This window comes from Anarhichas minor, unplaced genomic scaffold, assembly GCF_050575085.1.
Source record: "Anarhichas minor isolate MPS153535 unplaced genomic scaffold, ASM5057508v1 ptg000071l, whole genome shotgun sequence".
Classification (NCBI taxonomy): Eukaryota; Metazoa; Chordata; class Actinopteri; order Perciformes; family Anarhichadidae; genus Anarhichas; species Anarhichas minor.
This window is the reverse complement of record NW_027466517.1, coordinates 2,352,009-2,424,097: the sequence shown is the minus strand read 5'-3', so window position 1 is coordinate 2,424,097 and position 72,089 is coordinate 2,352,009. Positions and strand designations below refer to the sequence as shown.

At 42.3% G+C, this 72,089-nt stretch overlaps 2 protein-coding genes across 2 annotated transcripts; one reads left to right on the top strand and one right to left on the bottom strand.

Moving 5' to 3' along the window:
• Positions 1–16,445: 16,445 nt before the first annotated feature.
• LOC142935056 (sterile alpha motif domain-containing protein 9) lies at positions 16,446–21,726 on the top strand. Its single transcript, XM_076079147.1, has 3 exons — positions 16,446–17,165; positions 17,329–17,608; positions 18,134–21,726. Exons 1-3 carry the CDS (start codon positions 16,446–16,448, stop codon positions 21,724–21,726), a joined length of 4,593 nt encoding a protein of 1,530 aa, XP_075935262.1.
• A 5,403-nt stretch (positions 21,727–27,129) lies between these two features.
• frem1b (Fras1 related extracellular matrix 1b) lies at positions 27,130–71,840 on the bottom strand. Its single transcript, XM_076079343.1, has 35 exons — positions 71,610–71,840; positions 71,425–71,519; positions 69,844–70,103; positions 68,922–69,121; positions 66,633–66,956; positions 66,193–66,301; positions 65,928–66,059; positions 60,086–60,430; positions 58,770–58,912; positions 58,443–58,639; positions 58,156–58,246; positions 57,276–57,443; positions 56,855–57,063; positions 54,022–54,115; positions 53,589–53,841; positions 51,798–51,992; positions 48,372–48,560; positions 48,101–48,297; positions 47,742–47,967; positions 43,773–43,917; positions 42,029–42,170; positions 41,319–41,526; positions 36,796–37,060; positions 34,431–34,851; positions 31,545–31,746; positions 31,312–31,456; positions 30,716–30,845; positions 30,513–30,585; positions 30,126–30,275; positions 29,669–30,009; positions 29,391–29,435; positions 29,159–29,320; positions 28,833–28,951; positions 28,210–28,295; positions 27,130–27,456 (listed from the first exon to the last, which is right to left on the bottom strand). The coding sequence occupies exons 1-35, from the start codon at positions 71,838–71,840 to the stop codon at positions 27,263–27,265; spliced, it is 6,486 nt and encodes a 2,161-aa protein (XP_075935458.1). The 3' UTR covers positions 27,130–27,262.
• Positions 71,841–72,089: the final 249 nt, after the last annotated feature.

The following is a 72,089-nucleotide window of genomic DNA, read 5'->3' as shown; positions in this document are numbered from 1 at the left end:
CATCACGTGATGTGATTCACAACGCATTGGTCGGTGTTTTTCCTGCACGCTGAACAAGTGCCGTAAATGCTGGAATAATTCCGCTATGTATTGAAGACGTGAGACATGCTTGAACTTGTCAGATTAAAGTATGTTGAAAAAAGTGATAGCATTGTGTAGTATGTCACAGTATACAGTAGTATGCTTAAAGTAGTAATGAAATCGTATGCCAAAAAAGTCGTAGTAGATTATGTCAAAAATTTATTTCAAAGTTATTGTAAAGTATGTTTAAAAAGGTCACAGTATAGTATGTTGATTATCTCATGTTACCTGAATTCTGTTGACTGTCATATTTTACCTGTGCCTTAGGTTCATTCTTTGCCTGAGATCCATTCCAGCTCCTCGTTAACCTCAAGAACTTGGCCCTGTTCTCTTTACCTGCTCTGCTACGAGACTCTGGACCAGCTTATTATAGTCTCTATTTCATGTTATTTCAATAAACTCTACTTTAACAAGTTTCCTGATTTTGTTTTTATGTCAAGACAGAACTGAGCACAACACAATGTCAAAAGGTAATGAAAAAGTGATATTATAGTACATGTTGAAAAAAACGGATAAAACGTCATAGCATATAGGGAGTCCAAAAAATTCAGTCTAGTACGTCAAAGTATTCAGTATGCCTAAAAAAAAACTCATGAAATCATATCGTGTATGGACTTGGGGTTCAGACACAACTGAGCACAATGCTATGTTAAAATGTCATGAAAAAGGAAAGTATTATGTTGAAAAAAGCATTAAAAGTCATAGAAAATAATGTCTGAAAAATGAAGCCTAATTTCAAGTATGTTAAAAAAACAAAATCACAAAAAGCATTAGTCCGTCAAAAAAGGTCTTAAAAAAAATCCAGAGCATAGTATGTAAAAACAGCCATAGTATGTTGAAAAAAGGCATAGTATAGTACTCTGTTTGAATGGTCTTTCATGCTTTTAGCTTGTAAGTCCACTTTACAAATAATTCTTTTTTGTTCAGCAGAGAACATAATGCTGTACAATGGTTCAACCTGACCGACAACTGGTTCCCACAAGATCCCTCTGAGCAAGAGTTGAATAAGAACAGAATAACTCGGCAGTCATTGATTAAATAAACTATAGAAGCGTAGCATCAAAATGTGTTCAGATTTAAACAGGAACAGCTTCCTGTTTCAGTGTCAAACAAATCAGTTTAAACATCTGCATTGTAACTGCAGAGGGGACACAAGGAAAACAAACTTCGCTTCTCCTCTCCATGTCATACAGTACAGAGTCGGGATTTATGGCACATCAACTACTTCCAGGCTGCATGGGGATAAGGAAAAAGAATCAATAACCCTAAAATGCAACCCATTTTGCACATCAACTACTTCCAGGCTGCATGGGGATAAGGAAAAGGAATCAATAACCCTAAAATGCAACCCATTTTGTGGCATTTCTTTTTTTATTTTGAATAGATCCAAAATGAGTCAACAACCGAGCCACCATTTGAGCTTGAAACGCATACCAAAGAGATTGTCCACCACTGGTGGATGAGATCAGACTTGTGCAGACAAGTTCATTGAAGAGGACCTGTCAGGACAATTTCTAGTTGCCTACGTTGTTCTAGAATACTCTAGAAAACTTGCTACAATCTGAAGTCTTTTCATTTCCCACTAAGACATTACACTGACTCAGAGTATAAGGGTATGAACCCATTCCTTGGAGTAAACTGGAAGATACGGACACCGTGGACATTGCTACGTTAGTGACGGACTACTATGGATGACACAAGGTTTTATGTGTCACATTGAATTTTTTCCAAAAAAGCGTGAACTTGTTTCCTAACTGGAATGAAACTGAATGAAGTCTGATTCACATTTGCCTGCCATACCTTTATTGAAGGATTTTATAGTCTAACAGTAGTTTGTTCAATACTTGATTCACCAATTTACTAATGTAATTGTTACAGTTCAAGTGAAGTCCCATCACAGAGTCAGATTCATTGTCTTGTTCCAGATGTAAACCCAAGAAGAGGGAAAAAAATTAAATCTGCCATCATGCATGACAGCTGGACAAGAGCCTCGCAATTACTTTGACTGGTTTTCAATGAAAATGCAAGAGAACATTGACTTCCAACTTAATTACTAGAAACTCCGAGAAGTCTGTCCCACTGCTGTCCTTGAGGTGACAGTATTGCACCATTTTGCCCTTTGTTGACTGAAAGAGGAGGAAGAACATGACTGAGCTTTTTTTCCTGCTGGCTGGGGGTTTCTTTCTAGACTTCGTCCTTTCTGGCATTATTGAAATGTAATGTATTGCAAAAGGCTGTCAGGTCACCAGTTTGTTAAATTTGTTAAGTCTCACCACCTTCAAACACTGTTTTAGAACATGTTTGTTCTCCATTGCTTTTAATTCCATCTTGTAAATTATTTGCCTATTTTAAATTTGTGTTTTAAACGTCTTGTGAATGTGTTTTGCCTAATGTTCAACCCTGAATAAATGAACTCAACTGGCTGTTTTTGTTTTAGAAGTGTCCATCACTGACATTTTAACTAGTTGTACTACGCTGGGCTTTTATGATGTTCAGCTTTTGATCATCGAAGTTCAACTTTTACTGAACCTTTCTAAAACCAAGATCATTGAAACTACAAGAGAAAGGAGTTATTATGCCTCTTGGAAAGCTGGAGTCGTAATAATACCTTTATTTATATAGCACTTTTCAAAAACAAGTTACAAAGTGTTTTACAAAAAAAAAAAAAGTGATCGTGGGTAGATCGGTGGAGATGGAACCCCCGATTGCCAAGGACTATTTGGCACACTGCTACCAACCCTGCCTTTAAGTTTGTTATCAAAGACACATTTCTGCACTTGATGAAAAAATACATAACCTGTCGTGCTATTTATAAATCCAGATTGTTTTGGTTTGAGTTTTGTAGTTAGTGTCCAAAGAGATGTCTGCCTTCTTTCCAATGTAACAGGACAATATGGTAGGGCTGGGCGATATAGCCAATATCTTCTATCCCGATATAGGTCATCTCGACAACTATATCACGATATAGCATGTCTTCTGGTAATTCCTTAAATATATAGTCATACAAAATAACTGCATGGTAAAGCTTATTTTTGTATACTCGTGTGTGAATTAAATGAAAAGTACAGAGTATTTCCTCATAATTAAGAATATTTTGTGCTGAGCAGTTTCAAGTGAAATTATAGAGGAAGAAAAAATCCAGCTGACTATGTTTACATGCATGCAAACAGTTCCAGAGTAATTCGATTAAGGAAATGATTTGATTTAACTGAGTTTGAATCAAATTATTTCTGAGAAGTTTTAAGCGCAACCCTTATTATGACAATAGTTCCAACCTGAAACCGCTCAGGAAAAGGTCATTGGATTATTTTAAGCATGGAAATTCCAGGGGTGTGTCACGGGGTGTGGTGGAGGACTCAAGTGCAGACAAGACTAGAAGTAGAGTGAAGCAGGTATTTCATGAATGATGAGATCAGAACAGGAAACTTACAGAAACACAACAGGGAATCCACGGACGAGACAATAGACGAGGGGTGAAATCCAGCTGGACGATGCAGGGCAGGCAGCCGGTGAAACCGGGAATAGGACTAGCCAAACGGGCAGGTAGACATGGCAATGATCTGGCAGTGAGAGGCAGGGGTTTATATAGTGGCTTGAACAGGTCAGGGGAGTTGTGCTGGTGAGGAGGGAGTGCTTGATTATTGATCAGAGGCAGGTGAAGGGAGTTAGGCTGGTGCTGAGGGAGTGGCTGACAGGTAGAGTGAGGAGGGTGAAGCTACACAAAGACACACAGAACATAGAAGGCAACGCCTAATTGTGACAGGGTGGCTGCGTAGGATTGTTTCCAACTTGTGTGATCTGGCATTTCCAATAACTCTAGAGCAGGGATTCCCAAAGTGTGGTGCTGCCTCTAGGGGGTGCGCGAGAGGAAAAATGTAATGGTGGTCTAATGGTGCAGTCCTGTCTCCTAAAAATTACGTTCCCCCAAAACTAAAATGCATTCTCAATTACGTTTGACCATAAACGTATTTTCTCCCTGATTACGTTTGTGTTTGACGTATTACAAATACGTTTCTAATCAACATATCTTTGCCATACTCTAGTCTTTATTATTTTTCTGTGATGTGCCCCGCCTCTACCCCCGCCACCCACAAGTTGTTGCCCCGCGGCCTATTCCGAGGGCTGACAGACCTGACGATGGGGTGCCTCACGGCGGGGGCGGCTGGAGACCTCGCGTCCGGCGCCAACGGGTGAGCGCCCGCCACTCGGAACCATAAAACCAAGTCCCGGATTTCACCCGGGGGACATTCTGGAGGTATTGTGGCCGGGTGATGTGCCTCGTTGCTGGTGAGGTATGAGCCGAGAGTGGTGGGGTGTTATGGAGGTATATTTTATTTATTTGTATCGATCTAACCCTAACCATAACTTCCACTAGGAAGCTACATCCCCACCCAAACCTAACCCTTAAACATTTTTTTCCCTCTCCACCACCGCCTCTCCTTCTCCTTATTACGCGGTCAGAATACCACCAAAACACCCCGCCTGTCTCCAGCAGAAACGCGCTCATCCAGGCCGAGCAACGAGGAACATTACGCGGCTACAATACATCCACAAAGGCCCGCGTGTAAAATCCGGGAGTAACCGTGACTCTCTTAAGTGTTAAAATGTTGATTAGAAACGTATTTGTAATAAGTCAAACACAAACGTAATCAGGGACAAAATACGTTTTTGGTCAAACGTAATTGAGAATGCATTTTAGTTTTGGGGGAACGTAATTTTTAGGAGACAGGGTGGTGCAGTGAGGTTCTGGCTAACAGCTGTCTGAAGCCCTCTTATTTACGTCGCCACCTGAACACCAAGCATGCCAGTGCAAGTCAAAAGCCCCTTACATTGTTTATATCGAAATTGGAGGAGTTACAAAACAGCCAAAAACAACTGCAGTCTCATTCATGTGTTGGGTCTACAAAACACGCACTACGGGCTTCATATCTGGTCAGTTACAGAATAGCAAGAAAGGGGCTACCTCACACAATCGCCGAAGACTAAACAAAGAGATGGTGGAATGTATGATTGGAGAGAGAGAAGGAAACAAGTTGGACATGATCCCGGTGTCCAACAACACTGTGTCGCGCCGCATCGATGCTTTGTCCGAAGACATCCTGGCTACATTAGTCGGTCGCGTGAAGAAGAGTGAGTTTTACTCTCTGCAAGTAGACGAGCCTACAGATGTGGCCAATCTGGCAAATCTTCTGGTGTACGTCCGTTACCTTTTCGAAGGCACGGTGCAGGAAGTTTTGTCTTTTTTGTGTTTTTGATCTTGTAAACAAACGCCACGCGCGAGGAAACTGTTCTCTCATTGGTCCGATTTTTATGCGGCTATAAATAGGCTCTGTTGCTTTTTATTTTTTTTAAGGTGTGGGGGATTGGGGGTGCGTGAACCCGGTCGGGATGTAGAAGGGGGTGCATGGCCTAGACAGTTTGAGAACCGCTGCTCTAGAGCATTGTGAAGTCCAACGGTCAACATTTTAATTAAGATGCACTCATTTTACCCACAATACAAATCTATGATTAATTAACAGACTTGCGCCGTACTTTGCTCCCAGATTGTGCGTCTGTTATCTACAGCAAAAGTGGAGTTGGACAGGCCATAAATACACTTGTACAGCATTCAATAAAATCTCCCCCTGTGAAACTGACGAAGCACTCTGGGCTTTGTTACCACACTCTGCAGCTGGATATTGGACTTCCTCATAAACACAACCCAGACAGTTCAGATTGACGGTCACACCTCCTCCACATCATCTCGCAAAAACCTCAGCTCTCCATGTAAAGGTACAGGTTTACATCTTCTTTATTGCAAACTGTTACACTTTCTTCATATTCACATTACCATACCATTACCTTTGCATTACACTATTACCTCAAGTGTTTGCATTACAACCTGCATATTACAGATATTGCACGTACTGTACATATTTTGTGTGTTTACACATAAGTGTATATCTTACTTGTACATATAATTTAGCTTTCCATTTATATTTCTTCCTTGAGGGCCACTTTTAAATACTTTGTTCCGTCACTGCTGATCGTATTGTTTTATCCTATTCGAATTAAATATATTTCAATATTTGCTTATGCATTTTATGTGTGTGTACAGCATTTAATGAGCAGTCCTGTATTCTATAGTCATAATAATGCTGAAACTTAAACTATAATCTGACAGGGGCCATTCTGCAGCATAATGAGTATGCCATGAGTCTGTGACGCAGCTTGTCATGTCAGGACATAGCTGCGTCACACAACCTATGGTCAGAAACATCAGTAACATAGGCAATCCAGAAGAGTTCAATAAAAGGGAACAAAATCAAGGCTTGAAAGAATGAGGCTTTGTGACATGGCTTGATTGCACTTGTGATTGTGATCACTAAGGCAGGGATCAGCTCCACAACCACAGCAAGGCCACGACAGAGCAGGAGAACCAGTCAGGCTGGTTCTACATTTGTTGCTACATTTCTTTTACGGCCAGAAACATCTTTATACAGTCTACAGAAGGAGAAATGTTACTGGTTACTTCGTAGATTTAGATTTGACTCACAAAATATAATTCAAATATGATGCGTTATTGTTAATAAAACTATCCAGAATCATAATAGAATTAAAAATGTGCACCTTAAACGGAGGTTAGGTCAATTGCAGTCAAGTACATTGTGCCGATAATTCCTCTCTTTCACTCTGCACTTGAAATAAACATTTGAATGCAGCACTTTTACTGTATAGTACTAATAGTTTTACTAAAAGTTAAAAGTATTACTTTAAAAACACTTTCACCACTGCCAATACCAAGGTAAAGCAAGATGGCATTTCCCTGAGAGCCCCAAATCACTAAAGGTTGAGGTTACTCGCGGTCAGCAACATAGGTGAAATACACAAAGGTATTCATTTCCAAATGCTGTGTGTGGGTGTGTCTCTATAGAGCTGCTCCCTGCCTTAGTGATCAGTGTAATCGTGCCATGTCACAGAGCTCAGTCTCTGTCAAGCCCTTACCAGATTGTCTTGTGTTCTTGCCAAGCTCTCAAGCCACTTTTTCAATCCTTGATTTTGTTATCTAATATTGACTTTTTGCCCATTTCTCCAGACGTCCAGGATTTTTGCCGACTTCTTGTCTGTACCTCAGCCTCACTGCCAGACTTTTGGGATTTTTGACAATTGCCTGCTCACAGTTTTGTTTCTGCCTTGCAAATCGACTTTTTTTCACTCGATAAAGAGACTTCTGAGTTCATCTGCTTGAGGTGCTTCTGCGGTGAGTCCTCTCCATGCTGCCTGACAAGATGTGGAGGTGTTGGCAATCAAGCTGAAGACATCACGGAAGGTAACGTTTTAACTGCATAGAGCAGTATTCATTTCAGCTAAATTTCAAGTAAATAAATGACCTTGCAGTTAAATTCTGTTAAGAAAAATGTTCCACCTCATGTTCCAGGAGAGATGGTCAGCTGTTGAAATCCAGTCTGATGAAGTGTAAAAAGACTTCAGATGGTGAGAAATTCTCTGGCTTAAATGCTTTGAAACATGCTTTTCAATTTAATACTGAACAATAACTTCCTCTGAATCTCAAATGTTTATATATACATCTGTTGTGGTAATCATTTGTGTAAAATTATCAGCACTGCTCTCTTATTTATTATTTCTCTGACAAGAGCTTTTGGCAGGAAATCGCTAAATGTGTCAATAGTTAAATTGTAGGTAGAGTGGAGGGACACCAGATGTAAACATGACTGTTCATGACTACAAGAATGCACCACACCCTAACTATCAGGATTCAATGGAGACGGACAAGCACAGACTGCAGAGAGTAGAAACGCATTCAAATATGTTTATCTGTTTCATTAGGAGATTCTACAAGGCTTACTTTGAAAATATATTTTATAAGACTTTAACATACATCAAAACCATTGTGGGATAAAACAATAGTGTACAGGGGAGTGTATTTAAATTAATTTAGACTTTTTTAATACAAATTGTGAAAAACAAGTGTCATAATTACATTTGCTTACATTGAAAAACTCATTACAATGAAAAATTAAAAACAAATTCATCAATTTTATTAAAGCTTCAAGCAGTAATGAACAGGCCCTTTCCTCTTGTGCACAACGGGGTATTGGCTGGACTGGTTGATGCGACTTTTGTCGTGACCATCGGGGCAGTCCTCGCATGATTTGAATATGTGGCGCTGGAAATGGTATGTTGTAAATTTTGTACCACTGAGTCCACTATGTAGTGGAGTGGAAGTACAAAGTTGAATAAAATGGAAAGACTCAAGTAAAGTACCTTAAATTTGTCCATAAGTACAGTACTTAAGCAAATATACTTAGTTATATTCCACCACTGATCTTAATATTTACTCTAACCACTCACAACTTATCAAAACCATACAATTTACAGATTTTTATAAAGAGGTGGAATAATATTGAGCAGGATTGAGTTCAGTCTATTGGTCCGGCCCTCCACAACAGTCCCCGTTTCTCATGTGGCCCCTTGGGAAAAATAATTGCCCACCACTGTACTAGAAGCCCTTTACTGGAGTCCATGGGTAATACTCTTCTCCAATCGTGAGCATGCATTTATCCACCGACAATTTGCATTAGTGTAGCCAGCAAATCAAGTCGTGCCTACCCAAATATGTTAGGTCAGGTGCAACAAAACTGACACTCTCCCCAGACCCTTCAAAGGAAAAGACAAGGCATCGACCCCGCCATGCTGCGAGTATAGTGTGTGTAGACCACAGTGGAGATTTACTCACAAAGCCATCCTGCCAGCCATTTGTTGGATAAGGTTTTACCAGCCACACCATCCCCGAAACACATACACAGCTGTTCAGTGGATCTGATGGGGGCCGTGTGTTCAACATAGCATGCCAACACACACATTTGGCAAAGCAGATGTAACATAGTAGGGATATGGTCTGCTGGTAGCCCTACTACGGTCACCACAAAGCAACACGCAACCGGGGTGCATCGACAGGGTGGTTAGCTCAAATACTCTCTTAGCTGAGGTCATTGCAAGCAGCAAAGCTGTCTTAAATGACAACGTGGCTACATAACATCACTGTCGGCAAACTTCATGAGGAACACCGAGGGCAAAACGGCACCACTGCTCTGATTTAACCGAATATTCTCTCCTCTAGTTAGGCTAAAAAAAACACAATCGGCACATTATCGTGTCATTCTCCATTTAGACCAACATCAGTTATCATCAAAAATAAGCTAACTTATCAGTAACTTACGTCAACAATCATGATAGCCCCAAAATTATTTTATGGTATTTGAATTTAATATCAACTTCCATGTTTGCTTTCTTTGGGAACTCCAAGGAGGTGAAACAATACATTGTGTCCTCCAAGTCATAGCAGACCCAAGAAAAAGTTTCGGGATGGGTTAAATGCAGATGACACATTTCGTATATGTGTATATGTATATGACAATAAACTTAAAAACTTAAACTTAAGGAAGGCAGCCTCTTGGTCGACAGACTCGACTCATGGATTGCTAACAGAATGGTTTACTGCACGGACATTTTCACTTGCCCGATCGGACCACTGCATGAGGCATTCCACTTGCCCAAACATAGAGTTCCCCCAAAATACCCCCCCCCCCCCCCCAGCAGGCCTGGGGGGGCATCAAAGTCAAAGTCCAGAGTAAAAGCAGAGTCTTTCTTCTGACTTCTTGCTTTTATCTTCTTGAGAAAGGGTGTGCAGTGTTTGGCATGAACAGCAAACCACTCTTATCCTCACACCTATCTTGATACTTTCATTTAACATTTTTTTACAAAATGAACACTAGTTAACTTACATAGTGTAATTAATTCTTCCTTATTTGACAGCTGGGAACCACCTCAGCTGCAGAACAATACCAAACAGTTTGATATAAATCACTGAATAAAACCTGATTAATTCAAGTTAGAATGAACAAAACAATGATACAACATAGATAGACCTTGTTATCATGACACATATAGGTCTATGTAGATATATATGTGTACCTGTATGTGTAATAAATGAATGGATAAGATTAAATTTAACATTTTAGCACAAAACAGTGTCCTCGCTGAAAGACAATATAAGGAGGAGGAGAACGTCCCTCCCTCCTCTTCTAACAGACAGGATGATGGTCTGTGCTTTGGTTGAGAGGAAAGTTGCAGATAGAACATTAAACATCTAATTCATGACAGGAAACTAAACAGATTTGTAAAAGGAGTTGGTTGTAATTCAAGGGCGTAGGTTTGGTCTCAGCATTGGTAGGGACACTGTCAGTCCACCCCCCCTCGGCATTTAAAAAAGTCGTAGTTGATACCAGGGGTGTTTCTAGGATTCAAAGAAAGGGGGGGTGTAGCCCCAAGGGGAGTAGCATGTTTGCGCGCAAAGCGCGCGGCAATTTATTTTGGGGCCCATTTGGGGCCGTGGATATCCATTGTTTCAGACAGTTCATAGATTGGTTCAATCAGAAAGAGGGTGATTTTGCTGTGTAGTTTTGCTTTCATTCAGTATATGATAACACAAGAGACAGAATTTCAGGGTCATAGTGAAATTTGACAACACAAATATGAACTTTTCTCAAATAAAGAATATCCGCGTCACTCCCAAATCCTAATTCTTAAAGGGACCGCACACAATGGATGGAGAATGGACCTGACAGTGTCAACTTTATATCGTTAAGTATGATGATAGGCTATTGGATTGTAATTTGAAGGGGGAGAAAACATACAAACCAGAACGCACGCACATATGTAGCATGTTAGAGTTATAAATAACTTGTCCATGTGAGAAACAATAGTTTAATTTAATGACATCACCAAAAAAAAAAATATATATTTTTTTCTTTTTTTTTTTTAAAGCCAATAATGCCAAATTATTTGGGGGGGCTGAAGAACATTTGAGGGGGGCTTCAGCCCCCCTAAAATAGGCCTAACGACACCCCTGGTTGATATTATGTTGAACAGGCAAACTTTATTAAAATATATTAACATTTGTGTAACTTGGAACTGATTTAAACATAACAGTAACAAAACCTTAGTTTAAATACAAAACAGTATTCTGCACCAAATAAATAATAATAATAAATAATTAAATAAATGAATAAAAAACGTTCTACTAAAATGCCAATATACAGTAACAGTATATTCTATATCTAAAATATATATAAAAAACTTTTCCCAGTTGTGCAGCCAAAAAAAGACAAAAAAAAAAAAAAAAAAACTATTCTGCAGCACTTAATAGGCTACAAATAAAGTGCTTTCCTCCTTTATGCAATTATTACTAGTGCTGGGCAACGATTACAATTTTTAATCGCGATTAATCTCATTCTTATGGCAAAGTTCAATAATGAATTCAAAAGTAGTGTATTGCGCACTTTTATTTTAAAAGTATTGCTATATGAACAAAAGGGCAATAACATTTGGTTTGCAAACACTTTAAACAAATCAGGTGCTTTTTTAACAGCAGTATTCCCTTTACACAGTAGCAGTTCTATCTCTTCACTATCTGTGCTCAGTGTGCTGACTGTATGTGAAACGTTCCACTGCTGTGCAACAGGAATAACATGTTTCAGCACGTTTCAGCAAAAATGTCTGTCTTCATGACAGTCAGAGCATGTGAATGCAGCTCTACTGTTCATCAATATAATGCTGTAACTCCAAGGTAATTATGATTACCCAGCGATCAAAGAATAAAGACACTTTACCCACAATTTAGGTGTATTTTCCCTTTAACTCATGAGATGCAGGTAGCATGTTTTATACTTAATGTGAATATAATTCATACTTTGTTGGCATCTTATTCTGAAAACCGGATGTCCGTCTGAAGAAACCGGATGTTGTCTCACGTTAATGTTTCCGCTATCTTTCAAAGTCCTTCGTTCGCTCCCGATCTGTGCCGCTTGAATGCGTTTACCGTGCATTTCAGGATATAGGTGTGTTGAGCATATTCCTTATATGAGTAGCAAAGCCATGTTGAGTGGCCTGTGCAGTGATGTCACGTGGGAGGATGTATGCCTGTGTGCACTGGGGTGCTGTTGTGCGCATGCGCAGAATAAACGGTCAGTGAGTTCCCAGACCAAAGAGACATGGTAGTCTGCCCTTTTTCTCCCGTGAATGCTAGCTACTAGGAGCTACTAGCTAACCACTTTGGTGACTGTAATAACGAAGATAGCTGCAGGAATGTCTAACGCTACAAGGTGCACTAAAGTGTAAGTGTCTGCTGAGTTGACCACTGCGATCTGAGTGTCTGCTTATTTTTTCTAACAGGCAATTAAAATTAACAAAATATTGGTTGGAACAATTGTGTCTTTCCCAAACTTTGGTCGTGACTAGTATTACATTTTTACACATTACATCTTTAATTACAAGGCCAACACTAGCCAATCACGGTGGGCGGGCATTATATAAATGCAACAGGGATTCCCCCTTAGCTCCCTGCTGACATCAAACGCGTGTCCCGCTTCCGGTCTGCCGGACATCCGCCGCTGTGCGGGTACGCAAGAATGCGGCAGCATTGTTTCTCCCGGTCATACTGTTCTGGTGTTATATTGGCTTTCATTGTTTTGTAGACAATCTCTGGGGCTCCCCTCGTCCTGTACAGGTGATTCACCTGCGGATCTGTCGGAGAGTCTCAATTAGGTCCTGATGCGATTGTACTATGGTGTCCTGTTAGTGACCGTGTCTTGCTTATATAGCTGCCGGTAGCTACGCTACATGGCCTCCTCCCCCCTTCTGGAGCTGACGAATATTGCCTGATCGGTAAGGTGATTTTATTCTGTTAGTTTATATACTTTGGTGTTAATTATTATTCTATTAATTCTATGTCATCCCGTATCACAGGGGACTTTTGGTTGGGTTCGAGCGGAACACGCCAGAAAGCGGCTACAGCTAACTCGGCTTACGTTCAAGGACGATGCTGTTTTGTTTACCGGTGTTTTACCTATGGCCGTGTTCAACTAACGGCTTTGGCCTACTGGGTTTGTCTACCCTGACCTGCGCTGTGTCGCCTACAGAGTCTGACGCTGCTATTGTCAGCACTGCGCCCCTGTCTTGTGCTGTTTGCTGTCAGCAGCACCCTTGTTTTAATGAGAACCTCTTTTTAGCCTGAGCCATTCTGTGTATTCTGACCAGGGATGTTAAGGCCCACTCTGGCCTTTAGTTTATATAAATTGGGTTACTGATTACCCCCCCCCCCTGGCTGATCAGTTAACCCGAGCTATTTTTGTTGTTTTGTCTTTTTCATATTTTTTCCTTTTGTTTGATTTTCTTTTGTTTGATTTTCTTTCCTGAGAACCAGAGCCTTTTTGTAATTGTGTCCTTTGTCCCTGTAGGAGCTGCCAAGCCAAGGTGGTGGGGTTGGTGCCTCCGGGTGTTGGTGTCTCCCTTCGTGTGCTGTGTAGTTTGGTGTGCCCCTGGTTAGGAACCCTCACGTGTGGTTGTGTGTGTGAGTGTTGTGTACACGTGTGATCGGGGTGCCTCCTCTTTTGGGATCCTCACCTGCACTGGTCCACCTCGCCACTGGTAAGCCGCAGTCCTACTCTTTTAAATAAATGTATACGGCTCTTTTAGTATTTTGTGTATAAACCATAACGGTGAATTAATACTGTAATAGAATAAAGATTATTTTTGTATTGGAACCACGTCTCAGGCTAATCTGTATAATGAACCTGAAGTGTCCTCTGAATCCTGATACTGTGTGGGAAAAGTGAATCCTTAGGTGCAATTCCTAAGGTGGCGTTGTTGTGCTCTAACTATTGGCTGTCCACGTAACTTTAAACGACATCCCGTCTACCTCTCGCCACACCACTATGGGACTTTGAGTATCTGACTGTTTGTGCCTATGCACCGAACAGAAGTTCAGAGTACCCAGCCTTCTTTGAGTTTTTGGGTGCAGTTTTGGAAAGGGAGCCATTTGGGGACTATAGTTCTGTTGGGGGACTTCAATGCTCATGTGGGTAACAATGGAGAAACCTGGAGAGGGGTGATTGACAGGAACAGCCTGCATGATCTGAACCCAAGATGTGCATTGTTGTTGGACTTCTGTGCTCGTCATGGATTGGCTATAACAAACACCATGTTCGAGTATAAGGCGGGTTCATAAGTGTACTTGATACCAGAATACCCTAGGCTAAAGCTCTATGATCGACTTTGTGGTCATATCATCAGATCTGCAGCTGTATGTCTAAGCGTGTGGTGAGGGTGAACCGGGAATGTCTGGCTGAGGCCCCTGTCCATGAGGTTTTCAACTCCCACCTCCGAAAGAATTTCTCTTGCATCCCAGGGGAGGCTGTGGACATGGAATCCAAGTGGGCCATGTTCAAAGCATCCATTGTGGAAGCGGCTGCTAGGAGCTATGGTCAGAAGGTCATCGGTGCCTGTCGTGGTGGCAACCTGAGAACCCACTGGTGGACACCAGCAATAAAGGAGGTCGTCAAACTGAAGAAGGTAGCCTTTCGGGCTTGGCTGGACCAGGGGTCTCTGGAAATGACAGACAGGTACCATTTGGCCTGAAGGGCTGCAGCTGCAAAGCATGAGACGACTCAGAATGGCAAAACAGGGCTTGTTTCAGACTATTCAGCAGGGGAGGAGAACTGCAGACCCAAACTGGGTAAATTGTCGAGCGGTGGAACTCCAGAACCTGACCAACATGTCTTCCGTGGAGGAGGCAGAGTTTGAAGACTTGGGGCAAGACTCATCCATATTTCTGGGAGAGGTTGTTGAGGTAGTCAAAAAGCTCCTCAGTAGCAAGGTGCCAGGGGTGGATGAGATTCACCCTGAGATGCGGAAGGCTCTGGACATTGTTGGGCTGTCTTGGCTGGCACACCTCTTCAGTGTTGCATGGAAGTCGGGGAAGTGCCTGTGGAGTGGCAGACCGAGGGGGTGGTCCCCATTTCTAAAAAGGGGGACCGAAAATTGTGCTCCAATTATTGGGGTATCACACTGCTTAGCCTCCCCAGGAAATTGTATTACAGGATGCTGGAAAGAAGAGCTTCAACCGATTATCAAGCCTCAGATCCAGGAGGAGCAATAAGGATTCCGTCCTGGCGTCCAACAGTCGACCAGCTTTTTCCCTTTGCACCCTTTGAGTGGGGAGTGAGTCACTGCCCCAAGCGAGGGAGTTCAAGTATCTTGGGGTCTTGTTCACGAGTGAGGATAAAGTGGAGTGTGAGAAGTACAGGCGGTTCAGTGCTGCAGACATTGTTCGGGGCCGTTGTGTCAAAAAGGGAACTGAGCCAGAAGGCAAAGCTCTCGATTTACCAGTCCATGTACGTTTCGACCCTCACATATGGTCATGAGCTTTGGGTCAAGACCAAAAGAATGAGATCATGGATACAAGCAGCCGAAATTAGCTTCCTTCGTAGGGTGGCTGTGCTCAGCGTTAATGACAGGGTGAGGAGCTGAGACATCCTAAGGGAGCTTGGAGTAGAGCCGCTGCTCCTTCACGTCGAAAGGGGCCAGCTGAAGTGGTTTGGGCATCTGATCAGGATCTTTCCCTTTAGAGGTTTTCCTGGCACGTCCAACTGGTAAGAGGCCCCAGTGTAGACCCAGAACACGCTGGAGAGATTACATACCTCGTCTGGCCTGGGAACACCTCGGGGTTCCCCAGGAAGACCTGGAAAGGGTTGCTGGGGAGAGGAACGTCTGGAATGCCTTCCTAAACCTGATGCCCCTGTGACCTGCCCCTGGATAAGCGGAAGTTAATAGATGGATGTTTGAGATTTGGTGAACTTCAAGCTTGGCCAATTACTCTATAAAGATACATTGTATAAAGTGAGTCAGTAACGTAAATTGAATTTTGTACAGTGTCTACAGAAGAAACATAACACATGTATTAACAGTTAAAAATAGTAAATTTGTGAATATTTTACAAATAAAGAGAAGTTGTTACTGATTCAAAATATATATACAAAATACAAGGATTAGGATATGACATTAGGGTCAATTCAAATTTCAGTTTCTCTGGAGACACAAAGATGCATTTCTGAAAATTACTTAAACACAGGTACATCCCTGTGGCCACCCTCAACCCCCCCACCTAAAACAAAAAAGGTGGGGGTCATAAAACCTTGTAGACTCTGTTCTTATGGGGGTCTTATACTTCATAAATTGGTTTGAGTGTCAAGATTGACCCCAAGTTGCAGTGTCTTATCTCTGAGTTTATCGAGGCACATGGTAAATTGAGGGTCCAACCTCTTAGTGACCTAGGGGTCCTAAAAGTAGTTTCTGGGAGAAGTTTGTCAAAATTTTAAGATTAAAGTTTTTTTTATCATTGTCATTATCCCATTTCAGTTTTTATCATCTTTCCATCATCATTCACTACATTCCTGACTATTATTTAATTCTTTTTATCTTTTACTCAACTCACTTTAGGTTGATCCGAAATGAGACGCTCAACAATGGAGCTGCCTCCCACAATTGAAAAATGGACCAAGGAAGACGTCCACCAGTGGCTGATGACAGTGGTCAAAGTTCAGGAGACTTATGCCGACAAATTCTGTGAAGAGGACGTGTCTGGAGACAGTTTTGTTTTCTTTGAAAAGAAAGACATATTGGACTTGGGAATAAATCATGGTCCTGCTGTAAAAATCAAATTTTACCTAGAAAGTCTGAAAGAAGGATCACAACATGAATCACAGTTCCCACCATATGTGAAAAACTGGACAAAGGAGGAAGTGAACCAGTGGTTACTGCAGCATGTTAAGGTAGATAGGAAATATGCAGAACGACTCCAAGAGGAAGATGTGTCTGGAGATTGCCTTGTTTGCTTCAAAAAGCAGGATTTTCTAGAACTGGATTTGAAAAATGGTCCTGCTGTGAAGATTCTGGCAGAACTCCGTCAGCTGCACAATAAACCAGAGCCAACACTGCAACCAATCCTTCACACCACCACAGACCAAAAAGAATCTCCAAAACCCACTCAACCTGAACTGGGTCTGGCTCAGGCCCTAGCAATCAAACAACCAAATTTATATTACAAAACTGAATCAAAAACAGACAAAATGGTGAAAAGGGAATCTGAAAAGGCTCAGCTACCATTCCAAAAAGTTTCAGAGAAGGAGGGAATTCAGCAGCCAAAGCCACAGGACTTAGGGGCCAGGAGAAAAGGAGCTATTGTGGTAAAATCTCTGTTTTGTCATATTAATTATTACATCCAGCATGTATAGAGCCTTTTGTTAGTGCAAACAAATATATCAAACTTTCAGGATTTTTATCAAGTATGGACAGTGATTACGTTGTAAAGTTTTTACACTAAATATTTACTTCTGTTTCTTCCTGCAGACCACAGACCACAGACCACAGAAGATCACTGTGGAGATCCAGAAAACCCTAGCCAACCTCTATGAAGCTGACCTAAAAGACTTTCAGTTCCACTTACAAGAATATGGTGCACCTGAGCATGAACGTATTCCTCGAGGTAAACTGGAGGGCAAGGACACCATGGACACCACTACATTAATGACTGACCACTATGGAAGCAAGGGGGCTTTACAGGTCACAATAGCCATTCTGAAAGAAATCAATCAATGGGAACTTGCTCATGAGCTGGAAAAGAACACGGGTAAGACAACCAATATGTACAAATATGTATTCAATCTGGGAAGTTGCATTAATTTGAAAATACATTGTTTTTGTATTCTGCTGATAGTCTGCATTATTTTGTAATGTTTTCTATACTAGACATGTTCCTTCATCACCATGAACACACACTGTAGTTTATTTTGACTCACTCCATACACACCGTCCTGCTGCCACAAATACTCACAAGAGCACCAAATGTGGATTAAAATAGTCCCCAACAAATGCACTATTTCTTTCTGTTCTTTTGATAAAAAAATATATTGACCAGAGTTTTAGAAAATTACTGTTTAAAATAAAATGAAACTATATACATCTGTGAAGTGATTTTAAAGTTTTACATCTTAACCAGGGTTGACTCAGACAGGGTAGAAAAGTCACAAAACAATACACAGTGGTTTTACTTTTTTCATTGGATTTGGTGACATTAACAAAACCAGCCCCTAAGATGTTGTTTTGTGAGTGTCTTCTTTTACTCAAAAATGCATTTACTTTACTGTTCATACAGGTGCACTGGAACAGAAGAGTCTTTCAAAAGACGTTTTGAAGAAAGAAGCTAACCAGGGTGACAAACTTAAGAATTTGTTAACTTGTGGTGGGAACTCACTGGACAACTATAACCATTTTATTGTTGTTGTCAACAAGAGCAGTCAAGAACAAGTGCAGTACCTTCAGTTTTTAAATAAGCTGAAACTCTTTTGTGTGTTGGACTTTGACCCCAACTCTGTTGCTCCGGGTGGACTGTGTCATTCCTACAGAGAGTCAAGGGTGGCCAATCTGCATACACCATCACAGTATCAAGGAGAAACTGAATCAGTGAGAAAGAGTCTTAACCTCTACAAACAGACCAGCTGGGTCTTTTGCAATGGCAGACATGACCTTGACGGTGACTCAAACAAGGAGTTAGACTATAGGAACTGGCTTAGGAAATCTTGCAAAGATGTAGAGCAATTGGTTTCATTCATTTCCAACCCTGAAGTTCTTTTAAGCGGAGGAAGTCTCATCATTTTCCTCTTACTTTCACCTGTGCACACTGAGAAAGACCCAATATTTGACATCTACAAGTCTTTCATAAAACAAACAAAAGAGGAAAGTATCATTAATATTTGTGAATCTCAGGGCATTTATGAAAAATGGCGCGAGCTTGTACAAGAAAAGTGTGACTCTGACATTGACCCACTATCTATATATGAGCTGACCCTCAGTGAGGTCAATGGAACCATAATGGCACTGGGACCATTCAATCAGTCGTCTGAAAGGTTGCTTCCCTCTTCTGGTTCTAGTTTTGTTGTTCTAAAGCAGAAGGATGAAGACTTATTAACAGCTCTGGATATTTTGTGTCTGAATCAGTGTGAAAAAACAATTGATGAAAACAGTTCAGAGTTTCATGACCACAGAATCAGAGTTGAGGAGGAATTCTACAAAGGAGGCAAAGTGAAATGGTGGAACTTCTACTTCTGTGACAAAGACAAAGAGAAGCCATTTGTTAAACGGGACAAGTATGAAAATGTGAAGAAGATGATTAGGTCTCAGTTGAAGGATTCCAAAAACATGTGTGCTCTACTCAATCTGTTTCACCATCCAGGCTGTGGAGGTACCACTCTAGCAATGCATGTGATGTGGGATCTCCGTCAAGAGTTCAGGTGTGCTGTGCTGAAAGACAACACACTGTCAAAGAAAGAAGTTGCCATTCAAGTCAGTACGCTCATGAAACTTGAAAGTGAGAAACCATCTCCAGTTTTACTGTTAGTCGATGATTCAAAAGAAACTGAGAATCCTCACGAACTGGTGAACTTCATACATAAAGCAGTAGAGTATGGCTTAAACATGAATGTGGGTGACGCACCAAACTGCAAAGTCATCATCCTTAACTGTGTTCGTTCCCATAGCCCACAGGAGCAATACAAACAGCACAACACAGGACCAAGTCAATTCATAACTGCTTCATTGAAACAAGAAGAACAGAAGGAGTTTGAAAAAAAACTCAGAGAGCTTAAAGAAACTCATGAAAAACCTGAAAACTTTTACAGCTTCATGATCATGAAGAGCAATTTTGACAAGAAATACATCAAGGATCTTGCTCGTAACATGTTGGAGAATTTTGATTACAGCTCAAAGAAGGCCAACCTGTTTGCCTTCCTAGCGTTACTTAACACCTATGTGCCAGAATCTGAAATCTCTCTCTCCCTCTGTCAAGACTTTTTGGGGATGAAAATGATACATTGGAGTGGGGACAGCGTAATGGGCAGAATGGAGCCCTATTCAAACTTCCTCATTATTGACACAGTTGAAGACTTGGGAGGATACAAAGGAATCCGAATCCTTCATCACTCCATAGCATCTGCGTGTCTGGAAGAGTTGGAGAGAAGCTACTCTTTAAGAGTAAGTGATATCACTATGGAGATGCTTCACTGTGATCTGTTCTTCAGTGTTGGAGTTGTCAAACACAGTTTCATGCGCTCAATTCAACAAATGTTGATTGAAAGGCAGCGCAAGAAAGCTGGAGATGAGAGAGAACCATTTTCTTCTCTCATAGGCAAAATCCACAAAGATCAAGGGAGACAAACTGTCCAAGAAATCTTTGTGAAAGCATCGTCCAGGTTGGTGACAAGTGCATCTATTCCTCAGGCACTGGCGAGATATCTGTACATCAAGGAGAGTGACTTCCCGGAGGCTCTGCAATGGGCTGAAAAGGCCAAGAACATCAAACAACACCCCTACACATTTGATACAATTGGGCAGATTCACAAAAGTAATTTAAAATCTAACAACCACAGAGAAAAGCAGGAGACATCCCGCAATCCAGAAGACTTAAACACTAACATTCAAATTGCAAATGATGCTATCGCAGCATTTAAAAGTGCTCAAGAGCTGGCAAATGAAGAGGACGAACCTGAGACAGAAGCTGCTGATGATAAGTCAGAAGACTACCCCAGAAAGTCATATAATGTTTCTGGCTATGTGGGTGTGCTGGATATTGCCTTCCTGGTCTTTGAGATATTGAGCAGATTGCCGTTCTTTGAGGAAAGTGACCCAATGAAGAAGAGGTATTTGCAGAGTTTTCTGAAAAAATCAATCTCAATCACCAGTGTGCATAAGGAGGACAATGACATCAACAACAGATATGTGGAGATCATCAAAGAACGCGAGCAGTTTCTCCAGAGTTTAAAAACTGAAGTAAAAGAAATTTTCGAACATCTTGTCTTTTACTTCACAAATATAAAAGCAAACACTTCTAAATCAGATTTTCGTGAAAGTGTCAGTGTTCTTTTTAAAAAGTATGTAGCTCTTTTTTGCACAACTTCAGAAGAAATGAAAAACGAACGACAATGCAATCCTCGTCTCAATTTGGAAATCGATATTGAAGAACGAAGATCGTTTCTTGAACAGCATAATGCAGATACATTTGCAGGAATTCTTCAACATTTGGACAATGCCAAAGAGATTGAGAGGATCACAGAATGCTATGCATTTTTGCAACAAAAACAAAAGACAAAGGAAACGATCAATTACATTTTGTCAAACATAGTTCTTTACCTTTTGAAACGACAATCTAAACATGTAAAGAGTTACCGCTACCTCTCTGATCTACTTTTGAAAACTCTCCAAGAAGTAGGACTTCAGTATCCCTACCCAGATCCATACTACCTGGCTCTGCTGTTACTCTGGCCAAGTCCTCGGCAGGAAAACACAGCAATTGAGACATATGTGAGAGCAATTCGAAAATCGAAACGCCCGATTTTCTCATTTCGAATAAGAAACACTATTGCCCACCTCTACCTGGGGAAAGGAGAGGGACTCAAGAGGCTTGTTTCTAAACGCCAACTAGATAATAATTTTGGGATGTGCCGTGACGACTTGGCTCAACTGTGGCGGAATGGAGATATATTTAAAAAAGAAGCAATTATCAACCGCCTTCACCGAGTCAGTGGAACCACTGAACAAGGAGAGGTGTTTGCCAATTATGGCAAAGTGAAAATCCCTGTGCGTCCAGCTTTCATTGCTGGTATAAGAAGTGGTGCGAGCACAGAAAAGGTTACTTTCTACCTTGGTTTTGCTATTAATGGACCCCTGGCATATGATATCCAGTATGGAAACTAGGGTAGCTGATTGTACAAACAACTGCATCGGAAGTGCAAAGACATGAACTAACTGTACAGTGAGAAAAAAATCTGTGAACTGATCAAAGTCCATGTGAATGGAACTGAATCCGTCTCTTCTCCTCAGCCTTTACCTCTCAAAAACTGTACTCCTTCTGCGGAACAGAAGGAGTACAGATGTGAAAAAAGTTCACATCTCTGTCCGATCTTTAAGCTCACTTATTGAATGACAATAAGAAGATTCCTTTACATCTCCTCGGACTTCTCATCGGAATTTCAAACACATCTCATGAGCATTTGATAATGAGACACATTGCCGTGTTAAATGGAAATCCTGTAGCTCAATACAGCTGCATACAGTATATACTGTTCGTTTTTATATTCTTTTTATGAAATCTAATCTTTTATTAACATGTGTTATCCATCTTTTGAGGAGTATTTGTTGTTTTGTTTTTGTTGTCTCTTGCAGATGTGGCATATTTGCCAAACTATCTCCTATTCATTTATTTGAAAGTGCAAATATCATAATACAGAAGTTAAGCTGAGCTCATTTTTGTACAAACAGCTGACTAATGAACTGTACCTTTTGAGAAATATGTGTGGCAGCCAGTGAGTCACTGTGATGGACTTTTAAACACACCTCATAAAAGCCCATGAGTGTTTTATAATCAGACAGATAACAGGGTTAAGTATCCTGTAGCTCATATATAGCTGCATATGTACTGTTAATTATATTCTTTTTATGCATCTTATCTTTTATTTACATTTATCATCCACTTTCTGAAGAGTTTTTTTATGTCTCTTGCGGATGCGACTCATTTGCTAAATGTAAGCGTAGCTCATTTTTGTACAAACAAGTGCAACACAAGCACAAAACAGTGAAAATAAACTCTTGCTCATTTTCTCAAAGAAATAGAAAACCCAGCTGAGAACCATTGATCTAGCCCTCAATCATTTTTGTAGTTTTGTTTGACTGTACCTTATAACACCTTTATAAACATTATTGAACAAGTTACCATGAAATTAATCTTGTGTGACAAATGTGGTTGTTGGTGGTTTTCTGTAAGGACAGGATTTTGCCAGAAATGGTTTGTGAACTGTAAATGTATCCGGGGTGTGACCACACAACCCATAATACTAAACTATGATTTGCTGTTTGCCCTTTCAGAGGCGGGACATCCATGTGTATGTTGTTGCTGTAAGATACTGTAATGTAAGTAAATATTGTAGATATGAGTATTACAATTATAAATTAATGTTATTTGACGTGTGTGTGAGCACAAATGTACTTCATGCCACATTACTGCTTGAGTCAGTGCCCAACTTCAGCCACTACTGTCAAAAGAGTCTGGACATGCCACTGATATGCATGTATAATCCTAAACTATGCAATAAAAAATATATCTTATTTACAGTATTGTCTTAATTGTTAATCATTGTAACCGTCACTCTGTATACATGTGTGGTATGAAATTAGTGACACTTTATAGCAGCTTAAATGTGTCAACCTGTGTATCTCTGTGAGCCGTCTACAGCTGTTCAATGTCCTGAAATCAATTTTACAGATTTCAGGCCTTTGAAAAATTATGAAATTGTCTATATTTATTATAACGCCAAACAAATGCTTACCTCTTACTGGATCTAAGATAAATACTTTGAGAAATCTTTTCTCTGCTGCAGGTGGGATCAGGTTTATCCCGTTTGTCAGTTTTTCAAATCGGTTATTGTAACTTTGTACTCACCAAATAGCTACCGTCTTGGCTTTGTGTAGTAACAAGTAACTGTATCACGGGGCATGATGGTGGACTCAAACGCAGACCAGACCAGAAGTAGAGTGAAGTGGGAATTTAATGAACACTTAAATCAGAACATGAACTTACAGGAACACAGTGAATCCACGGACGAGACAAGAGACAAGGGGAAAATCCAGCAGAACTGAGACAAGGCAGGCAGACGGCGAAACGGGCACAGGACAAGGCAAACGGGCAGGTAGACATGACAATGATCTGGCAGTGAGTGACTGAGAGGCAGGGGTTTATAAAGTGGCTTGAACAGGTGAGGGGAGTTGTGCTGATGAGGAGGGAGTGCTTGATTAGTGATCAGAGGCAGGTGAAGGGAGTTAGGCTGATGCTGATGCTGAGGGAGTGACTGACAGGTAGAGTGAGGAGGGTGAAGCTACACAAAGACACACAGAACACAGAAGGCAAAGCCTGATCGTGACAGACTGAGCCTCTTTTCTTGTTCAAACATGTGGAACTTGAAAAACTAAGCAACAGTGCACAACAGGCTGTGGTATGTTGTGGTTATTTTACAGCTATGGGGCATTGTTCGCCATGACACAAAGCGGAGGGACAACTACGCCCTGTATCTGGTGACTTGTAGGACTCGTAGGACTTGTCTGACATACTAAGTTATTCATTACTGTGAGAAACGACCATCATAGCAATATGTGAACATATCTCTTCTCAAAACATTATTAGTTGTTTGATTAATTTAATCTGAAGAAGAAAAGAAAATATTACAATTTTAGGAAAGTTACAGTTAATTTGCATATTATGTAAAAACGGAAATAGAGCACATGAGAAAATCTGTGTCTGCTACATCTGTCTGTCACCTTGAAAATGAGATTGTCCCTACCTCCCTGAGAGTGTGATACTTTAAATTAGGACCCATGGCAAACATTTTATCATTCTATTCTATTCCATCCATTAAACCTGCATAGGCTGCAACCACGCTCTGGTTCGAGGCTGCTTCTAGTTGACTATCTGCTCGCGTTGACTCCAGGGAAGTAAAGAAGAGTCTGTTTGCAACGATTTATACAGCATCCAGTAAGGGAACCCTGCAGAGCCCTGAAGCCCCAGTCCGCAGGGGCCTGTTTGGGGGGCTTGTTTATTCAAAATGCATTAATATCGAACGTGTCTCATTTCCAAATTGCACCAACTGCACTCTCTTGGGTCCCCATTAATACACCTGCCAAGTGTTAAGTAGATCAGATGAGCGGTTGTTAACATATGCGAAGGACCAGGGGTGTCATTTTAGGGGGGGCTGAAGCCCCCCTAAAATGTTCTTCAGCCCCCCCAAATAATTTGGCATTATTGGCTTTAAAAAAAAAATATATATATATATATATTATTTTGTTTTTGGTGATGTCATTAAATTAAACTATTATTTCTCACATGGACAAGTTATTTATAACTAACATGCTACATATGTGCGTGCGTTCTGGTTTGTATGTTTTCTCCCCCTTCAAATTACAATCCAACAGCCTATCATCATACTTAACGATATAAAGTTGACACTGTCAGGTCCATTCTCCATCCATTGTGTGCGGTCCCTTTAAGAATTAGGATTTGGGAGTGACGTGGATATGAAAGCTAGTTTATCCGTCTTTCCTTTACAAGTAGAAAATTATTTCTCTCTTTATTTGAGAAAAGTTCATATTTGTGTTGTCAAATTTCGCTATGACCCTGAAATTCTGTCTCTTGTGTTATCATATACTGAATGCAAGCAAAACTACAGAGCAAAATCACACTCTTTCTGATTGAACCAATCTATGAACTGTCTGAAATAATGGAATATCCACGGCCCCAAATGGGCCCCAAAAAAAATTGCCAACATGCCACTCCCCTTGGGGCTAAGCCCCCCCTTTCTTTGAATCCTAGAAACGCCCCCTGCGAAGGACATACCAGCATTCCAGGTACACAACGCCAAGCGTCAACAAAAAACATGCTGACCGTGAAAAACTGATGTTTTTTTGGCAACTCATTAGTGCAGCCTCCTTGCATATGAACCCCTTTTCTGTTAGAAAACATGAAGACGTATGTTTGCGGGTGGAGCGTAGGTGGAGGTAGAATAAATCAAAAACATGTTTGTTAATGGTGAAGACTTTGTAGCATTGAAGTGGCTTTTTAATAAAAACTTAAGCTTCATAAAAATAAAAAAATATATCACCAGGATGAAAGTGGTTTCTTCTTTTAGCCAATCACAAAAAATGGACCAGCTTTTGGGCATAGAAGCAAAATCATAATCATTTGTTTATAATTTTGTTGCACAATTTAAAATTTTGTTTGTGTTGATATCGGGTCCGGCCTTACTGGAATTGAGTGTCTGTGCTGTTGTGCTGCCCTCTGCTGATTGTTTCACACTACATTCAGGCTGGTTTCATAAAGATGTAAGTTCATCTGATGCACATAGTACATACAATAGACTTTCCATTCAAACTCAACCTTCTCAGCTCGTATCTATTCTCTGGCTCATCTAAAAGACTTTTAGAAAGTAAATTAAGTGAAGGAAAACTAGAAAGAAATATACTGCAGACTGAAACTCCACAGATTATTCTATAAATGATGACATTGACAAATCCTGTGGAGAGAAACGAGATTAATTCATCAGATTAAAAAAACTTCCCTCAAAGCATCATTTCAAATGTAAATTATCCTGAAAAACAAACCACTTCAGAACCAACAGGTCAATAAAAAAATTTAATAAATAATTACCAGTCATCCAGTTTATTCTCCAAAGACTGGTGGCATTTATCATTACACAAGAAAAAAAGACATGTAGTTGAGAATATAGGCGGAGTTACATCTGTTTTATGCTAAAAGCTAGATTTGAAAGCAGTGGTGGAGGAAGTACTCAGATCCTTATCTTAAGTTAAAGTTCTAACACCATAAGGTGAAAAAGTACTCAATGCTGAGAAATGCCCCCTGTGACTGTTACACTATTAAATCTTATTATCATCAGCTTATATATTACTCATGCATTCATGTAAAAGTAGGATTTTACTCTGGTAGATGTTTAAGGTGGAGCTCATTTTGATTATTAACTATTGATTATTTTCATTATGGATCAATCTGCTGATTATTTTCTCCGTTAATCGATTGATTGTGTGGTTTGTTAGAATAGTGAGGAATGTCATCACAGTTACCCAGAGCCCAAAGTGACACCTTGACAATGTTTGTTTAGTCCAACCGACAGTCCAGACCTCAACATTATTACTAATACATTGCGATTATTAACATTATTGAAAGGAAAAAACACAAATCTTAAAATTTGCACAGCTGAAATGTTTATGCATGAAAAATCACATTTAATTTCATGGCAATCGTCTAATTGATTAATCGACTAAATGTTCCAACTGTACTTGTGTAAACTGGTAAAGTTTTGTTTTGTGTGCACGAAATCTTAGTTTGTAAAGTAATTAAAGCTGTCAAATGAATGTAGTGAAGAAAAAAGTACAATATTTCCCTAGATGTAGTGGAAGAGAAGTATAAAGTGGTATGAAAAGAAAATACTCAAGTAAAGTACAAGTACCCTTAAATGTATACTTTAGTACAGTACTTGAGTAAAGTCTTTGAAACAGATCAAACTGCTGATCTGCATCTAAAATTCAAAGACCCATACATCGGTTTGTGCAGCGATCTTTATTATGAAAAAAATATTAAAACTAATGTACAGAGCAGCATCATTACATATCATTAAATATAACTTTAACATGTTCACAGAGGTTGTTATGACGGTAGCGGTAAATATGTCTCTCAGTGAGTGTGAGCTGTCGATGAACAGATGAATGTGTGTTGAGTTTCGGGGGAGCAGCCTGTAGAGATCCAGTTTCTGGGGTTTTCAACCAGCACACAGTCAGAGCCGACACCGGAGTCGGACCCCCTCAGTCTGGAGAAGGACAGCGTCCGACCGTCAGCCCACATCCAGCGACCCGAACCTCCAGACAGACCTGAGAAACATGCAGAGTAAGCAACAATTACTCACCAGGATTCAGACATGCAACACTATAATGTTCTCATCCTAAATCTGTTTTACGTTTACGTCTGAGGTTTGCTTGCCAAATTTTAATCCTGTGTGTTTTTACCATATATATGTATATAGGAAGTGGACGTAGTCATTGTGGCGTCATCCATTGGATTGTGGACTGACGTAATGAAGCCTCGAGTTCGGCGATTTCACCGACGCCATCTTGGATTACAGCTGTCGCCATGTTGTTTTTTTCGCAACCAATGAACGGAGGAGTGACGTACAGACACCGTATACGTATTTATGGTCAGTTTGACTCTAAATGGACCATAATTTACTAAATGAACATCATGCTGTATTGAAGAAGACTTGAAACTAGAGATTGAGACCATAAACTCATGTTTACAATGTTTACTGAGGTAATAAATCAAGAGAGAAGTAGAGTCATTTTCTCATAGACTTCTATACAACCAGAGGAGTCGCCCCCTGATGGTCAGTAGAGAGAATGCAAGTTTTAAGACACTTCAGCATCGGCTTCACTCTGCACAACAAAATGTTGCCGCCTGTTTTTTTTAGAAGCAGCGACCAACAATGCTATGCAGTGTACCTTTAAAAACAAATCTGTTCATACAAGCGGTTCTTGCATGACGCCCGTTGTTTTAAAATTAGGAAATAATCTGACAGTTGGATCTGTAAATCAAGCTTTCAGCATGCTGTGATGAAAGCAGCCACTCACCGATCCAAAATGGCTTCCTCCCTGAGAACTTCCACAGCCAGGCCATGTCTCTTCTGGACCGCACGCTGGTCAGGCTGCTGTTAAACCTGCCACACAATGTGAAGGGTCAGACACACATACAGCTGTGATGATACAACTTAAATAAACTGGAACTTGATGCATGTGCAGGCACCTTAACTCAGGTTTGGGCTTAAATTTACAAGAAGCATTACAACAGATTAAACCGTTTCCAGCTGTTTAGCTGTCTAGGCCCACGACTTGTTCTGGTTCACTCTCACCGCTTTCATAGCATTGTTTCTGAGAGAAAAATCTGTAAAAGCCACTGAAAACGACCTGCTCAGCAGAAGAACACAGTGAGAGCGGAAAGTTTGTGTTGAACCTCAGAATCCTGCACACTATCATCTCTTAAGATCACGCCATATTTTTATAAATAAACTTGATAAAATATGAACTAAGTCCGTCATTTTCTCATCTAAAATTGTATTTTATTTTATCATAACAAATAGAAATGATGGAGAAAACTCTGGCGATGAGACCCAAGCTACAGTTAAAAAAAAATAGTTATTAAAAAAAATAGTTATCCTTTGAGGTTAGAAAATAAATAAAACATTTGTGTTATTTACAGCACAGAGCAGCTCCTCTCGGCGCTGGCCCAGCTGGCCACGGACGAGCTGACGATGTAGCAGCGTCTCCTGTAGTGAGTCCAACCGTCAGGACAGGAGCTGCTGATCGCCTTCCCCGTCTGGAAAAAGAGGATGATCACAACATTTTCACATTGACTCTGATTGTTAACAAGTCAGCCTGGCTTATACAACTTATACAGGAGGGAAAAACATGTGTAAATATAATTCAAAATGTATAAACTCTTGGAGATGTATGTAGATTTTGAGCAGCTGTCTTTGGCATTCATGCTTCACAAGGAAAACTGAAATGAGGTGTGTGTTTGCACCTTGCGCTGGCGTAGCTCTGGTTGGTGTCTGGGTTCCGGATGATCCATCTGAGGAGGCTCTCCGACTGGGAGGTCCTGCGGGGGGCGACCGCGAGGCGACCAGCTCCACCCGGCGTCACCCGGCTTCAGCTCCTCCACCCGGAGAGGAGTCAGACTGTGGAACTGAGGAGAACCAGGCAGATGTTAGCACTGTGTGTTTTCATCAATCTGCAGACAAACGAGCGAGTCTTACCGTCCAGACCTTCTCCTCAGACCTCCTCTCTCCGGACTGATGGACCTGAACATCGGTAGTCAAAACACTAAAATGTCAGCTTTGTACAGAAAATGTATAAATGTAAGCATATTTAAACAATTCAGCATGCACTGCTGTCCCACTATACAATATATAATAAAAATTAAAGAAACTTCTTCAGCATCAGCCTCATAAGACTTTTAATTGTCCGTAATTATCTTTTAATCAGTGCGAGAGAGCGAATTCCGTTTGCAAAAGCTACTGGAAACAACGCTCACCTTCAGTCCTCCGTGTCTGACCCTGTGTCCAGTGGTCCCAGTGGTCCCAGTGCTCCCAGTGCTCCCAGTGCCCGCCCCTGGCAGCTGCCTGCCGTGGTAGCGGAAGTGGCTGTAGCCGTCGGGGGCGGGCTGGTCCTGTGGTTCCCCCTCTCCGTAGTCCAGGTAGGGCCGGCGGTTTGGGACGTCGCCTCGGGGAGGGTGAGGCTGGTTCTCCCACAGCAGCTCCGCCTCGATGTCGGTGACGGCGTCCTCCTCCTTCGGTCTGGGAGAAGGAGGAGGAGGAAGAGGTAGGAGTCGCGTCTCATCATCCTCTACGTTCAGGTCGTCTGGATCGCACCGTCCTAGTAGACAGCAGACTTTCTTTGTATCTTAGCAATATATTTCCAATTTGTAAGTCTTTCTGAAGACTACCATAAAGCAAAAAAACTAAAAACCCTGACTCCTGATGATGCTTTACCTCCTCTGGGGTCGATGATTTCCACACTAGCGGAGGTCCTCTGTCCCAGGACGGCGTTTTTGGGGGTTTTCAGGGTGACAGCGAAGGTCTCGTGGTTTTCCTCCAGACCGTCATCTATCAGGTAAATGTTCCAGGTTTTCACACGGACTCCTAAATAAGAGACGGGATGAGAAATAAAAAGAAATCATCATAGTATTTTTGATATCGCAGAAGTAACCAGAGCTCAAAGAATTCTTCTTTTTAAAGTGTTTCTTTGCACCGGTGATTAACAGGAGAGAGTTTGCGTGTCCGTCACAGCTTTGAAATGTTGTAACAAGAGACTCCCCTGACGGTGTCTTGTGTTAAATGAAGCAGAGTGGACCTGAACAGAGTCCAGTAGACTCATACCTGGGTCGAACTGGATGAGACCGGCTGTGCTGTGAGTGAAGTCCCTGCCGGGTTTGGCCGATCCTTCCTCCACCTTCGCAAACGGGGACGTAAAACGAACGCACTCATCAACATAGTTATGATAATATCCGCTCTGCACTTTTAAAATCAAACGGCAGCTCACAGAGTGTGGAGACGATGGAGAGAGGACACCACACACGTACCTGGATGGCGACGTACGCCGGGTCGACGCTCTTCCCGCTGCGCTGGATCTGGATCTGCAGCGTCCCCGAGGTCTCGCAGGTTCTGTAGCAGGTCGCCGACAGCTCCACCCGGGACCAGGACAGCTCCAGTCTGCAGGAGAATCCTTCATGTACTGAGACACACCCACACACTGCTGTATTTGAGCTACTCTATACTATAATATATTTACCAGCTCATTTATGATTATAATCCAATAATGTTTTTTTCTAAATAATGAGTATTTTTATTTTTGGTACTTTAAGTATATTTTGACATGAATATTTTTACAAATGTTTTGAATGTAACCGAGTATTTCTACACTGTGTTGCTACTTTAAGAGTTTTAGAGTACTTCTTTTTACACCATATCATGTTTGTCTAATTAGAGGTGATCAACTACTACAGTTGGTAAAACAATATAATTAATTTATGGAGCCTGTGGAGGGGGGGATTTAAAAAAGAAAAAATGGTCCTAAAATCCCGCCAGACACTGACTGGACCAAGTCCCATCTAATAAATGAACACATTTCGGTTCCTGTCCATCAGTTCGGATCCTTTTCCTTCTAAAAATAACCTACATTTCGGGCAGCATGGTGTTTCCTGCCGGGTCGGTGAGGCGGAACAGGAAGCTGTCGGCCGTCACCTCCATGTCGGCCGGGAGGACGAACACCACTGCACGCTGGTCCACGTCCCGCTGGGTGAAGCGACCTTTGATGTAAGCTCCTGTTAGGACAGGAAGTTTTAATCTGACTGAACAAACAGCATCTGCATCTAATACATTGATCACTGCGGCTTTGAACTAACAGCCCACCTGTGAGGGCGTTCTCCAGGTAGCCGAAGTGCGGCGGCCTGGTGATGGAGAACTCCAGCTCCTCCGCGGGGCTGTCGGGGTCAGAGGCCTGCAGGTGTTTGGAAGTGATGAGAATGCCGTAACGCCCGCCGCCCAGATCCACCACCGTGCTGGGACTGCGCCTGGTGGTCAGACTGGGAGGTAACCTGTCCACGCGATCCACCTGATCCACAGCGGGAGACTTTTATTAAAAAAAAAGACATTAGGAAGAACGCTGGAGATCTGACCGTCTGAGTGGATAATCTCACGTTATTGTGTTATATTTACTTTCATTCAGAGGTTCTGGTCCTTTTAGATTGTGTACATTTATCTGGCTAATAAAATGATTGGTAACTTTGCAGATTAAGTTTCTTTTGACCTGTTTTGTGATATTTTTGTTTGTTTAATCTTGTTTTATAGAAGAAGTGGAAAGTAATGACGTAATAACAAGAAACGCAGCATAAAATTAGAAAAAAACAATAATTGAAACACAAATACATAGAAGCAATCAATAAGGAGCCTATGGTACATGACACCAACTACTTTCAGGTTACATGTAGAATTACCATCAACCTGTGATGATCCTTACCATTAACCTTTTGGCACATTTGTGTACATTTGGTGTTTACCTTATTGATAATATTTAATGTTTATATTTTGTTTTTATTTGCACTCTTTCCCACTTTGTACTGCACCTGCTAAGCAACAATTTCCCTCAGCATGAATAAAGTTTCATCTCATCTTATCTTATCTTAAAATATGATCGCAAAGTAATCACTTCTCTAACATTTGATTCCAAAATGTAGAGGAGCAGAAAGTCTCCCCACAGGTAAATCCATCACTCAACGTGTTCCTGTTATTTTGTCCACCAGCTATATGAATACACAAATATAGATACTAATAAAGCTCCCTCTGCCAGATGTTTGGTAACAGGAAGTCAGAGACCACCTCGAGAGGCCACCAGAAGAATAGAGACTGACAGAGATGCAGTTCTTCGTTTCAGCCACCGGGTGTCGCTCCTGTCATGTGTAACGATCAGCTTTGCATCGAGTGAAAAACATCTTCTTTCCATATGATTGAAGTTTCTACGTTTCCTTCCTCTTTGGTTCTTGGTTATATTTTTCCCCAATCTCCCAAATATTAATAAAGGAAACATGCCAAACATTTGCAAACCTAAAGATAAAGTGCTTTATGTTATATCCAGTGGTGGAGGAAGGACTCATCCTCTACTAAAAGTACAATTACCACACTGTAGAAATACTTTGTTACAAGTTGAAGTCCTGCATGGAAAAGTACAATCAGGAAAATGTACTTCATTAAAATAATATAATGAATGAATTAAATGCAGTAGTGAAGGCGGAGGAGGAATGGAGGCGGAAAAGGACATCAACCTTCAAAATAGTTGCCAATTAACTTTCTGTCATCCGACTAATTGATTCACCGACTTTAATTGTTTCGGCTGTGCTCGGAGAAACAGTTGGGGAGTTTCATTCATAACAAACCATCATATTTCATAAACGCTTTGTATATGTTCTGCATGAAAACAATCTGAACATGTAAAGTAACTAAAGCTGTCAGACAAACGTAGTGGCCTGGAAGTATAAGGTCACATGGAAACTGATTTACGTCCCACTACTGTTAACATCACAGTACACAGAGTTTATTTGGATTTTGGACGGTTGGAGGGACAAAACAAGACATTTCATGACATCACCTTCCACACCATTTCATGAACTAAACGAATAAATAATCAATAATGAAAATAATCAGTTGCAGTTAAAATATAACAACAGTGTAATAATCACAGAATTTCAAACGATTAACACCCATATTTAAAAGTATATTAACACAAATAAACACATCCATCATGGCCTATTTCACCCGTCTGTGACTCAAACAGTGAGACCTTTAATTTTGACCTTTGCCCTTTACTTCAATTCCACTTGAAAAGATTTGTATTGCTGTTTCTATCAGACTAACTGTAGTTAATATGAATGTTAGAAGGCAAAAAAAACTGATTTCTCTTTCTTCTTCTCTGATTTTAGTTACTATAAAAAGCTGTTTTATCTCCAGAGTTGTGACCTGTGTGTGTGTGTGTGTGTGTGTGTGTGTGTGTGTGTGTGTGTGTGTGTGCGTGTTTGTGTTTGTGTCAAATATTCATGAAGCCTTAAAATACTCACACACACTAAAATCTCTACTACTGTACATATCCCACACACACACTCACAAACAGCATCCAGTCCCTCAGAGGCTAAGGACACTCGGTCCGGCCAGCATGTTAGCCACCTGGCTGCCTCTGTGTGTGTGTGTGTGTCCATCTCGGAGCAGGTAGCATGTGATGTGGTTAGGGGGGGGGGGTCTTGGCTCATCTCTGCTTCAAATATTTATCTGTGTACTTCAGTCTTTCCACCTGGGAGAGTTGACAGCGCTGTACTTCAGCAGCGTGAGGTACTATATACTATATACTATACTATATACTTCTGATCCATACGTGTCAGAGGGAAATGTTGTACTTTTTACTACATGTATTCAATACCTCTGGTTACTTTGCAGATCCATACCTAGCAGTATGTCAAGTAATTAAAATGAGCTCCACCTTTAACAGCTGCAATATTTAAGTGATGAACACATAAATGCATTAATATTAATAATTATCCAATTATATATTACGATATGATATAATATAAAATAATGCTATAGAACTAAATACAATTAAATTAAATTAAAGTATTTTTTACAGTGTGGTATTAATACTTTTACATAAGTAAAATATCTGAGTACTTCTTCCAGCATAGCACACAGTCCGAGTTCTGATTGGAGGAAATAGAAATCTATACTGTATGATGTGTTGTTGTGTGTTCTGCTCACCTGTATGTTGAAGACAGCCGGCTCTTCTCTCAGCTGTCCGAACTCAAGGTATCCTCTGTTGTTCCCGTCTGTCGGCAGGAAGTAGAACCTGTCAATGTCCGCCGGGCTGCCAGGGTCGTGTTGGTAGGCCAGGTTCAGGTCATCCACGTCCGTCTGGGCGAACGTCAGCGGCGGCGACAGTGGGACTCCTCTCAGCAGCAGTTTGCCGTGGCGGGGCAGCTGCGTGATGACGTAGCTCAGGTTGGCGGCGGCGGTGTCGGGGTCGGTGAGCCGCAGCCTGTCGGAGGTGACGGTCTCCGTGGCGCCGTCCTGCAGCCGGAGGCCCTCGTTGTGGTGGAGGGTCGGCGGGATGCGGTCGCCGTGCTCGATGGTGAAGTGGAGGGTGCCGCTGCTGGTCGAGTCGCCGTTGGTGACGACAACACTGTGAAGACCAAAGACAGTTTGGTTAGAAGCAGATCTGAGATTATACAAACTGTTTATTAATCATTATCAGTAAAGCATGGCCTGATCACAAGTTCATCACACAGGTAATATCTCAAGGAGGAAAAATATGAATCTGTTGCTAAGAAACATCTGCAGTAAGTGTCCAATCAGACATAGCAAATCAAATTCTGAATCATAAGTTGCAACAGAAATATAAGTAGTTTAAATGGACCAAAAAGTAGAATAAACATGTCACTCAATAATTAAAGGTAGTTTTCATTTTGTATTTATACCGCTGTCTTTCTAAAAGATCCACATCATGTGGAACATTTCAACTTCTTTTGGGAAGTTCTGTTTTCCCCGTACGACCCCACGAAATGATTTTAGCTTTTAGCATTTCTTTCTTTGCCTTCTTTTTTTGGTACATTTCCTCCCTTTATCAGTAGGAAGATGACAGACAGGGAGTGACAATTGTTCTGTTGTTGCCGGTCTGTTTGCTTGCTTTATGTTACAAACTGGAGGTGTGTGGAGTTTGAAGACCTGCAACAACTATTCAGTTGCATGATGGGAAATGGATCCTTTAAATAAGTGTCTTTGTGTGCAGTTTGATTATAAAATATTGACAGTAATTAATCTCATGACTCTCTCTTGAGTAACACTGACGGCAGCTTCAGTCATCAATCACTCACATAAAGGCCTGTTTTCATTTGTAGATACACGCGGCACATTTTTCAGGTCCACTGCACTGTCAATTGTCACTATGGTGTGTGTGTGTGTGTGTGTGTGTGTGTGTGTGTGTGTGTGTGTGTGTGTGTGTGTGTGTGTTTTGTCCTCCTCTCAGCCCTCTGCCAACACAATCTGCCTCTCAGCCCTGCAGCTGACTAACTGCCCCGGGCCTCGGCACACCGGCCACCACACACACACACACACACACACAGACAGGCAGGTCCTGCTGTAACATCTGGCTCCGATGTCGGCCATATTTGCCCAGGGATGGCTGTCTGTGGCCGGCGCTCTGGCCGGCGTCGTCATGCCAACGCCTGTTGTTACTCTCCTAGTAATGCCCATTCATCATCTGCTGTCACGGCAACACACACACACACTAATGATGCACAGGTGTGTCTTCTTCAAATTTGGCCACACCTGAGTCGACAGAACAACCGAACATCCTCTTCTGTCCCGATACAGTCTTGTCTTTATATCTCTCTTTCTGTCTGTCTGTCTGTCTGTCTGTCTTTCTGTTTGTCTGTCTTTGTCCTTCTTTCTCTCTTTCTGTCTTTTTGTCTCTCTCCCCCTGTCTCCCTCTCTCACCGTCTCACCGTCCTCCAGTCCCTCAGTCTCTGAGTCTTGGTTGTGATCTGACCAGCTCTTTCAGAGCCAGACAAACCAGCCGGTCGGGGCAGCAGAGGTCTGGGTGACAAACCCGGGGTCTGCACACACTCCAGGTCACACTCACCCCAACACACTGCCCACCCCCCCTCTTTTAAAAAAAACCCTGCTGCTGCCAAATTGGCTGGAAAAGCAGATAAACCGAGCAGCAGAGAAAGCCTCTCGTCTCCCAACGCTCTCTCTCTCGTCTCGCTGCCCAGTTTCTCTTTCGCCGGCCAAATGTTGTGTGATACTTTTCTCGACAGAAATATCCTCTCACAATATGTAGGCTGATCATTTATTCTCCTGATGTGTGCAAAATGTCATGCTGTGCTGCAAAATAGCTTCTCTTTACAGAGAAGGCCAAAGTCAAACAGAGTTTATTTGTTACACGCTTGAAATTTAAAAAAAAAAAAAAAAAAAAAATGTATTTGACTTATATTTTAATCAGAATAGTCCATTGGATCTTTATATTTTTTCTTTAAGAGAGCCCCGAATGACCAAGACGATGTTGATTTCATTGACGTATTAATAGCCATATACTTCAATGTATCGTGAGCGCGTGTATTCTCACCTGAAGGAGTCCGTCTCTGCGTGGTGGCTGTTGTCGTGGGTGTAGCACATCCGGTGGGCGGCCACGTCCAGCTGTGTGAAGGTGGTCAGGGGGACGCCCGGCTGCTGGACGGCGTGGACGAGGCCGTGCCGCGGCGGGAACGACACCGTGTAGACCAGCTCCTCCGGACGGCCGGCCGAGTCCGACGCCAGCAGGATGTCGGTGTTCAGGACGACGCGCTGCCCCTCCATCAGACGCACTGCCTTGCTCAGCAGCACCAAGTCACCTGGAGGAGGCCAGAGGGAAAAGGTCAAAACACTAAGGCGAAATATATGGTTTCTAGACAGATGGAGCTGTTTGTAGCTGCTAACCTATGCACATTTTTGGTAATTATCCACAAGAAATGTGGTAATTTATTGGTCTTTATTTTGAATGTTTAAAAACGACATACAGCAAGGCAATACATTTCTTTCTATCAGTTTTATTTTCCTATTTTGGAAACTGACAGGGGACTGGGGGGGCAGAATAAGCAGCTCACGTGCGTTTTTCTGTAACCACATGGTTTTCAGGGCTCTGCATGTTGCCAAAGAACCAAAAACAACTTCATCTTAAAGATGGAAACAAAACAACTTTTGTGTGTGTTTGTGAGAATTAAATAAGAATTCCGTAAAAACATAAGATATGGATTTTGTGATACAACGATAACATTTTGTTTATGTTGTAAAACTCTGTAAGAAGCTTATTATTTACCAGCGGTCCTTGAACAATCTCATTACATTCTTCTTATATTCTATGCAGTCTGCTCAGAGGCCTTAACGATGTAGGCCTTTAGCACACCCACTGAAAATACAATCGAAACATGAAAACTTTTGGAAAGTAAAACAGGTTTCATGCAGCAGACGCTTTTACTTTCCTTTTTGTTTCTCCAAAGTTGATAAAAGCACAGAACAGAAAAGGCGTAACAGTTCTTTAATGGAGTTTGACGACTATATTTTAAATATACAACTGGTTCTACGGGATCTGCATGAATGTCTTCTTAAAAAAAGTCCACCCTCATTTGAACAGCTCACATTCAAACTCTCTGGTCCTAAACCCCTGGTCATTGCAATTATCTACCGCCCCCCCAAACCCAACCCTGCCTTCCTCTCCGACCTATCTGAATTCCTCACCCAGCTCTGCTCCGTCTCACCTTCCATCATGTTGCTTGGTGATTTCAACATCCACATCGACTCCTCAGACTGTAAAACTGCCACAGAATTTCTGGACATGCTTAAATGCTTCAACTTCACTCAACACATCGACTTCCCCACCCACAACCGCGACCATCTAGCCATCATCATGGCGATCGACATCCCCATCCCAGAACCCAAACTCACGCGCACTATCACTCTCCGTAATATCAAGTCTGTCAGCCTGTCTCACTGAAAAATTCTCCACACTCGCCCCCTCCCTTAGCCCCTCCCCCTCAGACCTGGTCAACCTCTACAATAACACACTATCCTCCTGCCTTGATCAGCTTGCCCCTCTCAAAACCAGAACTATTTCTTTCACCCACACTGCTCCCTGGTTCACCCCTGAACTCCGCCTCATGAAATCCCGGAAACGCAGACTAGAGCGACTCTCCAAAAAAACCGGCCTCACAGTTCACACCCTGGCTTACAAGGAACACATACAGCAATACAAACTGGCTCTAAACTCTGCTCGCTCCACCTACTACTCTGGCATCATCCACTCTGGTTCCACCAACCCCAAGGTCCTCTTCTCCACAATAAACAAACTCCTCAAACCTATGGACAATCTCTCCCACTCCTCCACAGCAGAGAAATGCAACTCCTTCCTGACGTTCTACAAAGCTAAAATTGACACCATCTACAACCAACTGGCCACTTCCAGCCCCGCTTCGTCCAACCCTGTATCTGCAAATCCTCCACTAACTGACCGGTCACTCTCCCGATTCTCTCTCATCTCCCCCTCGGATCTCAATAAATCACGCTCTGGCATGAAGACTCCGACCTGTGACCTCGACCCTATCCCTTCCACTTTAGTTATGGTCTGTCTCCCGGCCCTCCACCCGCACCTCCTCTCTGTCATCAACTCCTCCCTGTCTACTGGTTCCGTCCCTCCCGCCCTCAAACTTGCCTCAGTCACACCCATCCTCAAAAAACCTGGCCTTGACCCCGACATCCACAACAACTACAGACCCATCTCCAATCTCCCTTTTCTGTCTAAAATACTGGAACGCACTGTTGCCCATCAACTGAAAACCCACCTGGACTCAAACCAAATGTATGAACCATTTCAATCCGGATTCAGATCTCATCACAGCACAGAAACTGCCCTCATCAAAGTCACCAACGACCTCCTCCTCTCCTCTGATGAACACTCCCTCAACATCCTGATACTGCTCGACCTCAGCGCAGCCTTCGACACCATCAACCACTCCATCCTCCTTTCCCGTCTCGAGTCCTCCCTCCACATCACTGGCACAGCCCTCTCCTGGTTTAAATCATACCTCTCCGACCGTGAACAGTTCATCAGCATCAACAAATTCAAGTCTGACACAGCCCCAGTCTCTCAAGGTGTCCCCCAAGGTTCAGTACTCGGTCCCCTCCTCTTCATCCTCGACCTGCTCCCCCTTGGCGACATCATACGCCACCATGGTCTCCAGTTCCACTGCTATGCCGACGACACCCAGCTATACATCTCCACCAAATCCATCACCCCCACCATCCACTCCACCATCACCAACTGCCTCACAGATATAAAAACCTGGATGCAAGCCAACTTCCTCAAACTCAACACCGACAAATCTGAAGTCCTCATCGGCCCCAAATCATTAAAGAAATCCCAGCACAACTTCTCCCTCTGCATCGATGGCACCACTGTTCCTGCCTCCACACATGTCCGTAACCTTGGGATCATTTTCGATCAAACTCTCTCATATGAACGCCACGTCAATCACATCACAAAAACAGCCTTCTTTCATCTCAAAAACATCGCCCGTCTCCGCCCCTCCCTCTCCTCCGCAGCCGCTGAAACACTCATCCACGCCTTCATCACCTCTCGACTGGACTACTGCAACAGCATCCTGTACGGCTCACCCACCAAAATCATCAACAAACTACAATACATCCAGAACTCTGCTGCCCGTCTGCTCTCCCACTCCCGCACCAGAGACCACATCACCCCAGTCCTTCAAAACCTCCACTGGCTCCCCATACAGCAAAGAATCCAGTTCAAGATTATCCTCGTCACTTACAAAGCCCTCCACAACCTTGCCCCTTCATACCTTTCAGACCTCCTGCACCGTCACACTCCCAACCTCAGATCTCAGATCCCCCCCCTACTCTGTCCAAGCATCGGACCTGGGGGGACAGGGCCTTCTCCATTGCTGCCCCCTCCCTCTGGAACTCCCTGCCCCAATACCTCAGACATTCTCCGTCACTCGCCACTTTCAAAACTGCACTTAAAACTCACCTATTCAAATCTGCTTTTAACCTCTAAAGTCAGTCATGTATGTTTTCTTTTTTTTTTCGTGTTTATTTTTATTTCTTACCGTTATGTCGTTGATTTTGTTCTTATTATAAATGCTTTTATTGTTTCTGTTTTTACCATGTAAGGTGTCTTTGAGTGCCTTTTAAAGCGCTATATAAATAAAATGTATTATTATTATTATTATTATTATTATTATTCTTAGCAGTTCTTTACATACATTACAAGCGAGGTGCCACCGCAGTGATGGGGACTCGTCTATTTTCACCTACGACCCGGATTCTCAGAGACGAATCTGCAAAAATGTGTGAATGTCCCTTTAAATGAGCATCTACTAAATAAATAAATATTTTTAAAAATCCCACCTGAGCCGCTCAAACTAAAAAGTGCTGCTTTATCTCTATCGACTGGCAAAAGTTAAAGTGAAAAGAGAATTAATTCATATTCAACTTGGCGAGATAACACAATAAAAAAATAACAAGGCCTAAATGTCACAGTTTTTTGGAGTGTTGTTCTTGCAGGAGGAGGAGGAGGAGGAGCACCCAGAGGACACAAGCCAGCGCCCCTCCACAGCTGCTCCACCTCCTCCTCCGTTAATTATTCACCGGCTGAGGAGGCCGGTCGTTTCTCACCTCCGCTCCTCCAGGATCAGAGGGCCCACAGCCAGAAGGGCCGAGGCCGAGGCGCACCGTGTTCACCCGACTGGCAAAACTGGCACTGTGAGCTGGAGGAAGAGGGGGGGGCGCTCAATAATACATGAACAAGGACCAGCCAGAAGGACCGCGGAGGGGCTCAAGTGTGAGAAGGTTTAGAGGCAGTGTGTGTGTGTGAGACCATGCTTCTTATTGTTGCTGTAACTTTAGTCAGTCGTCATGCGACTTGTTTTATTTTCTGAATACTTTAAGAACTCTTCATCCATGTCAGCTTCAAAGCTGAAAAACGCTAAATGGAGCTGCTGGAGCTGAGATTGTTTCCTGCTGACTCCAGATCAGTAACGAACTTTGGAAAACTTAACTTTTACGAGAATTCCCTTTGAAAGTGAAACCTCTGACCTTTCTGCACGGTGTGGATGGAGATGAAGAAGCTCTGCGCGGGGCTCTCGTTGTCCAGGTCGCTGAGGGTGAAGCGGAAGCTGTCGTGATCTTTGAACCCGGCGGCATTGGCGGCAGCTCCGGTGTGAGCGTACCACAGGCGGTTCATCTCCACGTCGTCCTGAGTGAAGTTCCGGCCGGCCAACAGCTCGGTCCAGCCCGACTCCGTCTGCGCTCACAAAGTTCAGTGCCGTCACAACAGTGGATCAGTCACTCGGTACAACCATCTTAAAGGAACACCTGGTCTATTTGACTCTAAATGGACCATCATTTACTAAATGAACATCATGCTGTATTGAAGAAGACTTGAATATAGAGATTGAGACCATAAATTCATGTTTACAATGTTTACTGAGGTAATAAATCAAGAGAGAAAGAAGTAGAGTCATTTTCTCATAGACTTCAATGCAACCAGAGGAGTCGCCCCCGAGAGAATGTCAGTTCAAGGACACTTCCTCATTGGCTTCACTCGGCAGAAAAGGAGGTTGCCGCCTGGTTTAATCTACAGCAAAGCATCATAATCTATAAGATCATCATATGTTTGTGGCGTCACTGTCCTGCTGCCTTGAGTTTATAGTTAAGAACAGTACTGGCTCTTTCCAAGATGTCTTCAAAATTGGAGTCTAAAACTCAAAACTCCTCACAAAGAGAAACAATGTTGTTTTCCTCACCTTAAGCCGCAGCTTGCCAAAGCGCGGCGCAGCGTTGAGAAAGTAGTGCACCTGGTTAGGGGGGGTGTCCAGGTCCTGGGCCTCCAGAGCCACGCTGGAAATCACCCTGATCTCACCGGAGTCCACCTCCAACCCCGCGTTCCTGAAGACACCGACGAAGAAGAAAATACAATGGTTATAATTATATATGTTCAACGTGAATTTTTTGAACTGAGATGACGTTTTGATTAGTTTTAGCTGATTCTGGACTTTTCTTTTTGTGCTGTTCAAATCAATTCAACACGCAAAATAGAGTTTAGATTTTACTTTGTTCTGTTCCAGCTTTCAAAAAGAGTCGTAAAAACATGGGATGTGTTGGAAATGTCCAACTTTTGATGTGATGAAACTGCGGAAAGAAGCAGGAAGAAGTTTGTGTGGGAGCAGGTTTTTTTCCCCAAGCGGGATCATGGAGATCTGGGGCGGTGGTGTTGTTGGGTGGTGGTGTTTGGGGGTGGGGGGGGGGGGGGGGGGGGGGGGGGTCGGTGAACATCAGAAAGCGTCTGGCTGCTTCCTCACTCGGAATTAAAATCCACGCAGGAGAGGAAGCCACGTCCGTCCTGCAGGAACGCAAAAAAAAAACAAGGAGGCTGGCATCTGCCAAGTCCCGGCGTTACTTCTGCCTCGGTGCCCTTTACAGTACCAGCTCGGGCCTGTGCCAGCACACCCACACACACCGACGGCTGATCTGGGGACAGCGAGGACGTGAGGTGAGGGTAAAGGGGGTAGAAGGGGGGAGGGGTGGGGGGACAGCATAGGGAACCCAGTCAAGGATGCAAATTCCCAATGGCTCGGTCGTTGGAATGAAAATATTATGGGTTTTTGAGGTGGAGGACTGAACACCCACTCAAGCAAAGAGACCCGCCACATGTGCACACACACAGGTCACTCCCCCTTCTACTCCCCCCCTGTCCCGTGTTGACTCCCCTGACCTCGTCCCCTCTGGATTTTTTCACTGCGGCAGCCTCCTCCAATTATCGCGTCAGAGTGCATCAACATAAAACGACAAATTCAAATATAACACAAGACATTTTTTTCCACATCAATGTGTTCCACATCCCAGAGAATATCATTTCAAAGCTTAATTCTGCTGTTATACTATATTTAATGGTTATCATCAAAGACATAATTAGACACAAACCAACAACGTGAGTCGGTCTCTCAATACTGCCTGACTTCTTTAAAAAAAAAAATTTCATTTCAGTCATGTAGGGGACTATTTTCCGCGGCAGATTAACCACATTTGGTGTATTAGTGAGTGTTTGTGGCAGCAGTATGGTGTATGTGGGATTGAGTCAAAATACACTTCAGTCAGTGTTCAGGCAACCGAAGAAAATAAATAATACAATAAAATCAATAATTACAATCCAATAATAGAATATATATTATTCTGTAAGGGGCCATTCTGCATAATGACTACTTTTACTTTTATTACTTTAAAGGGATGGTTTGGATCTTTAGAAGTGGAGTTGTATGAGATACTTATAAATAGTCAGTGTATTGACTAAATAGTATATACTGTATATATTATAAAAAATAGAAGCCGTCTTTATGTACAAAGCATAAACTTCTGTGTCTGTCGGTGCGACCCTGACCTAAAACCTCACACAGTCACATATTTCCAGTAATACCATATTAACAGGCATTAAGCACTAAATCCTCATATCAGCTCACATCTGTGTGTGTGCATGCGTGCGTTGGCGTGTACTTGAGCAGCCGTGGCTTCTCGTCGTTGACCGGCAGCACGGTGACCTGAGCCGTCCCCTGGACTGTGTGGACGCCATCTGTCAGCCGCAGAGCCACAGCGTCCTTCAGGGTTTCCGTGTCATCGTGCATGTACACGATCTTCATGCCTGCAGCGGGAGGAAGAGGAGGGGGGAAATTTAAAAAAATGAGTTATAAATGTAGCGCGTCTATGTTTACCTTCTCATTTGTTTTTGTTTCTTTCATTCATTTGTTTGCGCAGTAAAAGCACAGATATATGATTCATTTTTAAGAGGCAAGAGGAGGATCCAAAATATAAACAAGAGCAAGTGGTTGGAATAAACCATTAAAAAAATCTCAGTCACGTTTATACAATATTTTTCTTTGGTTAAAATGCCTCAACAGTGACACCCTCAGAACAGACAAGACAGTCGTGATGTTGTGGGGGTAGAGGAGGACGGTCTCCTGCTGTCCTTGCTTTAGGGTGGGACCTCGTCTATCAATTTAACGTATTTGACTTTTTTCATGTTATTGGCTGAAACACGTAAAATAAGGACGTCCTCCCAAACCAAACAACAACCAGAATACAATATTGACGTTGTTGGTGTAGCTACATAATTTATTCATACAGTAGCATTTTAGCATGCAAATTGCAAACTTCCTTTTATTAAACATGTGTGAAAATATAATCAACCAAATTTTTAATCAACCAATAACTAGCTACTTTGCGTTAGCCATTACATCAGTTAGCTTCTTGTAGAAGCCCTAAAGGCCTGTTAAGTTGATAGAATGGATTTGGACTGGGGGGGGGGGGGGGGTCTGAATACTTATGACCATGTGATATTTCAGTTTTTCTACAATTTCTGTTTTTTTCTGTCAAGATGGGGTGCTGAGTGTACATTAATGAGAAATAAAATGAACTTTTTTGATTTTAGCAAATGGCTGCAATGAAACAAAGAGTGAACAATTTAAAGGGGTCTGAATACTTTCCGTACCCACTGTAAGTAGCCAACTAGTGTACATCGTGGTACACTAGTTTTCCCCCTGTCCCACCCAAATGTTTGCTCAGTTTTCACTGACTTTAGTTGCAGTCACTACATTGCATATATTTCTATTGTGCAGCTTGTTTTAAGTAGAGCTTTTATCCAATCAGATTTCACCTCTGTGTCTCTAGGTAAGAAGAGAGGCCCCAGGCCTGCAGACTCACAAGTGCATCCATGTGCAGTTTAAGTGAATGGGGACGATATTGTTGATTGTCATAGTGTTCAACCAATCAGATCTTTAGTTTGACATGTTGGGCGTATTCTTTGACGTGCCAGAGCCTTCTAGCTGGCCTACAACTACGTCAGCATTATATGCAGCTCAGTGTCCATGTACAGCTCTGCAGTGAGGTGCAGCGTGTGCTGTGATTGGTCAGTGGGCGAGCACGTGACTATCGTGAAACGAAATTTAAAATAGCCATCAGAGGCTTAGTCGCAGTAGCAAGAGTTCAAATTGAAAGATATGGAAGAAATTATGACATTTTTTGCATTTTGCGTGGTGTAGTTTATTTATTTTTTTACCTAGCTTTGTTTATTTAACACTCAATGGCCGAAGGAGGAGACACGGATTTGTGAGTTGGGATTTAACCGTGGGATTAAACTCTTTGTCAACAAAGAAAAGAGGATGGAGTTTGTCTTTAAGTGAACAGCATTCGGTAAGCAGTGGTGTATAGTAACGAAGTAGAAATACTTCGTTACTGTACTTTAAGTCGTTTTTTTGGATATCTGTACTTTACTTTACTATTTATATTTCTGTTTACTTTCACTTTTACTTCACTACATTTTGCAAAGAAAACTGATACTTTTACACTGATACATTTCCCCTGAAACCTTCGTTACTCGCTACAAAATCAAATCTATCTTTAGAAAAAAATGAATCATGAGACCAACGTCAGGGACTGTGGTGGAACAGAGACTGCAAGCAAGCAGGTTTGGTGAATCAGTGGTCCTAGCTTGCAAGTTAAATCATTGGTTAATCACGTTAATGTGCAATTGCAAACAAGTGCTCTCAAAGCCGCGGTGTTTTGATTCCCAGTGATGCCCAGGATGCTATATGCTATAGCTAGCGAGCGACTACATCAGTAGAATTCCACTCTACGATGACTTCATGATGGAAGCAGAAATGGAAGCTCCTGCTACTCCCGCAACAAACTACGGTGGTGACGAAGACCAACACCCGTGGATCGCTAGCGAGTTAGTGAGCTGAGGAAGTGTTGACAGTTGTGAGATTTTGTTGATTTGAGTCATCTTAGCTATAATCATTGCAGCACTAGTTGGCTAACGTTAGCTAACTTAACGTTAGCTAGCCACCACACCACAGGATTGACAGGAGCCGCGAGAGCGCAGCATTAGAGAAATCCTTCCCAGCTGTGCGCAAGCTGTCTGTGAAGCTGAACACACCTCTACCTGCCTCAGCGGCCTGTGAAAGGCTATTTAGCATCGCAGGACTAGTCTTCAGCCCAAGAAGAGCGAGACTGAATTCTCGCAATTTTGAAAACCAACTTCTTTTGAAGATGAACAGGACATTTTTCAGTTTCAAGTAATGATTGGGTTGTTACTTTCGGTGCTGCTTTAGTATTGATCATGTTTTGATATTTGAGTCATTTTGTGGATGATCAGATCGAGTTATGATGGTAGCAGTCGCCCAATTGCAGATTCAGCTTGAGCAAAACCTTTGCCTATTGTGTTCAAATCAGGCCCATAGGAGTTTACAAGGCAGGTGTCCTTTCTCTAAACACTGACCTGATGCATCAAGTGGATATTTTTTGCTGAACACAATATTATGCATTTACCCTCTACATCCATCCTCTAGTCGGAATGAGCATACCGGTACTTATAAACGCACTGTTACAACTCCTTCATAGTGTCATATTGCTTTTCGGAGAATTATGATGATAAGTTCATAGTAGATGCAAAAGTATACCTATGTACAATATATTATGTTGAACATTGTTGCTCCTGGATGGATCACAGCCAACCCAATTATTGTCAACACAGCTCCATGTCCTTGGTCATGGTGGCCACAGCACTTAAAAGAATAAACTTTATAATTCTCAAAATTCTGACCCTTTGCTTTTTTATTAACAGCATTTACTTGTACTTTTAGTCATTTTCCAGTAAGGTATCTTTACTGTTACTCAAGTATGGCTTTTGGGTACTTTATACACCACTGTTGGTAAGTCAACGGCGTTTGTTTTTTTCCATCTAATATCTGAATGGCCCGTGCCCTCGAGTGTGTAGCAGAATGCGTGTTCCGCTGCAGTGTTGCTGGATTGATTTGTCATGCTCTGTTGTCATATGAATATATGTGACTGGTTCTTGTGAGTTTGTTGTTGTCATTGTGTTAATTATATAGATTTGGACTATATGCATTGTAATTACGAAGCATACCGTCACGCGCAGAGTTATTGTTTGTTAAGCTAGTTTAGCCTAGCCTCTCAGAAGTGCGGGGCCTCAGCTGTTTTTTGTTGTGTTTTTTTTTATTCCGGGTGTTGAGAGGTCACAGCCCGTTGTCTGACTAGTATTATTCAAACGTATTGTTCGGTTTGTAAGTCTCGTACCGAACGGTTTAATACGAATACGTATATTGTTAAGCGCCTAGAAACAAATAACCGTAGCTGTGGCGCCATCATGAGGTTATTAGGTGGTGTTTCAGCTGCAAGACAGCACTGAAGACCCAGGTATAAAATGCACGGCCGGCCACTGGTCAAATTCAATACAAATGTCCGTCCATAGAAAGTGTTTTTAAATCTCATTGCAAGATCACTAAATAAAAGTAACTACCTTGTCGTGAGCATGAAATAACCATTTACTCATACCATCAACTAAGACAGTACTTAATAATCTACTTCAAAAGTATAGTACTTTACAGAATTGATGCTATTTGTCCACACAACCATTTGACTCAGCGACCTCGTAGGCGTCCCTCTCACCTTGTCGTAGCTCCTGCAGGGTGAAGGAGGTGACGGGGAGGCTCCTCTGCACGAGATCGGCCCCCATCTCCTTGTAGCGGCTCGTCTCGGTGCCATAGATTCCGTTGATCAGGCTGCCGTGAGCCGGCGGCTGAACCAGTGTGAATGTCAGGATGTCCGGGGGGGCGTCCAGGTCGAAGCCATCCAGTATGGACGGAGTCAGCTCCCTCATCCCGCCTTCCTTCACCTGCGTTAGATGTACAACAGGAATTACTCTACACCTACGCTAGCGCCCCTGTGAGGCTGTTGGATGGAAGAAAAATGTCATTGTTAGATTTTTAACACACGTGGAGTAAAAAAAAAAAAGGTCTTGAACTTACGGTGAAGTTGGCAAGCAGCAGCGAAGGCGTCTCGTCATTGGTTGGATTGATGATGATGTAGAAGGGGACAAGGGCGGAGCGGTGCAGCCCATCACTCACGCTGATGGACAGCTGGTCGACAGTCGGCTCCGCCCCTTTGCTCTCCGATTGGACATAATTGATGAAACCCGAGGTAAGGTGAACAAGACTGAAGGATTCTGGAAAAGAGAGGGATATGCCAGGGTCAGGTCAGGTGACAAACACACACATACACACACACACACACACTGACCGACTCGGACTCCCGCGTTGCTCTTCTCGGAGCCGGGTGTCGGCAGCGTGTTCTCCAGGAAGCCGTGCAGAGGAGAAGTCTCCAGGTGAAAGGTCAGCCGGTCGGGGGGGCTGTCAGGGTCTGAGGCCCCGAGGACCCCCCCACACAGACAGGCGGAGGAGCCCTCATCCACCACCAACATGGAGTCACCTAAGTCAACACACAACAACAGTGACATGAGTGGTGCAAATGGTTTTTCCATGGATGTAGCAGTTTGTCTCCACTGTCACCGGGGTGAAAAATATTTCCATTTCCTGATTTAGCCTCCTATGTTATACCCCCAAACTGTACACGTGGAAAAGAATGACCTGGCAATCCATCCATTAGTTTATATATCCATCCATCTGTCCATCCATCCATCAGTACATCTATCAGTCCCTCCATCCATTCATCCATCCATCCATCTATTCATCTATCCCTCCATCAGTTTATCCATCCTTCCAACTTTCCATCCGTCCGTTTGTCGATCAGTCCACCACTTCATCCATCCATCCCATTGTCAGCTGCTAATGAATCCACCACTCACCCATCTTCCTTCACACTGCTGTTAATTAACAAAACACAGTCACCTCTGGACCTGGATCCATACTGACAAACCTCCCTTGTGCATGTATTAATTACGCTGTATATATATATATATATATATATATATATATATATATATATATATATATATATATATATATATATATATATATACACACACACACATGTATGTATACATTGTGTGAATGTGCGTGAGCATTAGCAATGGACAGTCCTGTATCGCGCTGATAAACTAAACTAGGAAACAAGGAAGAGCTGGATTCCTCGCGTTTCGCCTCTAATGCTCTTACTCTGCGTCTTTATTCACTGCTAATTAATTAGACCAAGCAACACCACAGCCCCCCCCCCCCCCCCACTCCCAAACACCCTGCACGGCCTGGCGGTGCTGGTGTTGAATGAATGGTGAGATATGCTGGCAGGATTAGAGAGTTATCCTGTCGCTAGTAGCGTCGCGGTAATCCGGCTGGCGAAGCGGCTAGTACACGTCGCCTAATGTGACAGTGGGCATGCGCCTCTTTCTGCTTTTGTTTTGAAAAGACGCTCATTGTCCACTGTCTCCTGGGGAACACACACATACACAGGAGTGATAATCTCACCCAGCTGTGTGCGTGTGTGTGTACATGTAATACCAGCAGACAATAGGAAGATTTCACTTAAAACACGTCAGTGCCAACCTCGTTAGCGCGGCCGCCACACTGTCAACAACACGCACACATGCCATAAATCACCCATAATGCTATGTGCAAACAATGAGACTTTGGACTCAGCTAAAACACACAACAAACACCAGACTGCAAGAAACACAGCAGAAACTATTCGGGTCTGAGGTTTTACTTGAAAAGGTTTAATATTTTAGTTGTAAAATGAGAAATAATCCCACTTGTTCCAAGTTTCAGGAAGTTTCTAGAAATTAGCTTCAGTGTCTCGAAGGAGGTCAGAAAAGGGGGACGCACTGCTAGAATCAAGAAATATGACTTAGAGATGTGTTGCAGATGTTTTATTATGATTTCTTTGGCATTTTCACCGTTCACAACCAACCATCCACTTCGCGATTTTTGCAGTGAAGCATCTTGTCATTTTTCTAAAGCCTTGAATTCTGAAAAAGACACAGTAACTTAAAGATGGATGTTTAGAACTGCATCGCAAGACCTTCAAAATTAGAGAGAATACAGCCGAGCACTGCTATCAAGAAAATGTACTTCAGTCTGACAATATTCTTGCAACGAGCTGACTCATTTTACAGATTTTTCGTTTGTTTGGTCCTGAATTCTAAAAATCTCTCTTCTCTACAAACAGTTTGCAGTTTTAACATGCCGTTGCAATGTCTCTCTCTCACACACACACACACACACACACACACACACACACACACACACACACACACACACACACACACACACACACACACACACACACACACACACACACACACACACACACACACACACACACACACACACACACACACACCATCTCCCAGTCATCCCAATGTGAATCCCAGTGGTCACTGGTCTCCATTGATAACCACAGAGCTCCTCCAATCCCTTTTCTTGGCTCCGACTCCGGCGAGAACTATCACCCTCCCCAGGAGAGTGTGTGTGTGTGTGTGTGTGTGGATATACATGAAGTGTATGTTACCCCCCCCCTCACCCTTCCCAGAACACAGTGTGTGTTGGACTGATAGGTGACGGCATGTTGTCGGGGTCAGAGCTGCTCCGCTGCATTAAGAGGATTGTCAGCAGTGAACACAGACACACACACACACACACACACACACACACACACACACACACACACACACACACACATATACACGAGTGTTGTGTTTATCTCTGTCTCTCATTGAGACATTTTCGGCTCCATTCACACTGAAGCTAAGCTGGAAAATGTCCTGTTTATCATTTCTCAGGTTTTAGTTAATGCTGAACATGCGTGTGTTATTATAACCAACAGAAATAATTACATTTACTGCAGGTTCACCAAGTTAAATACAATACTTTTAAAGATGTTAAAATTTCACAACGCAATTTAAAGTAACAGTGTGTAACATTTTTGGGGGATTAATTGGCAGAGATGGAATACACTCTTCATAACTATGTTTTCATTCAGATCTAAGAATCGTAGTGTTTTCGTTAGCTTAGATAAAGTGGTCGTCTTCCACGGAGTCCGCCATCTTGCACCGCCATGTTTCTACAGCAGTCCAGAACGGACACGTTTATGTTATCTGAAGGAAGGGATGCGTTCCGAAACTCGGAATTAAACGGGCCACGGTGCTAAATTATAAAAGATTGTAGTATTGATAAGCCAAGAAATTACTGGTGTTTTTTTATTAGTACTCTTTATTAGAATGTTTTGGTGTCATTTCACCATCATATCAGCCAGTCGGGACGACATGACCTACAATTATTTATCATTATTATATATATATTATAATATATATATATATATATATATATATATATATATATATTACAGTAAACAGTAAAATCCTGTTTTACATTAATGCATGCTAAGTTAATGATAGAATATATGATTATATAACAGTCACAGGGGACATTTTTCTACTTTTAATACTTAAACTACATTTATTATCCTTCCATACTTTTACTCAAATAACATTTTCAACGCAAGCCTTTTACGTACTAAGAGTAACTTTACAGTGTGTTTTTACGGTGTTATTCCCTTACTTAAGTAAACTTACTGAATACTTTATTCTACAGCAACCAAGAGCGAATATTTACAATTTTTAAAAGCCTTTTTTGAGTAAACAAAATTCTGTGATTTTTAAAAGATACCCTGGAGGTAAACTGTTCCTCGGGTGTGTCATGACAGAAATCTTACCCAGAGTGACGGTGGGTACTTTGTTGTTGACAGGGAGAACGGTGATGTTGAGGTCGTACACAGGAAGCGTGCCGTGGAGAGGCACGGGAGGGGGCGGGGCGTCTCCGTGGCAACATCCGTCTGTCCCTCCAGCCTCGCCGTCAGAGATGATGAGGGTGAGAGTGTCAAATACCGACTCGGGTCCGATCTCCCCTCCTGAAACAGAAACCCCAAAACGTTATTTCTGAATGCTGTGAGAACAACGAGTCTAATGAAGAGCTTCATGACAACAGACAAAGGACACGATTCACATTGTTCTCACAAACAGCAGCTCTTTAGCTCCTAACGACTCCCTGCGCCTGTTTCTGTTTGCACTTCAACTCCCTGTAATATCAAAATCTCATCAGCTGACCAAATATGTCCATATCTTGTTGTGAAGAAACTTTATGGATGTCACAATCAGGCTTTGCCTTGGGTGTTTTGTGTGGTTTTCTGTAGCTCCTCACTTCCTTCACCTGTCCCTAATCAGTTCATTCAGTGCACCTGCCAGTCACACTCTTCCTCATCAGCACAACTCTCCTCACCTGTTCTAGTCACTATTTAAACCCCTGTCTTTCACTCACTCACTGCCAGATCATTGCTTTTGTTTCCTACCTACCTGCCCGTTTTGCTCTTCCTGTTCCCGGTTTCCCAGTCTGTCTGTCTGCCCTGTTTTTGCCCTGCCTTGTCCTGCCGGATTTCCCCTGCCAGATTTCCCCCCTTGTCTCATCCTTGGATTACCTGTTTTTGTTTCGTGAGTTATTAAAACCCTTTTTTGTTCACTACTCTGACTATCTGCATTTGAGTCCTCATTATGTCCCGTGACAATGGAGGACTTGGAACTCTATCTCTGTGGTAGATACATTTCATTTCCCAAAACAACTTCACAATAAAAGCGTTCACGTGTTTGGCCGAAGATAAGATTTTAATGTGAAGTAGCACAAAATGTTTTCAACAGCAGTCATTAAAACAATACAGCGATCAGTAAACAAGAAAGTCAGGCTGATCTGTGAAGTCAAATTGAACTCATTAGATTTAGTTGGAAGGTACAACCATTGTATTGTGCAGCTCTGACAACCGTGAGCATCATGTGGTTATAACTGCAGCATAACTTTATATGAAACAGGACTTTATTAATAGTCATTCTGATATTTATCGCTTATTTCTTCAGTTTTGATTTATTGAAAATGTAATATGTAGTGATTGTTTATGATGCCTTGTGTGAGGGTCTAGTTGTCATATTTCAGATGTATCTGAGTTGTCAGCAGTTCCACCAAAGAGATATTTACCCTCTTAACTTTTCAAATGGTTTTATATTTTAATAACTACTCAACACTCAAAGAGGTCAAATCATCCAATATTTTCTGAAAAATCAAAGAATAGAAAAAAGTCCAGCAACTGAAGACAGATATTTGTGTATCAGAACGTATATTGTTATTTGCTCTTCCATTAATCATCTCTTGACCCCTCAGATTTATCTGGTGACCCTTTGGAGGGGCCAAAACCCCATGCTGGGAACTATTGGACTAAACTAGCTTCTTCTTCTTTTCGTTTCACTGAAGCGTGATGGTTATATGACAGTTTCCCATTTCTTTACACAGTCCTTTGCATTTTCATTGAACACTGCAAGGTCTTTTGTGTTGCAAGGGTTGGGTAGTAGACTAAACTAGCTCACTGCGTGTAAAGTAGTAAAAACTAGCAAAAGAGATAAGCACACCATTTTTTTTCCCACGTGCCACGAACACAGCGTTGTCCACAATAATGCTCCCTCACCTGTGTGGACATAGTAAATGTGTCCCTGCAGCAGGTCCTGCTGGGAGAACTTGTCCACGGTCAATCCGGCTCTCTGAAGCTCTCCTCTGCCTGGACTCCGAGCCAGCATGTAGGTCAGTCTGGAGTCGTCGCTGTCCCGGTCTGTAGCCGACAGGTAGTCCACCGTTACCTGGACCCGCCCCGCCTCCTCGCAGCTCAGCGCCCCCCGCAGCCCTCCACCCAGCTGGGGAGGTTCATCGTTCATCGGCAGGACCTGAGGACAGCAGGAGAGGCTTCACAGACTAAAAACACACAGCACGAACAAATACAGGCTCAGTAAAGAAATTAAACTTGGGAGTCCAAATCAAAAAACGCCCAAACCTAAAAACAGAAAATAATCAAAAGCCTTGACTGATGATAATGTTGTACACGTTTTGGCGGACAGGACAATGACCTGTATCGGCAGGACGACGTCTACTGAGTTCAGACCGTCCGTCACCTTCAGATGAACTTCATCCTGGGTGGTCTCAGAGTCGTCATGGATGTACCTGCCACACAAAGAGCCATCGCACAGTACACCCAACATGAATTACAAAATGTAGTACTGGTTTTACCGATATTCTCTGTAAAGCATCATTTTATGACCAACTCTGCACAGGTCATTGGTTTGTAGACAGTTTGTCTTGTCCTCTCTGTCTCTCATCCTCTTGGAAAATGATTGAAAAGTGTGGATGTTTTCTAACAGTCTCGATAAAGTTATCGGACCAAATGTCACTTGGTCTCCTCCTCTCTCTCCGGTTCATTTTGTTTTCTCGCCTTGTTTTTCCTTTTTCCCGGTTCTGAAGACAAAACTTCCTGTAGCTGGTCCAAAAGTCTGAACCAACCAAAAAAACTATTACTTGAAACGAACAGGATCATGGTTCAGTTTGACTCGGACAGAGACCATCTCTTTTGGTCAGGTTAGGTTAGAGCTCATTATAATCCCCAGTGGGGAAACTCATTTCCCACCAAATCAACTCATACAGACAACAAATAATAAATACAGTTTCCAGAGCACAAAACAAACATAAAACACGGTACAACAAATAAATGACACCATAAAAAGCCATTTGAGACATGATTAACAGCAGAAAGATGCTACTTCTAAAAACCATAAAAAAAATCAGACTGCTGCTGGAACGAAACACCTTCTGAGTCGTTCAGTAGAACACTGAAGCATCCTTAGTCGTTCTGACACGACCGTTTTTTAACTTGGCCCTCGGGGAGGTTTCACACCATTTTGATTCGGATCAAGTCTGAAAGTCTGGACCAAACGAGGTAGGTGTGAAAAGTCCCTAGAATTTGTTAACTGACAAAGAAGGAACTCAAACTACGACAAAGATCTTAGTGAAATAGAGTCACTGCAGAATAGAGGACAGTATACAGTACATATACATATATTTACAATTTATATAATAATATATATTAATGGGATGTCTAACCCATTGCTTTACTTCCTCTCTAGCTCTTGTTTGGCTAAACACGAGTCTCCAGAAGCAGGTTTGAGACCACAGAGCTGGCATACAGAGCCAGAAATCAACCTATGACATTGTAATATAGCCACTTTCCACAGGCGGCAAAAATAATCTTTCTAAATTAAAAACATATTTTTTTAATTTCTTTGAGTGTACCGAGGACGCATGAGGAGAGAGACAGAATGCTGAGACCAAAAGTTTCAAAAGAATTGTGGGTACGGAGATAAACTCACACATGGAGCGATAACTCTCATACACCCACATTGAAATACCCACATCCGAAAACCCAGACCTGACTAAATGTGTTGCTTCCTCCTGAGGTTTTAGTTTATGTTACTGTTAGCTTCGGCAGCCGGATCAGTGAGGACACTGTAAACAGACACTCCCACAAGGATCCAGTCAAAAAGAAGGTGCAGACTAACAGTTTACAGAGGAATCAGTGCACGTGGGCCTGCAGCGTGTAATCATGGAACATCTAATTAGCGTGTTAGCTCTCTGGGATATTCACATAGCTTTGATCATGTTTGGTCTCCATGTCACTGCAGTCAGTGATCCTGAAACCCATCGGGACAACAACATCCGTTTTGTATTACATCACTGTATTGTTCCAGAGATTTTGAATCCTAATAACTTCAAACTAATTTGGTTTATTAAAACCTTGTTTGGATTGTTTTCTTGTTTAATCACATCAGCTCAACCAGTTAAAACCCAACACATCTAAAATGTCTAGAAGGCTACTTTTGTGTCTACTTTTTCAAATGAAATATAAAAATATAAAAAATCAGCTCTTTAGAACAATGGACATTTTGGCCAAAATTATGTTTTATCATAATTATATTATGTATTAATATATCTCACCAGCCCCTCGCCTTGACCTTAGAGACAAACTCAAGTGATTTAAATCTTTATGAAATTGTTAAATTTATGACAAACAGACTTTTTAAATATTGTAATTGCAGTAGAGGTGGAGATATCCTGACTATCCTGATTGCCCATAATGCAACTTGATTACATTTCTTCACAACGCCCTTAACCTTATAATCAGGGATACAGTCTTGATATTGTACGATTCTATAAAAGCTCAGATTACGTCAATCACCAATGTTTTTTAAATGATCTGAGCGATGATGTTCAGGTTAGGCAGATAAAACTCCTGGTTAAAGATCGGAGGACCTTTCTGTCTGGTACACATCGATGTTTCTATAAATACTACAGCCAGTATACAGACAATAACTTGCAACAGAAATGTTTTTACATTCTTATTAATTCCAGAAGTTTTTTTCTTTGCCGTTCTTTTGATCGATGTTACAATGCTGTGAACAAAATTATACACTTCACAACGTTTTTTTCAAATTAAAAGCCTACATATAACAGGAAAGGCTACAAGACTTTTAATGTGAAGATTCTGAGCGACGTGTTGAGTTTCATTCATGGTAGCTAAACATCGTTTGGAAATTAGTGCTGTGGAAATGGATATTATACTGAAATGAACAGGTAAACAAAGATGAGGATTGACTTCATATTAAAAGAGAACAATAGAAAACAAAAGCCTCTATTATATAAAAGCCTGGTTCTCTCTGCAACTGACGAGTAAAACTTTTTTAGACTTGACAAAGCTCCTTTAGAGCAACAGAAAACCTTCTACAACTGCTAACTGTTTTTGCTAAATTAACTTTAAAAACATCCTTGGAAGGCTCAAATCACAAATACCTGTTTAAACCCCGACTCTAATCTTAAAACCAAGTGTAAGTACAACGCCCCACTGTGTCTGACCTGAGTCGGAGTCCTTTCAGGTCCTGCAGGGTGAATCCGTCTCCCTGCTGCAGCGCTCGCCCCTGCAGCTCCAGCCGGCCATGGCGAGCCGTCCTCTGAACCTTCGTCCTCAGAGCCTCCTTCCTGCTGTCCCGGTCCTGAACCAGGAGGTGCTCCTCGGTCACAAAGGCCCCTCCGCCTTCCTCCACCCGCAGCAGGTTGGTGAAGGCCTGAAGAAGCACACAGAGGATTAACCAACAGAGCTGCATAGTCGAATGTGGAGTGAAATAAAAATTAAAATTAATTCACTTTGATGGATTTTCTATCCGATATGGTGGAAGATTTAAAAACGACATAACTTCCAGTCACAGATCATCACATGGCATTAACCCCCCCCCCCCCCCACAATCAAGAATGATCCAGTCCGTGTTTGACCTCTGACCTCTGGCGCCTGGTCGTCCACGGGGTTGACGGTGATGTTGAAGAGAAGGCCGGAGACGGTGCCGCCGTGGTGGTCGCTGACGGAGAAGACGAACTGGACGAACAGCGGCTCCGGGCCGATATCCTCCACCGGGGGCATGAAGGCCACTTTCATGTGGTGCACTGCATGCTGGGAGAGCACGGGAAACGCAGTATGTTTACCGTTTTGTCAATATCACATTTATTCAGATGTATATTATTATCTTCATGAAACTCCTGAATACATACTTCACCCACAAAAATGACAATTCGTATATCAACTACTCACAGCGTGTTACCATGAATGTTTGTAGTTTTTCTCTCATGCCTCCACAGTTATCCACAGAGTAAACCCTTGAGCATGTGAAATAAATGGAGGTCAGGTTTAACAACAGCAAAACTATATCAAGTGTACTTCTGTCCATTTACGTCAAGGATTTACTGCGTTTTGGGATTCTCCATTCACTGGGGAGGCATGTGAGGAAAACTACATTTTCTTCCCTAACAAAGCCAGCGACACATGACAAATAACTCAACGTTAACTTCTCATTTCACACGGGGAACGAACAGCGGTCTCCTGAGAGATCGCTGTTTGTTGGACCCATCCCCCCTACGGCCCGCCCTGTGTGTATTTCAGCGGTCTTTATACGTCCTAGTTCAAGATCACCTGGACAACGAACAAAAATATTTCGTGGTACAGCTACGAATTACGGCGCATTCTTTTTCGTAGTTATTGCTGCGAACGCTGGATGAGACCAGCCTGCACGTGGTGAGTAATGGATACACTAATGGTCGTTTGGTGGGTAAAGTATTCCTTGAAGTAGGAATCGTGTATATCAGGATGCCGTTTATATATTTCAAACCTGTGTGAAGGACTTTAACACCGGCACCATGTGGTCTCTCTTCATGTTGTTGGCGCTGTCTGTGTAGAACAGACGTCCTGCATCCATCAGCCTAAAATAAAGAAATTAATAAAAAGGAGAGTTTCTGTAGATTTCAGGAATCAGGAGAGTGTGAATCAGACAGTTTTAGAGGCGACGGAAGGTTTACGTTCTCGCTTTTGATTTAGCCAGATAAGCAGTCTTTGTGCTAAGCTAGGCTAAACACATCCTGGACAGCAGAAGCAGTCCTGTCCTTGTCCTGTCCTTACCCAGGATGCAGTGGGCTGAAGCAGGGCTGCGTGATGATGTAGGTCAGGTCCGTGTCTGGATGCTCTCTGTCAGCGAAATGGAGGTGAGCCTGAGTGACGTAAACCACCTCTGTCTCCTTCACCGTCAGAGAGCGAACGCTGCCGGAGACCTCCGCCGGCAGCTGGTCCTTCACCGGGAAAACGTGGACCACCACCGTCTGGATCCACAGGGAGGAGAAAAGTACTAGTACCACAATGTAAAAATGCTCAAGTGAATAAAAGTACCTCAAAGTTGAATTTAAGTAAATGTACTTAAATACATTGCTTTTCTAATCTATGGTGACTCACATATGTCTGGGAGAGGTTGGGCGGCTGGTGGCTGTCAGACAGCGTGAAGTCGAAGGAGTCCTCAAACTGCTCCTCTCCTGAGTGCTGGTAGTAGATCTGACCCTGGATCAGATCTCTCTGGAGGAAACTGTCCACGGGATCTCCTGCACAACACAAAACACAACGACGATATTTACGACGCAGCAGCTGAATCACGGGATGACGAGCATCAGCCCGACAAAACCATTTTGAACTTGCCGACCTGCTACAACTGTCAAGGAGATTAAGAAAAAGTTACTCTGAATTTGTAATGTTTTATGTTTTGCTTTTATTGTCATTTATAGTTTAGACTGCAAAAAATGAAAAAGACCTCAGATACCATCCAGATAAAGAAAAGCCACAAACATCTATTATTGAGTCGAGCGGACTTTTTTTATTTAGAGATTATATTTTCCCTTGTTAATTGATTTAATTGCTACATTGAATGATTTTCTAAGGATAAATAACAAGAAACTTTTTGTTTATATATTTGTATTTGTTTGTTAAAGTGCAGTGTTGATAGACTTCCACGGTGTGCTCCATAATAACTCTCTCTGTGGTTCCGATTTCCTCTCATCACCTCTGCTAGACGCATGTGAGATGTGTTAATTAAAGGAAATGAGAACAGTGTATGAGGTTATGGTTTTGCAGTCCAGAATAGCAAGTTTAACTTCTGCACTATTTTGTGTCTTGGATTGTCTTTTTGGTGAGAAGTGTTTTTTTCGTTGTCAATGACTGCTCCACGGTAATTGTTCTGCACGTGACAAAGAATTTAAAAGGAACTAGGCAGTAGATTGTTTTGTCCTCTGAATCATTGTCAATATTTAGTTAACATGTCATGGTAGAAGTTGTTTGAGCGCTTCTCAGTCAGTTTTGTATTTCGAACACCTGAAAGTCCAAAGTTGTGTTGATACCCGAGAATGGATTAACAATTAACACAATTTCTTTTTCAGGAGTGTGATTTTCAAAATAAAAGAGGGAAGCCATAACTTGAAAGAGGCTTTTTCTAAGATCTTACATAATACAGTTTATGCAGTAGATATCTCTCTTAAAGCACAGTGTGATGTTGCTACATAAAGTTAAAACATACATACAATTTCTTAAATATGGCATGTTACAAAAATAAGTAAAATGAAAAATATGATGTAATGTCATGGTTGAGAACATGATGATGTCTTTTGAGGCCTTTTATTTATAATTTCTAACTACACTCACAACCTTTGACCTTAATAACATAACATTAAACATGTCTTTATTCTTCTATTTCTCAAATGGAACTGAACATGCCCCTCCATCACCTGTCTCGTGGGTGGAGGTCTTCCGCACCAGCTGCCCCGCCCGGGGGCCGGATGCCAGCCGGTAGAGGATGTAGTCGTCGCTGGAGTCCAGGTCGGAGGCCAGCAGCGTGTACTCCTCCAGCCGCACGGCGCCGCCCTCCCGCACCTCCACCGCCACGTTGTTGATGAGGAACGGGGGCGAGTCGTCCTTGGGCAGCACGTTGATGGGGAACCTGTGGCGGATGCTGTGGCGGCCGTCGCTGATGCGGAAGACGATGTGGTCGCGCGCGGTGTCGCTGTCGGAGTGGTGGTAGACCACCACGCCCTCCCGCAGGTCCCGCACGCGGAACATGAACGCCTTCCCGCCTGGGGGAAACAAGAGAGTGCCATCAGACTGTACAGGTGTTTACATCAGGAGGAGGCTGTATAGTTCATGTGAGTAAGTCCCACTATATATATCAAGAATGAACTCATAAATGTGCTGATTTCATCTATTAAGTCATTTAGTCTTGACTAAACAAACCAGTACCGATACAGTTAATAAGACTTTTAGAACAGAACCTATTTTAATAGTTTGACCAGAGCGCTGTCCAACATATCCCATTTATTGTCTCAAGACTTCCCATTACCAATATTCTACATCTTTATCCGCGTCTCATTGGACAGTGGTATGGATCGTCTCAATATGTTAAATAAGAATTATACAAGTACAAGATTTTACACATTTTTTAAATTATCCAAAATGGACAATAAACATTGGGACCAAGGATTTCCTCTCCACACACTAAAAAAACTCAATCATCAGGCTGCTCTCTGGGGAAAGATGGATTTGACCCCAAATGGTAAATGATCATTATATGATTTCATATTTGTTTCTGACGTTATAATCATATCATCACGGTCATGAAAAACACGATTTGTTGTCTCTTGTACCATGACGCTTTTGACCCACGCCAAGGTTTTCAATAGGTTACGCTCATATTAGTGGTACCCAGTCCATTACATTAAACATACGTTTAAATATTTGTATTTCCTTCATATGAATTTTCACGCATTTGCAGTATCAATTCATATTTATATTGTAAAAATGTCTTTTTATTAATATCGGTGTTACTCAAAGCTACTTTCATGTCAATTTATGTTGACATTTACGTCATCGGATTTAAAGAGGAAATATGTGGACAAATTTAAATAATGTGAATGATTGAAAAAACCTATGTTTTTATATGTTTTTAGTATTAATAAATTCAAATTTTCGCTTCAAATGTAATCCGTGGAGTCTGAACTCGGCGAGGAGTTGGACGGAACATGAAAAAACCTGTCTGTCCCACATTGAGGGAATGTAGGCCGTGTCCATCTGTCGGCTCTCTGCTGCTGGCTGGCCTCCCTAGCGCTGTACATCATGCTAACCGCTAACAGCACAGCGTCACATGACTAGCCGACATGTGTTGTCGTCGGAGGACAGTGCTCTGTTGTTTCCAAAGCCAAAGCTTCGCACTTTTGATTCAATTACCGTCCTCGACACATGCGACACTTTTTTCTTTTTTTCTTCGCCATTGTCACTTGGAAAATAACAAGTTTCTCATAGGCGCCTGAAGGCACCGCGAGGCGCTGGCTGGGGGTCCGCGCTGGTGGGGTAAAACGTGACGTCCTTCCCGGTGGCCCGCCCCGGTTTGCCAGCATCGGGGGGCTTCCTGTCTCCCTTTCGTGCGTGCCAGAGAGACAGAAGGGCAAGGTCAGCAGACAGATTGAGAGAGACGAGTGGTCGCGAACCCCGAACCTCATTAGCGACTTTACCGAGGTGGGTGGGGGGGGAAAGCGGCTACCGGTCCAAGTGGATGGAAACAACTTGGTAATTGGGCCCAAAGGTGGCATTGGGCAACAGGCCCATAACGGAGGAAATGGGATGGGAGGCGTGTGTGTGTGTGTGTGTGTGTGTGCGTGTGTGTGAGCATCAGGACAGGCAGCCATCCATTTGGCTGAAGGCGTTGGACCGAGCCTGCAGTGACTGCCCCCCCTCCTTCGCATTGCAGCATGGAGGGTCAGCGGAGCTCTCCTCGGAGACACAACTTCACCAGAGGACTGCTTCCTACAGGGATCCCACGTACGTACGTACATACATGACAGCGGAGCACAGCCAAACTTTTGTTCCTTCGTAAACAAGAGTTCAAACACGAAAGCAGGTGCTACTGTCCAACATGGGGGAGCTGGCTGGAAACAAGCCTAGTGGGACAAAAGTTTTAACAACCAGCCAACTACTATACTGTACTGTAAAGTAGGGTTTCTCTGTACAGGTTTGTGATGGTAGTCGGTAAAAAAGACAGAAATAAAGAGAGAACTGAGAATTTAAAGATGACAATATGAGAAGCAGGAAACAAAGACAATGAAGAGGCAAGAGAGGGGAAAGAAGACAGAAGAAGAAAGTCATTAAGTCATAAGAGAGGAACTTGTTTGGATTGATTTCTTTAATCCGGTAGAGACCAGTACGAACCGACCCACATGAGAGTTTTATGACGTGACATTCCCAGTCTGTAGGACATCACCGTTCGTCAGTTCATGTCGCTGGTTTCTTCACAGTCTAGTCAGTGGTGGACGTACCTCTACATTGTTCTCAAGTACAGTACTTGAGTATTCCTATCTTCTGCTGATTTGTGCTTCTAATCCATTACATCTCAGAGGGAAATATTGTGATGTGTACTCCATTACAATTATTTGATAGCTTAATTTTTAAGGCCTTATTCAGGCTGCCAGCTCAAATCTGTCTTTTGGCATTTTATATTGATTTTTAAAAGTCTGGACAGCAAAAAAAACACATGAAATGTAATTTTTTTTGTGTAAGTTAGATCCAAACCACATTTGGAGGTGGTTTGAAGTGCGATTCCAGTGGAATTTCTACAGTCCGGATGCTGCGGACTCTCAGTTTGGGTTGTGGAAGTGCTGAGCAGAATCCATGCTGCTCCTGTCAGAGCGCTATGGAGGACGACGCAGACAGATGCCCAAATAACACCTGACAGCACGAGAGGCCGAACGGGTAACATTAAGTTGCTTAATGTGCCACTGAGAAACTTTTAAAGGAACGAATGAGACGCTGTATCCAGTTCTCTTCATACATCCATTACTCATACACACAGATGATGCGTAACATGCTCCGACTGCATCGGTTTGTGACGGACGTATTGATTTCTGACTGATTCCCCTAAATATTTGAGTGGAGTCTTATAGAAAACTCTTTTCCGAGTGGCATTAGTAAAACTTTACCTTTTTAATATACAGTATATTATTCAGTCTGCAAATTGAGTACATTTGGTACTTTCAGTATATTTTGATGCTAAAGCTTTTGTACTTTTACTCCCATTGTTTCTGTTCAATAATCACTGGTTGCTGTTAGCATGACTTTAGAGTGCAATGCAGTTTCATGCACTTCCATGAGAAACCACTGGATTTCACATAATCCCATGCAATAATTATAACCAAAGTTATATATATAATACATATATAACTATATTATATATATTATAAAGTGAAAGCTCACCCCTGTCCTTCGGTCAATACACACACACACACACACACACACACACACACACACACACACACACACACTCGTGGTGTCAGTGAAGTTTAAACGTCAAAATAATTAACTTAATTTTTAACCCTAATATCTGTAGATGGCAACAGTGTAATTGTTTCTTAAGCGGACTTTTACACTTTTTAATTTGAATTTTCGGACCCTTTTGAAAACCTGGAACCTTCTAAAGCGGTCATGAGACGATTAAAGGGCAACAAAGGGATCAATTATATCTGTTTTGAAATATTTCTTTAAAATACATAGTTAACATAGTCAGGCCTCTCAATATCCTTCAAATGAAAAATTTGCTGAGTGAAAAAAAAAACACAACTGCTGTGTAATATGGTTTGTAATGGAAGAGGTAGCAGGAGAAAGTTCACCTTTGAGACTTTGCTCTCATCCAAACTGAATTAAGACACCGAATCAATCTCTAAAATGCAGATATCCTCGCTGAAGCCCACTGCAAGGTGCTCTTGCAGGTCACGATAATTCATTGTTTGAGAATGTGTCCATACTAGAGATATTAAAAATGAAATTTGATGAAACGAGCTGGAGAATCAGCTGAAAACAGGCCTCCTCTCCCTCTGAGCTCTCCTCTGTTCCTGCGAGTCTAAAGCAGCCATGAAAGGTTAACTCCCTGCCTGAACCCCTCAGGGGGAGTGCCTGCACTCCTGCCACCTCCCCCCACACACACTCCCTTCTTCACTGCCGACCCCCCCCCTCCCCCCAGCTGGTAGCATGAAAACCTGTTTGGGGACAGTGCATCTGCTCCCTATGCACAGCGGCATGAAATGGCATAAATCCCTCCAATCTGCTCGGTCCAGCTCCCCGTTTCGAGACAAAGAGGCCATGTCCCAGCGCGCTGGGCTGGAAGGGACAGACGTGGACGGAGAGGGAAGCGGTGGTAGCAGCCTCCGCCTCCCCCCTCCTCCGGCGAAGCGGCCGCGGCCCCATTTTACACCTGATTAGGAAACACATGCAGGGCCACTAGACATATGCTTCCCCAGCCACACCACAGTCCCTGACGGATGGGCAACACATGGAGGAAAAAGGGCGGAAAAGGCCAGAAGACATTCTGTGGGAATTCCCAGAGTGGTGGTGTGTGTCGGAATACCAGCACGGGATTAGAAGGGCCGAGGTATGGGGACGGAGGATCAAACTGGGGTTCTTCCTCAAAGTAATGTGACTCCGTATGTATACTGCATGTGGATAAATGTGCAAATATGCATTTTACCGACCTCCATCATCCGTCTACACCCAGTTTGGGTGCTGCATCCAATCAGGACTACGCTGAGGTGATTCATCTTGTTGTCTTGCTTTGATCCAGCTGCTTTTGGGCTTTTGACACATACGTTTCTCACGTCTCAACAGAGGTCGGATTCATGCAGAAACCAACAGCTAAAATTTTCACCTGTTAACTGACTGACTGGAGTGTTAACTGTACATCTGTGTCATGTACACAACTGCTATTTATAGGTAGGCACTGATGCGACATATCTTTGGAAAGCTAAGATTCTTGTGATTCGATTTATGTAAACCATTTCAAGATACAATCACAACAGCAGGTACAATCAACGCCTCAGTCAGACCACCAACCAACAAACAAGCAGTTACAAAATCAAGGCAACTCACCGATGAAGCTTTATAGAAGTCCACCCATTGATAATATTCCAACAAAAACGGTCTTGTTACATTGCCAAAGGTCCAGACGATCCAATCCAGTAAAATATTTAGTCCAAAACACATTATTACGTCCATAAATATCCACGGACTGCTGTTGCATCATTTCAAATTCGCCGGCAGATATGCCAACTATCTATGTATTTTCGAACGTAACTTCAGTTCGCATGTAAACATTGGGTACATCCCAAGTCTCTTAATTGCATCCCCGTTTCCCTCACTTGTGTCCTTTCCTTGCGTCTTAGTCCCTCCCACCAGGGATGCATGGAGAGACGCAAGGAAACCATGCGAGGAGAGAGGAAACGAGGAAATATGTTTTAAGAGACATGAGACGACCTTTCCTCTGACGACCTTTCCTTTGCCGCCTTGTTCAGACTGCAGGCAAATTCGTTTCGTTTTTCGAATGAGATCTTTCCAGATGGCCCGAACTATCAATTGCAAGTGATCAGATCAGATGTGTGTGTCCAGACATCACCAACCTATCTGCATGGGTTGATGTGGTAACGACTTAGGCGTTAGTGACTATGTAGTTACGCTGCTGACACAGATACACAAATAAAATGCGGTAAAGAGTAAAGAGCGCAATATTTGCCTGAGAGATGTAGTGTTTGACCTCACCTCTGACACTAAGGCGTCCATGGAGAGGCCCGTCCACAGCCACCAGATAGACTGCATCAATATTGTCGTTGTCCACTATCTGCAGCTCCTCCCACGTGATTGGTCGGGACTGACCCTCCAGCAGGTCCAAACCTGAGACATCAGAGACAGGAAGACAATGGCATTAAAGTTTAGGTTAAACAGTAGATGCTCAGTTTGACGACAATAAAGGATGTATTTTGGATGAAACAATGTAAAGAGTTTTATGTCAGTGAAACTTTTGTACCCATGTTCCAGGAGACTCTGGGGGCGTTTGTTTCCGTCGCCCTGATGGAGATGTGGACCACGATGGGTGGGCTGGTCATGTAGGAACTGTCTATAGCCTGAAACTTCACCTTACATAAAATAGATTGACAGAATGGACTGTAAATGTAATATTTGACCATGTAAAAAAATATTTAATGACTGGAAATTGTGCAAACAAAGAGAGACATCCAAAATAATTTATTTGGTACAAAAGTCATAAATGGTGATGAGACAAGACTCTACTTTAAAGAGGCTATTATTTTTTTTTACTATATTTTATTCAATTTTGTTGAAATTTTTTTCTTTTTCCTGAAAGATCTACCTCTCACTCAAATGGAGTTCTTTTTGACGATACACCTCATATATTTCATATTTTAAGTCTTGTCTATTCATTAGCACAATTAGCATAACCTCCAGTACCTCGTAGTTCCTGCGGTGCGATTGGCTACTGTTGGGCGGCTGGTAGGCCACCTTCATCTCGTGGAGGTCCAGCCATGTGAAGGACGCGACGGGCTTTGTGTGATCATCCAGGTGGGTGATGTAGCCCTCGGCCGGCGGGGAGGACACGTTGAAGACCAGCCTCTCCTGCGGCGTCTCGTGGTCCTTGGCGTCCAATGAGGCCGTGGTGAGCGGGGTGAGGATGAACTGGTCCACCTCCAGGATGAAGGAGGCCATGAAAGCGGCTTGGGGCGGCTGGTTTTGCATCGCGCCGTGGATCAGAACCGGCAACCACACTGACTCTGCCTGTAGGGGCGGGGCAAGGGGACGGGAAGGTGAAGGTCGTGATAAAGTTGCCACATTTTTTCTAAAGAGCGACTCATGGTTCTGCTTTGAGCCTCATGAGATTTAATTTTCCTTCCTCTAAAATCTCTTTTGGGACACTCGAGTTTACAACTTTGACTTACCTCACATTTAATAAGTCACACACACGACTTAAGACTGGACTCAGACTCAAGATTTGGGACTTGTGTGCCAAATTTCACAACCTTAACAAGCGAGTCTCTCCTCATCCAATCATCGACACACACGACAGACAGCAGGAGGCGAGTGAGGGGATCGAAGGTTCGAGCTACCACAGGAGCATAGAAGAAGAAGAAGAGCCACTACGAGAGGTGCTTTGACGTGAGCCGTTCGCATCTGGTGGGCGGGGCCACAGATGACTGTAAACTGCAGCAACAACACCGTGTTGAGCACATCACCTAACTTGATTAGACCGGCATTGGCAGAATATTATGAAAATATGAGTGGGTGTTTGTTTGCTTGCCACAATTGACCCTTTGCTAAGTCCCGCCCTCGAAGGCAGACTGGCCAATCGTAGCAGAGCATCGGACAACTAATCGGCTCTACTCCATAGATTCTCATGCAATGGTTTCAGGTTTACTTCTTGTTCAGGCTGGTTTAGTGGATTTGGAGCTAGTCGTATACGGTGTCGCTAAGTCACTCTTCCACAGTCCAAATATGGTAAGTTCCATTCATTGGTTGCAAAAAGCCAAACTCGAGGCTTCATAACTGCAGTCCACAAACCAATGGGTGACGTCACAATGACTACGTCCACTTCTTATATCAATACGTCTTCTTATGTCTACGTCTATGTATCTAACGTGTCAGGCTCATCTGGTTAACATTAACACCATTACACTGGGTTTGAGGGGCTAGAGGTATGTGTTCATTTACAGTAGATTATAAACTGTTAGTTGGAGACCTGGTAAAGTTACAGAATGCTCTCTCTCTCTCTATATTGTATGTATATATATATATATATATATATACATAGCAACCCTTTGGTTCTACGCTGTAACTGTATCTTCAAGCTGTTCTTCAAACTTCCCAATAGAAACAGAAGGTTAGTGTAGGGTTAGCACTAGTGGAATGTCAGCTGAACAAATCACAGTTTAAGCCTCTTCAATTTAACCTCTGAGTAGACAGCAGAGAGACTGACTCTATATTTGGAGCCCAACTGCACCTTTGTGGTTTAATAATGATGGAGGGTCACTGATGCTTTTCTGAAAACAAAATCAAAAACAGTATTCTCCTCTCGTCATGCAACGCTGTGGGGACATGGACTAATTGGAAGTTTGAATCATTTCATTCTTCTACTTTTAGGGCCAAAACTATTTAAAATTAGTTAATTTTAAAGATTTTGAATTTAAAAAAGTTTGAATTATTTTATTTTTTATCTCCGTTAAAATAGTTCTTAGTGAAGGAAAGAAGGGAAAACATCAATACAACTGCTGATTCCTAACTTTTCAACGGTGGTGTATGTTTTAACACAACATGTATCACTTAGAAATCAACACATGCTGCCACAACTTTTGCTGTTACTCGTGGTGGTAGAATAAGCCAATCAGACGTGTTAGAAATGACAGGTCTTTGTTAAAAAAGAAACACTGTTTATGTGCTAACAAAGGGACGTTTTGACATTTGGGTTCGTTTTTGGTGCATTTTAAACTCCTCCACAACCTCCTGCTCAGCTTCCTTGCACTTCCACAGAGCTGAGAACGTGAAAAAATGGGATGTCACCTTTCGACTGCCAATAAACCTCTCAGACGTTAATCTCGCCTGGAAAACATCCGACTTGGATAGGACAGAAGCTGCAGTGTATCGCCTTTGTTCATCAAGCACTTTTGAGTAGCGTTGCCATTAGTTGTTTTCCCTCCGGCACACTATTTCCTACACTGCGATCAAAAGGGAAGCAAATGTTGCCTGTACCTCCAGCAGAGCCCTGGTACCCTGCTCCCTCAGCTCCACCCTGATGGGGATGTAGTCGATCTCCGGTGACGGAGGGCTGAGGTGTTGGTACTTCAGACCGGAGCTCAGGAAATCCTGGCAGCTGGTTTTGAGGAAATGAACCTCCTTGGTGTCGTGACGACAGGGTTTGTTCCCGGGACAGAGCGCCGCCGTCTCTCTGCCTGATGGAGGACAACAGACGATTGGAGTGGAATCAAGCTGCAGAGATGCAGCAGCATCAGATTAAGTTTGTGCATGCAGAAATCATCAAATATACGCAAAAGCATCCTTGTTAACATTCAGTATTTCATTTCTAATCATTATTTTATTTATTTTAAATTCTTTCAAATTTGTAGACATTCCTAAATAACAAAATTTGAATTTTTTTTTCCACATTCTATTGGATTTATTTTTTCATTTTTATAAAATCTTTGGTTTATTTAGCTTTTGTTTAAAAAAATTATATTTTTCATTGTTTTCATATTATTTTTTGTATTTTCTTATATTCTTATTTTCTCAGATCATTTGACCATTTCTCGGTAAAGTTTTGTTGTTTTACTGTAAAACAATTTATTATTATTGTTATTATTATTATTATTATTATCCCAGAGTTGCTCACATCCATGTATCGATCCAATTGATGTCAGCGATGTAATGTTGTATTGTTTCACAATTTAAAAAAAATTAAACAATACTTTTATAATAAAATTATTGAAAAAATATATATTAATTCAATTTGTTATATTTTGTAACTTCATTAGTTACAGGAAAGTTAACTACTAACTACTATGGTTACTGTTGACCAGAGTTGTGTTTGAGGCCATCTGTCGGCCAAATAGGAAATATATTTCGTGGTTTAAAAGCTGTTCAATAAACCAGACCTTGAACCAGTACTGCGACGTACCCTTCCTCTGTGTGGAGTCCTCCTCCCTCACCAGCTGACCCAGAGCCGGGACGCTGGTGTCGGTGGTCATCAGCCTGACTATGCAGACCAGGTCTGCCGTGGTCCGGATGTTCAGGACGGAGCTGTCGATGGCGTTGGATAAACCATAGAACAGAGGGACCACGAGTGGAGCGCTGCCCAGCTCCACCACGCCGGACCCCGAGTCCACCACCCGCACCGGCAGAACCACCGTCTCCACCAGCGTGTCCGAGGACGTGAACCTTCACAGGGACACCACCCAGCGTGTTAAAAGAGATTCATTTGGGTTTAGTTTCAATGTATTGTTCCAAACACACTGTTTCTTCACATAGTGAAGTTGAATACACGGCCGGAAAGAGCTGATCTGGCAATTTAAAAAGTTTGTACAGTTTCTATATTTTACTCCAGTAAAATAGAAAATCTAAGCCGATTTCAGCTGCAGATACAAACTTTTCAAGACACTTTTCAAATCTACAAAACAACAGGATGAGTGTTTGATAGATGTTCATGGAAGTCTTCCTTTAAAGAAACTGGTGACAATTACATAATACAGATAATACACATATTTGTAGGGATAAATGTCTTGTAAAACCTCTATTTGCAGTGCAAACTTTTTATCATCTTTTGAAGTACTTTGTCTCGGGTGCATAATCATCAACTCATTTGCAGTTCTGCATTATTTTTGCTTTCTAATACTTAAATAGAACCATGTAAAAATAGAAAAGATATTGATTCATTAAGTTATCTTTCCATCTGTATTATCTAATATCAATTCTTAATCCCAAGATTGATCTCCGATCGGGGCCTTTTCTTCATGAATAGTGACCATTTGAGCTAAATGTTTTGTGTAAATTATGATGTTAAAAAAATAAACATAAAGGTTATTTTCAGTCATGAAGTAACATAGATGATAGCTGTTTACATATTTGAGTTTCAATGGGGTCATTTCCATGAAACCCTTTCATATATATAAATCTGCAACATTGGTATTTATCTGATGTTGCTGAATCTTTACGAATTGAATCCCGATAAATCAAATCTTTCTGGAGATCAGTGCCAACATCCAGCCTCCGCTTGGTTTAATATTTCTTCATTTTCTATTTGATTTAATTGTTCATTTATTTAACTTTTGTTGAAATCTATAATTTCTTTCCATTTTTTTCCATTTTTCTTTTCTTGTCTTTATATTTCCATTTATATTATTTAATTGTATCTGATTATTTCACTGCATTTTAAAGTTTTTCTCTGTTTATTTTGTCGTTTTACTGTAAAACACTTTGCAATTGTGCTAGGCCTTCATACTGTAAATAAAGTTAATCAATATTATTATAAATCAAGAGAATTACTTCATTGCAGTCTTAAAACAGGAACCTTCTTGATGCTTCAAATTATTTTTAAACAGTTCTGCAGTGTTAAACAAACAAATCTGTTTTTGGGGGGAAAACTGTATTTCTGATGATCTCACATGATAATTAAATTAATAAATTGTTAAATGAAACCTAGTTTTACTTGCATTACTACTGCTAGTAGAACTGCTTCTAATGCTAACGGTTGCTAACTGACCTGTAGACTCTCAGCATCACTGTGTCCTCATCCAGCAGAGGACTGCCGTCGTGGACGTATTTCACCTCGTCCTCTAGGAAGCTGCAGTCAAACACCTGCAAACCCCACAGAACCAAACACCAGTAAAACCACTGGACTGGTTCAGTTCACGTGTAACTGTAGAACTACAGCAGGTGTGTCCTCACCTGCGGGGTCAGCCTCCCCACCCTCTGAGTGACGGGTTCGTTCATCACCACCTCCACCTTACAGTCTGCAGTGGGGCCCACACTGATCTTCAGCTCCCTCTCCGTGACGAACACCGACCGACCCCTCGCGACCTCCACGCCCGAGTTCACCGCCACCAGACTCCCGCCGCAGACGGACGTCGTTGCCACCGCCGCCAGCAACAGCAGCAGCGCAGCACTGACAGCAGCCATGTTGGATCAGGGAGGTTCTCTTGTTGCACAGGTTTGCGTGGGAAGTTGTGTTCTGGAGCAAAGCGAGTCGATGGAGGACGAAGGCTGAGGCGTCTTCCATTCAGTCTGCTGCGACCTGCATCCTCTTCTTCTTTTGTATAGTGTCACTGGAACCCGCAGAGGAGAGTTTAAATGAACGTGATTAAGAAATAACAATTACAATTCAGAGTATCTCCACTACTTCTTACACAACAGGGAAACAGTTCAGTG

Bases quoted from the DNA above. Each gene is read 5' to 3' on its own strand.
- LOC142935056 (XM_076079147.1), top strand. From the start codon at position 16,446: ATGGAGCTGCCTCCCACAATTGAAAAATGGACCAAGGAAGACGTCCAC. The intron at 17,166-17,328 runs GTAAAATCTCTG...TTCTTCCTGCAG, and splicing joins GGAGAAAAGGAGCTATTGTG to ACCACAGACCACAGACCACA. The intron at 17,609-18,133 runs GTAAGACAACCA...CTGTTCATACAG, and splicing joins TGAGCTGGAAAAGAACACGG to GTGCACTGGAACAGAAGAGT.
- frem1b (XM_076079343.1), bottom strand. From the start codon at position 71,840: ATGGCTGCTGTCAGTGCTGCGCTGCTGCTGTTGCTGGCGGCGGTGGCA. The intron at 66,302-66,632 runs GTACTGGAGGTT...ATTTTATGTAAG, and splicing joins CGCACCGCAGGAACTACGAG to GTGAAGTTTCAGGCTATAGA. The intron at 31,457-31,544 runs GTGGGCTGTTAG...CTGTCCTAACAG, and splicing joins CCTGGAGAACGCCCTCACAG to GAGCTTACATCAAAGGTCGC.